The sequence below is a fragment of the Brassica napus genome, chromosome C8 (assembly GCF_020379485.1).
Source record: "Brassica napus cultivar Da-Ae chromosome C8, Da-Ae, whole genome shotgun sequence".
NCBI lineage: Eukaryota > Viridiplantae > Streptophyta > Magnoliopsida > Brassicales > Brassicaceae > Brassica > Brassica napus.
In genome coordinates this window covers 2154555-2221450 of record NC_063451.1, presented here as the reverse complement: position 1 = coordinate 2221450, position 66896 = coordinate 2154555, and the positions used below count along the sequence as shown (strand labels likewise).

The window sequence follows — 66896 nt, the reverse complement described above, 5'->3', positions numbered from 1 at the left end:
ACTTTTTTGTTTCTTAATGTGTAATGTGTTGTTGATCATTGTTTGTTGGTGTGGTCTTTGCGTCCAGGACGTGTCCTAATGATCTTAAGGAAGCTGTTGCGAGTGTCCTATACGTTTCCAAAAGGTTATCAGATGTCGCGAAGTTAGCTGATGTTGTTAAGCATTTCTCTGCTAAGTATGGCAAAGATTTTGTTTCAGCTGCTGTTGGGTTGCAGTCAGATTCTGGTGTGAGCCGCTTGGTGAGTTTTGGTTGCTTGTGTTGTTGTTTTCCTTTCTCTGATGTTCGTAGGAGAGAGGCATCATTCTTGATGATGATGATGATGGTGGTGATTCTTTCTGTCTCTATGTATACTTAGTTGGTGGATAAACTGTCGGTTAAAGCTCCTGATGGTCCAACGAAGAACAAAACTTTGAAAGAGATTGCTACGGAGCATAATGTAACATGGGAACCAGAATCTTTGGTTGAGCCTGATCCAAAGGAGACTGTATTGATGGTCAGTAACTACATCTTCATTTCATAGCCTAAGCTTCACCGGTCTGTTTCTTTAGTATAAGTTTCCTCAATGGCATTTTCAATTTCTTTGAGAAAAGTGGAGCAAGTTCCTCTCAGTCCGTGAGTGGAATAAACTCATATTCTTCAAGAATCCCAAACAATCAACTTACAGAGTTTCAAGCTCCATCTACTGATAACGTGGAGCATAACTTATATGAAACTGGCGGAATATCTTCCAGTCGCACTGCTTCTACTGATCACTATCGTCAAGATCCAAGACCTTCTGGTTAGTTTTTTTTCATAAAAAAAACTTTTTGTTTAATGTTTATTCTGTTTGTGTTGAAGCGTTAGAACAAATCGTTTCTTCTGCCAAGAAGCAGTTACAGGGAAGAAGAAAATCAATCCACTACCAGGGCAGAGCTTTCTAAGAAAAATGTTGATGAACAATCAGAAAATGCTTCTTGGAAGAGAGGTCATTCTCGAGATAACTCATTGGAGAAGAGGCAGAGTGATTCCTTTGCTAAAGTAGGCAGAGCGAAGCAGCAACCAATTAAAGATGATGTCAACGGTAGCTGTTCAGAAGATGTTCAGCTGAAGAAACAGTCAAGCTTGGCTTCATCGAGTTCACACACAAGCTATGTTTCTGATGACAATAACGTCATCTTTGAGGATAAACGATTCCAGAGCACTGTTGAAGATACAAAGAGAAAGAGTCATGGTCATGATGTTGCTCCGGTCATGGTCACGGCTGATAAAAGTATATTATCAGTTTTTTTTATGTTGCCTTAGTATCTCAGTTAATTTTTTAAAAATAAAAAGTAATCTATAAATATAAAGGATATACTCCTTTTAGTATTAGTAGATTATTTATGGACTGGGTTTGATTTATAAATATTTTATAAATGATTTTAAACATTTTTAAATGATTTATAATGTCAGTTTTAGTTTTTCAGAAATTTAAAGTATTTATGAAAATAGTTATCTCTTAAACATAAATTTAAATAATGATATCAAATTTGGGGTAAAAGCTCAAATTAAAATTCTCTCAGAAATCATAGCATACATTTGTTTCTCCAAAAATTCTTAAAAAGGATGTTCATGTCTAATTGCAGCTTCTAATGTTTTTTCCTTCCATAGATTTAAATTTATGTTTTCAAAAGAAATTTTGTTTCATACACTATTATGCGTTGTATTTAATTAGAAAACAGTTTATCCATAATTATGTTTCAATTTACAGAAGTCCAACGCCAAATAAGACTTATTTACTATAATGTTATCAAAATTATATTAGAACAAATTTACAAAAACAACATCTACACATTCTAAGAAGAGTTTTTTTTTTTGGTTTACCCCAGAGGTTTGTAGGTTCACCAGCCAATTATAGCTTGTCATATCATATTTACCTTTTTTTTAAGAAAAAGCAAAATAACAAAAATTTGCTAAGAAATATTGTGTTTTTAAAATAAAAAAAATAAAAATAAATTAAAAAAATAGTACTAGCTGCAAAAATGAGTTTTTTTAAAAAACATTATTAACGATGTCGATAAAATTACACAAAACCCTAAAGTCTAACCATTAAACCCAAAACCTTTGGGTAAATCCTAAACTCTAAATCATAAACACTAAACAATAAATCCTAAACACTAAATCCTAAACGCTGTCAGCAAAACTCTAAATCTTAGCCCTAAACCCTAGGGTTTAGGATTTACCCTATAGTTTAGGGTTTACCCAAGGGTTTAGAGTTTACCCAAAGATTTAGGGTTTACCCAAGAGTTTAGGATTTACCCAAGAATTTAAGGTTTAGTTTTTAGGGTTTAATGTTTAGGATTTAGGGTTTATTGTTTTGATGACAACGTTAACAATGTTAAAAAAAATTGTACTATTTTTTATTTATTTTTACTTTTTATTTTATTTTTAAATATACTTTGGAAAATTCTTATTATTTTGTTTCTTTTTTTTCAACTACTGAATATGAGCTCGCAGGCTTTTATTGGTCGGTGAATAAATAATTTTTCTAAGAAATATCAAAGTACGGATCAATAATTTTTCTATATTTAAATTATTGGTCACTAATAATAGTATTATTACGTCACTTCCAATTAGTATTAATATTATTTTATAATTTAATATTTTTACTATTTAATAATGCGTAGACAAATTTTAAATGGTTTCAGTTCTAAAACGGTTATCAATCATCGATTTTATAAAATTTACGTAAAACAATAATAATAAATGCACGTGCATTATTGAACAATTTTTTTTGTTCTAATGTGTTTACTTTTATGAAATTTTGATCCGTGTTTCAAATCTTATACAGAAGTAAAGTTTGCCAAGCATAATAAAAGAAAAGTAATTCAAACTATCTTCCTAATTTTACTGTGTTAGTCAGATTACTCTTTTTCATTTCATATAATAGAAACTTTTTTGAGATTAATATAAATAAAATTTTAAAATTAAATTTCCTCATTTATACAAAAGCTTTACCATGAATGTAAAAATAGTAAGTTGCAATTGATCAAATAAACACAATTAATCTAAAATTAAGATGATAATATACTTGTGATAAAATATGAAAAAAAAATTAAAAGTATATTATCAGCGCGTGGCGGAAAAACAATCTAGTTTTTGTAATAATTTTTTTAGTGCTATTAGAGTGTTTTCATCTTAATTTTTACTCCCATTCCATCATGTGTTAGCTCGGCTGTGCCATTTTTACGCGTTTACTCTATGCATTGATTAAGTTCGCATACAAATCTAAGAGAAGAGTATCTCTGTCGTAGCTACCACGTGTTACAAGTAACACACTGAACGAGAGCCCCATTTTGGTTCTCTTGTCTCTTACGTTACTTACATTTCCTAAACAATTTTTTCAACGAGATTTGCATACATAGAACTCATCGGTCTTATCACTTCTGTCTGATACTTTACAATGGATAGCCGGTGGAGTCTCCAAGGTATGACCGCTCTTGTTACCGGTGGAGCCAGGGGGATTGGGTTCGTCTTCTTCTTCTTCCAAAATGCTTTTTTTCTTTGCTTCTTTCGTGGTTACAATTTCATCTAAAGACAGAAACAAAGGTTAAAATGCATGAATGCTTGAGAATTTGATTTACTTCATGTTGAATACGAGTTTGGTAGGTTGAATGATAGTGAAATGAACTCGGTTTTAGTGGGTCTTACAAAGACGTTCTATTCACAATATGAGGTAAACAGTCGAGGTTACAAAGAGATTAGAGAAAGAAGAAAAAGGTCGGAGCTTTGTTGAAAGGCTCAGACAGAAACACTAAGCAAGGCGATTGATCGTAAACCCTAGATCTTGCCGTCAATCTCTTAGTGTCTATTTGCGGATCCCTTCCTTCCTTCCATTCGTTCTCCTTTTATAGGCTCTACATGTCTCTCACTCGTTCGCCCTGGCAGTTTGGGCTTAATTTGATGTTTAATGGGCTGTCCAGCCGAGCGATAGCTTGATGGGCCGATACTGGTCCAGTCGGTCATTTGATCGTGAGGCTGAGTCGATCGAGCGATGGCCTGATGATCCAAGACTGATCCAGTTGATCGGGAGGCCCAAATGATTAGCTTGGATTCCAACACCGATCGTCATGTTAGATCCTGGTTAGTCTCCTGATAAGATTGGTCCGAATCTTATTAACCGACGGGCCTTGTGTGAGAATGCTAAATTCCTCTCTAACAGTAAGCCCCCCCCCCCCAGTCCGCTTGCGAATAAACATTGGTCTTCGCAGTGGAATGTCATGAATTGGTTCTGAGGATAATGGATTCGGTCTTGTCTATTGTTGGAGTTCATTGATCGGTTAGACAACCGCCGCCCTAGGTGATCAGGCAATCAACGAACAACCCTGATGTTTTCACGATTCCCTTTGGCGATCGATTGACCGTCTGGTCTTTTCCTATCGATTGGTCGCCTCTTATGCCGCATATCGCGCGGAAGTCTGGAGCGTCGCCCTCGTTGGCCTAATAACAGGATCTGAGTGTAATAATCTGGGCCCGAAAAGGCCTAATAACAGTATTATCTCCAAAGCCCGTTATTTTAGCTATAAATAAGGTCTTAATCTCTTATTTCTTCACTTCTCTTCAAACCCAAAGGTACTTTCTCTCTCCCTCTCTCCCTTGCGATTTCCATTTTTTTTTTTTTCGGGATCGATTGGTCGATCGCCCGTTGAGGAGGAAGGTTTGTTGTTTCTGATCAGATTAGGCTTTTCTCACGATCGATTGAGAGTCGATCGATCGGTCTTGGGTCCTCTACGCGTGCCATCGATCGCTCTTAAACGGATGGATCTGGCGATTAGGGTTAATTGCGGCGACAAGGCTGTTCGATCCGTCGATTCGGGGGCTGGTACTGAAGAACCGCTTGATGGAAGCGAAGGTAAGCGATGTCTTACGGTCGATCGCGAGCACTCTGCGGCGAGTGGTGGCGATGGAGGCGTTGGGCATCTTGCGCGCGACTCTCGTCCGGCCAAGATTGGGCCCGCCGGAAAGCGCTCGAGCAACTCCGAGGCTGCGGGGCAGTCATCGCGAAGATCTGTTCCTTCGCCGACCGAGCGACTGACTCCGTTCCGTTTTTGTTGTGATGGAACAATTGAAGAACTTCCAGATCTGGCCCCGTCGTTTGATCGGTCGCGGGGACTAGATGGGCAGGATTGGGGTGACGTTGCCCCTACTCATTCTACTTTGGAAGGGGTTTCCTTGTTGATGGAAGCGAACCGAGCATCCGGCGTCACTTTCATGATCCCGAGATCAGATCAGCGTCCGTGGAGTCCGCCGGTCAGATACTGCTGTGTTTACGAATCATTTTTCGGGGAGGACTCGAGGTTGTGGTTTCCGATTCCTCGTTTGATCACCTCCTATTGTTTTCGGCGAGGGATCGCCATGAGTCAGCTTATGAACGGGGCGATCAGGATCGCTGTTGCGTTGATGGTTATGGCGGCGGAGATTGAGGTGTCGTTGACCGTTCGCATTTTCGAGGAACTAACACAAGTTCAGCCAAAACCAAATGGGCTTTACTCAGTGCAGATGAGGTCGGGTTTGAACGTCTTTACCAGTCCCCTTATCAAGACTAAGAGATGGCAACGCTCTTATTTTTATGTCAAAGCAGACGATGCTGGATTCGTTGACCCGCTAGAAGTCGATCGCCGGGTTTTATGGAGTAGCAGCATTGGTAGATCGTCTTGTGTCGACCTGTTCCTCGTCGTGGGGTTGATTCTAACTTTTCTTTTAAATTTTTCTTTTTTGCAGTTGGTCATCCAAACACCTTTGGTCCTTGGGACGCTTTTAGGAGGGACTTACCGAAGATTGTCGTGCTCCGATCCCAAGAGTGGAAGGACTTTGACCGCAAAAGAATTCGTCGTCAACGAAGACGCATCGCTAACGGTTCGTCTCTTTTATTTTTTTTTTATTTTTTTTTTCCTCTCTTCTCGACCAATTAATTGATTGTCATTATCTCTTCCTGTTTTTTTTTTTATATATCTTTCCCTCTCTTTTTGTTTTGGCAGTCGATTGGGCGGCGGACATTCCTTGCGAGGAACCGAAGGGGAAGAAAAGACTAAAACTTCCGATCATGGGAACTCCTTCTAGAGTGTATCCAGACTACAGCGAGATCTTGGCTGCTCAACTGAGGGACGCAAACTTCGGCCCTTCAGCGAACATGGATGGGACAGGCAGCGCAGTTGCGGATACATCGATCGATCGGGCGCCAGCGCCGGTGATCGTTACAGTTGATTCTGGCGTCGAGGGACCCGTTGACGTTCGTCTGCCGAAGAAAAAGAGAAAGAGGACTAAGTCTTCCAAAGAGGTGACGGCTGACCCTCCTTTGGATGGAGATGAAACTGAGGCTGCTCAAACGCAACTCGAACCAATGGGTGGTGACGAGGTGGAAGAAGGTGATGAAGTTGCTCCCATAGAGGGTTTTACGGGTCCGCCCGGAGATGAGTCGTCGGGAGGGGAGGCCCGGGAGCCTGGTGAGGTGACTCGTCCGATCGACGGTGGGATGCAGACAACTCTATCTGTTTCTGAGTTTGCGTTTGCAGACAAATTTGCTGAATCACTTCGTGCGGATGCGGAGGTAGACATTCGTCTGAGGGATTGTGTTTGATTGCTTACTTATCTTGTTCCTTTGGGTGACAATCTTCTTATCATCGATTGATCCTTTTTTTTTGGATTTCTCTTGGTCCAGGCTGCTGCTCGGAAGAATGCTCTCGTGATGGAATACGAAAAAGCTTTGCAGAAGTTGACATTGGATCTTAAGGAAGCGGAAGGGACGATCAAGATAAAAGAGGCTGGGCTTGAAGCGGCTAGAAAGGAGAAGCACGATAGGGATAAGAAGCTGGCCGCTGAGCGAGGTCGCTATTCCCGCGAGCGTCGGCAAGCGATCCAGACGGCCGCGGATCTTGAGGAGGAGTTAGAGACCGCCCGAGACATAATTTCTCGGCTAGAGGCGGAGAAGGTCGAGGAACTTGAGAAGACGAAGAGAGCGATGGATCGCACGAGACAATCTCGCAATCGCGAGCTTTTATCCGAGAGAAGTTGCGTGGTTGCTGCGGCTAATAGGCGTTTCGACAAATTTCGGAAGTATATTGCCGATCGAGATGAAAAGGAGGAGAAGCGTCTACTCCATGGTACAGCTCTTGGAACCTTGGACGCGTTGAGTTTATTGGAGACCAAGGGACTGTCTGTCCCGCAACAACTAAAAGATCTTTTGACTGCTAACGAGGAGAAGTTCAGGAAAGAGGTAGAAAACGTTAGTGTTGAAGTTATCGCGGAGCGCGATCTTGCTCTCTCACCTCCTCGTAGGGACTTGCTTCCTTATGGGAACCAGTTTGGATCAACCTTCGGCACCGTTGATTCTGATTCTGCGATGGCTCTTCGATCTCCTTTCCTTTGTGGTGAGAGTTCGACCGCTGCTCTGGATCCGGCCGTTTCCTGTCGATCGGCGGCCGTCACGTCCGATGGTCGTGCGGTTACTCAGGACAGTCTCGGGGTTCCTGTGCCTGCGAGGGTCGTGGAAGCAGGAAGTGTTGTTTCGTCGGAAGTAGCAATTGAAGAATAGTCTTCAAGGGTTGATCGTGCTACCCTGTTGTTGTTTTACTACTTATGTTTTTTTTTTATTTAACACCTTTTGTTATGGCCTCCGAACTCTGTTCCTTTTGGTCGGCCGCTTGCTGTTGCATTTGGTTTGAAACCGTTGTTGTATCTTTTGGATCTTCTTTATTCTCCTAGTTTCAGACGCTCTCCCTTTAAGTTCTATGTAATATGTTATCTCAGCTTCTTGTGATGGAGGTCCGAAATGGTTCGTGCCAAGGTCATGTGTGCATCTTTTTGACAAAGAGCAGATTAGCCTTTGGAGCAAGGCTGCTAGAGAAGCGACCACGACTAGTTGCGAGCAATGTGCGAACTTATCTTAGGATCGAAAAGAACTTTGGCGCAATGAGCCCGTTGATCTTTGAACTTAAGCTCGAGCTTCTTGGTGGTCGTCGTGTATGTATGATCTCAGGCTTCTTTGGCCGTCGAGCAAATGACGGGGTTTTAAACCCGCGAGAAGCTTCCGTTGATGGAGCTGTGAGAAGCTTTCGTTCGCGCCATGTCTTTGGCGAGTACTCCAATTAGGCGACTTTGGCCTCAAAAGTGGAGGACCGAGAAGCTCCTGTTGATGGGGCTTTATCACGGATTTGCCATTGATGCTGATGGTGAGTCCGGGCCGTGCGATGTGTAGTTATCCGAGTCGATCGGAGGTGACATACAAGCGTTCGCGCGGTGCCTTTGGTGAGGACTCCAACCTTTGTATTTGTTTTTTTTTTGTTTGGAGTATGGCTGGACCTGATGACAGGCTGCCTACGTACCCCTGGTAAAGGGATCAAGCCAATCGTAGTTCGATTTGCCCGAACGGCGTCTTGGTCATTCACCCTAAGTTAAGGCAAAAGTGATGAAGACGTGCTCATTCGGTGTTTGGACAGAAGTGACGTGGTGTCATCTGTCTGGAGCTGGGCAAAAGTGACGTATTGTCATTCGCTCGGCTCTAAGCGAAAGTGATGGTAAGGTCATTCGCTCCTTTTTTTTTGTTTGGAGTATGGCTGGACCTGATGACAGGCTGCCTACGTACCCCTGGTAAAGGGATCAAGCCAATCGTAGTTCGATTTGCCCGAACGGCGTCTTGGTCATTCACCATAAGTTAAGGCAAAAGTGACGAAGACGTGCTCATTCGGTGTTTGGACAGAAGTGACGTGGTGTCATCTGTCTGGAGCTGGGCGAAAGTGACGTATTGTCATTCGCTCGGCTCTAAGCGAAAGTGATGGTAAGGTCATTCGCTCTTTTTTTTTTTTTTTTTTTTTTTTTTTTGGGGAAGACGGTCAAATGAGGTACTTCCGAAGGTTGGCGGCGTTCCACGCTCGTGGTACTGGGTCGCCGGCGGAGGTTTCCAATCGATAGACACCAGGCTTAACGATCTCGACTATCTTGTATGGTCCTTCCCAGTTTGTTCCCAACTTGTCGGCCTTCCACTCTTTCGTGTTTTCGAATACTTTGCGAAGGACTTGGTCGTTGAGTTCTAACGGTCGAGCGCGAACCTTCTTGTTGTAATAAGATTCGGCCAGATGTTGGTAGTTCTGGATTCGGAGCAGCGCATGGTCTCTTCGTTCTTCGATTGCGTCCAAGGCGTCACATAGCATTTCTCTGTTGAGTTCTTCGTTGTGCGGCATCTTCGCTCGGCGAAGACTTGTAACGTTGACTTCCGCCGGAGCCATAGCCTCGACTCCGTATGCCAGAGAAAATGGTGTTTGACCGGTCGCACTCCGTAGGGTCGTTCTGTGTGACCAAAGAACTCCATCTAACTCGTCGGCCCAATGTCCCTTTTTGAGATCCAAGCGTTTTTTGATACCATTCAGGATTGTCTTGTTGGTGGCTTCGGCCTGTCCGTTGCATTGGGGGTAGCGAGGCGTCGCCGTGTTTAAGCGGATCCCCCATCGTTCCAGAAAACCGCGGAAGTTGCTAGAGATGAACTGGGAGCCGTTGTCAGTGACGATTTCGTAGGGAAGGCCGTGCCTGCAAATGATGTTCTTCCAAACAAAGTTTTGGACTTCCTTGTCTGTAATGTGGACGAGTGCTTTCGCTTCGACCCATTTGGTGAAGTAGTCCGTCATGATCAGGGCGTACTTTCGTTGCCTGGAACTTGGCATTGGTCCGATTAGATCCATCCCCCAGCGCATGAATGGGTAGGGAGCTGTCATAGTTCGTAGAACTTCGGTCGGACTGTGTATGTTCGGTGCATGTCGTTGGCACTTGTCGCACTTGCGTGCGTATGTCTCGCAATCGGCAACCATTGTTGGCCAGTAAAAGCCAAGGCTTTTTACTTTAAGGGCCAGCGCTCGTCCACCTGAATGGTTCCCCGCCGCTCCTTCGTGGGTTTCGGCCATGGCAAGAGATGCTTCTTCTCCATCGAGGCATGTTAACAGGACTTTGGCGGAGGTCCAACGATGTAGTCTCCCATCGATGAGAACGTAGTTCGCACTCTTGGTTTTCAGTCGACGGGCCTCCCATTTGTTTTGCGGAAGCGATCCGTCTGAAAGAAAACGAATAAATGGGGTTCGCCAGTCACACGGTCGATCGCTTGATTCGCTTGTATCCATCTCTTCTGATGCGTCGATTGCTACTACGTGATCGCTCTCATCGTGCGATAGAGTGATGCTTGGTTTGTCAATCTGTTGAATTGGGATGGTCCGCTTTACTTGATCTCTTGGGTTGCTCCCAAGCGCCGCTAGAGCATCTGCACAGACGTTTTCTCCGCGGGGAATCCTTGTTAGTTGAAAAGACTCGAATGTTTTGGTTAGGTCTTGTACAACTTTAAGGTAGGCGTCCATTCGTTCGTTCCTAGCGTCGTAGTCCCCGCTAAATTGATTAGCAACCAATTGAGAGTCGCAGTAGGCGTGGATGCGCTTTGCTTGGACTGCTTGCGCAAGGCGTAATCCAGCAATGAGGGATTCGTACTCTGCTTCGTTGTTAGATGCTTTGAAACCAAGTCGGAATGATTGCTGGAGCAACTCGCCTGTGGGGGATTGGAGGTGGATACCGATTCCAGAGCCCTTAGTGGAGGATGACCCGTCGACGTGCAAGATCCAGGTGGCGTCGGGCAGTTGTAAATCTTGTTCGAGTTCCGGTGTTAGCTCGATGAGAAAATCAGCCAACACTTGGGACTTCGCGGCTGGTTTGCTTTGAAACGTGACGTCGTATTCACTAAGCTCGATGGCCCACTTCGAAAGTCTACCCGAGTGATTGGAGTTCTGCATGACGGTTCGTAGTGGTAGGTTTGTCAGGACGATGATCGAATGAGATTGGAAATAAGGCCGAAGTTTCCTTGCTGAAGTCATAACTGCCAGCGCCATCTTTTCGAGTGTCGAATAGCGAGTTTCTGCGTCCGTCATGCGTTGGCTGGTATAGAATATTGGGCGTTGCTCGACTCGTTCATCTTTGACGAGCACGCTACTCACAGCCGCGTCAGAGACTGCAATATACAGATATAACGTATCTCCTTTGTCTGGCTTGGCCAACACGGGCGGCGTCGTAAGATAACGCTTGAGCTGTTCGAATGCTTCCTCGCAGCGTTCGTTCCAAATGAATTTCTTTTTGCCGCGCAGCAGGTCGTAAAACGGGAGGCATTTATCAGTCGATCGTGATATAAATCGATTGAGGGCTGCGATTCGACCGGTCAACCGTTGTACCTCGCGACTGTTTTTGGGACTAGGAAGGTCGAGGATGGCAGTTATCTGCTTTGGGTTCGCCTCAATCCCCCTTTGAGTGACTATGTATCCAAGGAATTCGCCGGATGTTACGCCGAAGGTGCATTTCGTTGGATTAAGCTTCATCCCGTACTTGTTCAAAATGAAGAAACAATCTTTGAGATGGTCGATATGGTATGTTGCCTTTTGGGACTTTACCAGCATGTCATCAATGTACACTTCCATTGTGGCTCCCAATCGCTCGGCGAACATCTTATTGACGAGTCGTTGGTATGTCGCGCCAGCATTCTTTAGACCAAAGGGCATTACTTTGTAGCAGTATATCCCGCGGTCAGTGATGAACGCTGTTTTCTCTCGATCGTCTGGATGCATCATTATTTGGTTGTAACCGGAAAAAGCATCCATGAATGTCAGTAGCTCGTTTCCCGCTGTTGATTCGACCAGTCGATCAATGTGAGGGAGAGGAAAGCTGTCTTTAGGACATGCTTTGTTGAGGTCTGTGAAATCGACGCAGACCCTCCATTTGCCATTCTTCTTCTTTACGACGACTGGATTTGCTAGCCATTCGGGATACTTCACTTCCGTGATGGAACCTGCGTTCAGCAATCGGTCGACCTCTTCGTTGACGGCCTTTGATCGTTCGGGGCCGAGCTTGCGCCTTTTTTGACGGATTGGTTTGAATGTTGGGTCGACGTTGAGCTCGTGTGTAGTGACGCCCGGGTCGATCCCTTTCATGTCGGAGGTAGACCAAGCAAAAGTGGAGATGTTATCCCTGAGAAACGAAATGATCTTGCCTTTCGTGTCGTCGGGAAGGTGGGCGCCGACTCGGACGATCTTGGTTTGGTAACTGTCGTCGATGGTTACCTCGAGAATCTCTTCCTTGAAAGGGTATATCTTCTGGATTGGTTTGGCGACTGAGTTAACGTGGGAAGTTGCCTTGCGGTTTTTTATCTCGGCGACGAGGAGATCTCGAGCAGCTGCTTGGTCGCCCCGAAGAGTAATGATCCGTCCATCATTACCAGGAAATTTGATACATTGGTGATAGGTCGAAGGGATAGCCTTCATCGCATGGATCCATGGTGTGCCCAGGATTGCGTTATATGGAGCGTGAACGTCGATGACGGAGAACTTGACGTTTTTGGCGATGCCTTCGGCGTACACTCGCAAGCGTATCGTTCCGAGCATGGTCTCGGTTGACCCGTTAAAACCTGTTAGCGATCGCGCGGAAGGTTTCATGTCGTCGAGGCTTACCCCCATCTTGACGAGTGTTCTTTTAAAGATGAGATCGACTGAACTGCCAGTGTCCACGAGGACTTTGGTGACCGTGCAGTCACTAATTCCGACGTCAACGAGGAGTGAATCGTTGTGCGGCATGTGGACACCTGCTGCGTCTTCAGCAGAAAAGGTGATTGGAGGACTAGCCTCTGGAGGGGTAGGCCAGCGCTTAGTTGTGATTGCCTTCCGTCGGAACGCTTTCACAGATCTGACGGAGTCGTTGCCAGGAGGGGATCCTCCCATGATTACGTTCAAGTGCTGAAACTGCTCTTGGTGCTCTTCCTCGGGTCGTACCGTTCGTTCAGCTCTAAGTGAATTGAGACGTGTACGCAGATCTTGAGTCTTGCGTTCGTATGGAACGATCGGCTCTGGCTCCGCTTTCGAACGGTCGATCTTGCATCGTTTGAGTTTTTCGCGAAGATCCGGGATCTTCGAGTTAAGCTTAATCCGAAGATCCGTCATCTCGACACAACCGGATTGGTCGTTTGACAACATTTCCCGTTTAAGTTTGTCTTGCTGATGGAGTGGATCTTTTCTCTTTGCGTCTAGGACATGTCTAGCGTTTGAAACATTGAGCTTTCTTATGGAACGACTGATCCTAGGCGGCGCACCATCGATCTCCATAAGCGTACTGCTGCTTTCTATTGTTCGCGCCGAAGTGTCAGTGAGAGTGGGGCTTTCGACAATCTTTCCGGATTTTTGGTTGAGTGAGTGACGTAGATCGTCCTCCGGCATTGCCGTTGTAGATGGCGTGGCTCGGATTGTGAAAATCTTTCGCCGAGCTTTTGGTTTTTCTTCGTCGGAGGTTGACTCCTCGTCATGATGCGATTGGTCGCCATCATCTGTCGGAGGGGAGTCCTCTTCTTTCTTTTCATTGGACTTTTTCTTCTTATCCTTGCTCTTGCTCCAACTTTTACTGTTTTTGGTCGTCTTTGGTTTTGGTGGTTCGACCTCGGTACGACCGTCGCTGGTGGAGGCGAGCCATGCCTCGTAGAGGTGTCTGCATTCTTTGGTGTCATGACCTCTCATATCATGATACTTGCAGAACTTGTTCTGGTCGTACGAGCTCTTAGAGTTGGCGGGCGCAGGTTTGCGGGACTGCTGCGCCTTTCCTTCGGTATCGCGTTCCCATACGTTCCACCCTGGTTCACGTACCGCGGCAACTACGCCAGATTGATCGTCTTCGGTGACGGCGTAGACAGGTCCTTTCTTTTGGTAAGGGGCGTGCTGTCGTGGCTCCTGGGCGTTCGATGTCTTCGATGCCGTTGGCTTTAGAGCATGTTGCTTGGCGTTGTAAGCTCGCCTGTCTTCGTCCATTTTGATAAAGTTCTTTGAGTCGTGCAGAGCGTCTTTGATGGTTATGGTTGGGACTAGCGTTGTAAGCTCGCCTGTCTTCGTCCATTTTGATAAAGTTCTTTGAGTCGTGCAGAGCGTCTTCGATGGTTATTGTTGGGTTAGTCCCGAGGTACTCGCGAAACTTGGAGTTGATCCAAAGAGCGTTGGTCAAAGCTTCGACGGTAGTGTGATCCGGGGTAGATACCGTTGATAGTACTTGCTTGAATCTTTCCATAAAGTCCTTCAGACTCTCGTTTTGCGATTGGGACAACTTCCATAGGTCGGCCATGGATGTTCCTTGACGAGACCACATGATATAGTTTTTGAGGAAAGAGGCGGACAGGTCGTCGAAGCTATCGATCGAACCTTCTTTCAAATGTGAAAACCAACTTAGGGCCGGTCCGGAAAGGCTCTCGACGAAGAGTTGGCAGAGGCCTGCGTCTTTCTCTTTGTCGGAAAAGTGATTTCGACCCATAGCGATGTTGAAAGCGGTCATGTGATCGGTCGGATCTGAATCTCCCTTGTATGGAGGGATACAGAGTTTCTCCATCTTCTTGATCTTGACTTTCGTTATTCTCTGAGTGAAAGGGTTTCGCCGGGTGGTGGCGAGAACACGTTCGATCTCTGGTGTGGATGCCTTGACATGATGTCTCTTAGAATGGATATCCCGCAGTGAGAGTTGCAGATCGGCGATCTGGCGGCTAGTCAGAGAGTCTGAGCCGTCAGTCGTTTGTGCAACCTCACCGTTCGTAGGGTTTGCTTCTTCTGTTGGTCGTTCGACTCCAAGATTAGGGTTTGCGGTTGCGAACAACCTTCTTCTTGCCGTTTCCGCCCTGTCGTTTTCGCCATCTAGGGTTCCGAGAGCAGCAGCGAGTGCGGCCAGACGGTCGCTCGTGGCTTTGTTGGTTTCTTCTTGTTGGATGAAACGTGCCATGATGGCCTGCAGCATCTCGGGAACGGATTGGTTCGGTGCGACCGGAGCATCGGGAGCCGGCGTAACAGAGACCGACGGTCGGTTACCGTCAGCGGGTGTGTCGTCAGGACTAATACTGAGTTTGTGAACGTTACTCTGTAAGGCCCCACGGTGGGCGCCAAATGTTGAATACGAGTTTGGTAGGTTGAATGATAGTGAAATGAACTCGGTTTTAGTGGGTCTTACAAAGACGTTCTATTCACAATATGAGGTAAACAGTCGAGGTTACAAAGAGATTAGAGAAAGAAGGAAAAGGTCGGAGCTTTGTTGAAAGGCTCAGACAGAAACACTAAGCAAGGCGATTGATCGTAAACCCTAGATCTTGCCGTCAATCTCTTAGTGTCTATTTGCGGATCCCTTCCTTCCTTCCATTCGTTCTCCTTTTATAGGCTCTACATGTCTCTCACTCGTTCGCCCTGGCAGTTTGGGCTTAATTTGATGTTTAATGGGCTGTCCAGCCGAGCGATAGCTTGATGGGCCGATACTGGTCCAGTCGGTCATTTGATCGTGAGGCTGAGTCGATCGAGCGATGGCCTGATGATCCAAGACTGATCCAGTTGATCGGGAGGCCCAAATGATTAGCTTGGATTCCAACACCGATCGTCATGTTAGATCCTGGTTAGTCTCCTGATAAGATTGGTCCGAATCTTATTAATCGACGGGCCTTATGTGAGAATGCTAAATTCCTCTCTAACACTTCAGGTATGCGATAGTGGAGGAACTTGCTGGTTTTGGTGCAAAGATTCACACGTGTGACAGAGACCAAACTCTGCTTGATGAATGCTTAAGTGAATGGAAAGCGAAAGGGTTTCAAGTCACTGGCTCAGTGTGTGATGTATCCTCTCGACCTCAGAGAGATGGGTTGATGAAGACGGTCTCTTCTCTATTCAGTGGCAAACTCAACATCCTTGTAAGTTAATCCTTAGTTTTTTCATTCATTTTTTTTTGAATTACCAGGAGGTTCGGCCAAAGCCCTAATTCCCCCAGACCCGAAACCACATAATGTAATATTAGTTTTTTTCTCAACGGTCATTCGAACTATCTCTGACATTTCATGAATTTTTAATGTCTTTCATCACTATCATTACTTGCTTTGACGCAGATCAACAATGTTGGTACCCTTGTGTCAAAGCCGACTACAGAGTTTACAGCACAAGATTTCTCAGGTCAAATAGCTACCAATTTGGAGTCTGCTTATCACTTCTCGCAACTGGCCCATCCTTTACTTAAGGCATCAGGATTTGGTAGCATTGTGTTCTTGTCTTCAGTATGTGGGGTTGTCTCATCTGGTTTTGTATCTATATACAGCTTAACAAAAGGTTCACTCAAAACCCTTTTTTTTTAAATGATGTCTATATATACACATCTAAGCAACTTGAAATGCAGGAGGCATGAATCAACTGGCAAGGAACTTGGCATGTGAATGGGCAAGTGATGGCATAAGGGCTAACTCTGTAGCTCCTTGGATGACAAAAACTCCTCTTGTCCAAAAAGTAAGCTAAAACGTTTCTTGTTCTTCTTTCTTTCTTTCTTTCTTTCTTCTTGTAATAACCTGAATCTTGGCTTTTTTTCAGCGTCTTGACGATGAGAAATTTGCGGAGGCTATCTTCTCAAGAACTCCATTAGGTCGTGCGTGTGAGCCGCGTGAGGTTGCCTCGTTGGTTACCTTTCTTTGTCTCCCTGCAGCTTCTTATATAACAGGACAAACCATTTGTATTGATGGAGGTTTCACTGTTAATGGCTTCTCCTACAAGCCAGAGGTTTAAACCCTAAAAACACTTCCAGAACAACAATGTTGTAGTAATGTATTATAATTTAGTTATATATATTGTTGAAAACTAAATAATATCAAGCTTATGAACTTTTAAACTTTTGTGTTTTTTTGTTGTTTCTTTTGTGCACCTTAAACTTTGTCTTGGAAAGCAATTGGAAAGCAAGGAACTGATGTATCAGCAGATCTATCAATGTAATAACAAAGGGAATACTAGAATGAAACATTTCTAAAGAACATTATTACAAGTGTGTAGATTATGATCAGTTTGGTGCGTTTAGGGTTTGCAGTTGCTGAATCCGAAGGAGCATCTGAAATAAGATCAAAGTCATCTAACTCAGATGGCGATGGGGCTGAAACTGAAGGAAGTAGAGTGAGATCAAACTCTTTTGCTTTGCCTTCTCTACTAAAGCTCCATCCAATAACATAATGATTACTCGTCATGTTTCCCGTGGATGCTGAGAATCCGACATACATCTTGTCGTTAAAAATCTCTGTAAGATTCATCTTTCTTGACAAAAGAGGAAGTTTAGGTTTAGAAATGTCAAGAGGAGCCAATGTGACGTTAAGAACCATCTCCACTCCATTGTATTCGATCCAAGCCCGAATCGGATCTTTGCTAGAAAGCTTCAAGGTTATATTCTTGATATGCCGGTTTGAGAAAAACGCAGCTGGTGCAGATTCAACTGAGACCAAGCCGTTGACGTCGATCCCCACGTGGTTACCGTCGATGTCAAGAAACTCGTTTGACTTCACCGTGTCAAACTCCACCGCGAGGATGCGGTTTGTTGAGTTTCCGTTGTTTGAAGCGTTGAAGAGACCGAGAAACTGACTCGCCATGGCTCTGGTGAAGTCCATGGTGGGAGAGATCATGAAGGTTAGGCCATGACCTGGTGCGCTGATTGAGAAAACGAAACTTGTGGAGAAAGAAAGAGGGTTTGATGAGTTAGAGTTGTTGAAAGGTATGGGGAAGCCATGGAAGGCTTGACCCATTTGCCTCCTCGTGGTGTTTGTTAGCTCCAAGATACCACTTGGGAGGATCTTTGTGGATCCGTAGTTTAGTATATTGCCTTTTAAGAATCCATGGTGAAGAAACTCGGTTTCTTGTTGTTGACTTAAGACGCCAGAAATTAGACATAAGTGAGTGATAATGTAGAGAGTAATTGATTTGGATGTAACAGCCATTGATGGAGAAGTAAATGAAAGAGATTAGAGTCTAATGCTTGTCTTATTAATTGTTCTCTCGTAATAATGTATATAAACTACATGGAAACAGACCATTTATTTTAACTATATGTTAGCTTAATATAAGAAAAATATATTTATTACCAGAAAACCAATCAGCACTTGACGTTTTATCAGCTAAATCTTTTTGTTGACAAAAATAAACCACCGAAATTTTCTTTATTATATAGAATCCATGTATTAAGACATAATAAAATCTGACAAAATAAATTCATTTCCATTGAAGTAGTAAATGATGAACTGTTCAAGTCTGAGTTTAGCTGATCGTGATACGTCGTAGGGCCAAACTTCCCAAACTAGCCTGGTATACAATAAAATAGATCCAAACAAGGTTTTTTCAAGAAATACGTGCAAGTAAGAATCTATACGTATTGTTTATATAAAAGCAAAAATAATAATTGACTCGAGGCTTGTCATCACTTTAACTAATTAACAAATGTGTAAATTAAACAACCAGCTGAGTGAGAATATTATTGATAAACCCGAAAGGTCGAAACTAATTAAAATCCAAATGATTTCATATGGGGTCTAGTTTGTGCATCCAACAATCCAACCAAAGTAATAGAAGCTGCTACAAAACAGTATTTTCACAATACAAACGATTGTTTTTATCTATACATTGTATTCATAGAAATGAGGGATGGTTGGCATCTTGACCTTTGTTCTTTGTACAGATCTGGTTAAGGCTCTCCAGGAATCTAACCCAATTTGTAAATCTCGTCTTAAGTAAATCTATTTTTTAACACATCCTTCTAATCTAATCATTAAAATCTTTCTATTTTGGTGGTGGTAGTTTCTATTTGGATGAAAATTGAAATTAAAACAAAATTTTAAATGTTTAATTATATTCTGTAAATAAAACTTGATATTATCTAATATTTTTCATTGGTTATTAATATTATGTTCATATACCGAAGCCCAAACTTTTTAGTGTTGTTTTAAAATTTCTAACCACATTCTACATTTGTATTAATGTATGTTAAACTCTCTTTCATGGTTTATGGGAATCGTTATAATTTTTTATCAATTAATTTAGTAAAACTTCATAATACTCCCTAAATCTGTGAAATAACCACTATAAAATCGGTATTTTCTTTAAAAAACAGAGACAACAAATGCTACAAACCTCTTTCAACATCATCATATGTTAGTGCATGATGCAACTATGCATTAAAACAATATTGACATATTTTTTGAAATTTTCTCAAAATCTATATGTTAACCCCTACAAAAATATTAAATTTTGGTTAATGTTTTATATACCGAAGCTTATAATCTTTAATGTTGTTTTAAAAATTTTAACCACATTCTACATTTGTATTAATGTATGCTAAACTATATTTCATGGTACATGAGCATCGTTTAAATTTTTTTAATAATTAATTTAGTAGAATTTCATATACTCCCTAAATTAGTGGACTAACCATTATAAAATCGTTATTCTCTAGAAAAATAGAGACAACAAAATGACCAAACCTGTTTGACCATCATCATATATTAGTACATGAGGCAACTATTCATTAAAGCGATATTGCTATTTTTTTTTATTTTTTTCTCAAAATTGCTATGTTTTAAAATTTCTATGTTTGACCATAAAGAAATATTGCTATGTTTTAAAATTTCTAACCACATTCTATATTTGTATTAATATATGTTAAACTCTCTTTCATGGTTTATGGGAATCGTTATAATTTTTAATCAATTAATTTAGTAAAACTTCATAATACTCCATAAATCGGTGAAATAACCACTATAAAATCACTATTTTCTTTAAAAACGGAGACAACAATGGCTCCAAACCTTTTTCAACATTATCATATGTTAGTTCAAGATGCAACTATGCGTTAAAACAATATTGTCATATTTTTTGAAATTTTTCTCAAAATCTATGTGTTAACCCCTATAAAATATTGAATTTTGGTAAATGCTTTATATACTGAAGCCTATAATCTTTAGTGTTGTTTTAAAATTCTAACCACTTTCAACATTTGTATTAATGTATGGTAAACTATCTTTCACGGTACATGAGAATCATTCAATTTTTTTTATTAATTAATTTAGTAAAACTTCATATACCCCATAAACTAGTGGACTAACCATTATAAAATCGTTATTCTCTAGAGAAATATAGACAACAAAGGTTCCAAACATCTTTAGCCATCATCATATATTAGTACAGGAAGCAACTATGCATTAAAGCAATATTATTATATTTTTTGAATTTTTCTCAAAATCTATGTATAAACAACCCCTACGAAAATATTGAGTTTTACGTCAAACGCTCTATATACTAAATCTTATACTTTTTACTATTGTTTTAAAAATTTTAACCACATTCTACATTTGTATTATTGTATTTTAAACTCCTTTTCATAGTACATGGACATCTTTATAATTTTTTATCAATTAATTTAGTAAATTTCATATAATCCCTATATCAATAAACTAACCATTATAAAATCGCTATTTTCTAGAGAAACATAGACAACAAAGTTTTCAAGCCTCTTTGACTATCATCATATGTTAGTTTAGGATGCAACTAAGTATTAAAAAAATATTTTTTTATTTTTTATTTTTTTTAAAATCTATGTATAAAGCCATACGAAATATTGAGTTTTACGTTAAACGCTCTATATACTGAAGCCCAAACTTTTTTAGTGTTGTTTTAAAATTTCTAACCATATTCTACATTTGTATTAATGTATGTTAAACTCTCTTTCATGGTTTATGGGAATCATTATAATTTTTTATCAATTAAGTTTAGTAAAATTTCATAATACTTCCTAAATCGGTGAAATAACCACTATAAAATTGTTATTTTCTTTAAAAACAAAGACAACAAAGGCTCCAAACTTCTTTCAACATCATCAAATGTTAGTGCATGATGCAAATATGAATTAAAACAATATTGTCATATTTTTTGAAAATTTCTCAAAATCTATGTGTTAACTAACACCTACAAAAATATTGAATTTTGATAAATGCTTTATATACTGAAGCATATAATCTTTAGTGTTGTTTTAAATTTTTTTAACCACATTCTAGATTTGTATTAATGTATGCTAAACTATCTTTCATGGTACATGAGCATCATTCAATTTTTTTTTTATAAATTAATTTAGTAAAACTTCATATACTCTCTAAATTAGTGGACTAACCGTTATAAATCGCTATTTTCTAGACAAATGGAGGCAATAAAAGTTTCAAACCTCTTTGACCATCATCATATATTAGTACAGGAGGCAACTATGCATTAAAGCGATATTGCTATATTTTTTTAATTTTTCTCAAAATCTATGTGTTAATAATAACCCATACGAAAAATATTGAGTTTTACGTTAAACACTCTATATACTGAAACTTATACTTTTTATTGCTTTTCTAAATTGTAAATAAATTCTAAATTTTTATTAATGTGTTAAACTCTCTTTCATGGTATATGAGAATCGCTCTAATTTTTTATCAATTAATTAGTAAAACTTCGTAATACTATCTAAACTAGTGGAATAACCACTATAAAATCGTTATTCTTTTGGAAAACAGAGACAACAAAGGTTTCAAACCTCTTTGAACATCATAATATGTTAGTGCAGGATGCAACTATCCATTGAAAAATATTGTCATATTTTTTGAATTTTTATCCAAATCTATGTATAAATCGCTATGAATATATTGAGTTTTACGTTAAACGCTCTATATACTAAATCGTATATTTTTTAGTGTTGTTTTAAAATTTATAATCACATTCTACATTTGTATTAATGTATTTTAAACTCTCTTTCATGGTATATGGACATTTTCTAATTTTTTATTAATTAATTTTGTAAATTTCATATAATCCGTAAATCAGTGGACTAACCATTATAAAATCGTTATGTTCTAGAGAAACATAGACAACAAAGATTCCAAGCCTCTTTGACCATCATCATATGTTAGTTTAGGATGCAACTATGTATTAAAATAATATTGTTATATTTTTGATTTTTTCCAAAATCTATGTAAAAACCTATACGAAATATTGAGTTTTATGTTAAACGCTCTATATACTGAAGCCCAGACTTTTTAGTGTTGTTTTAAAATTTCTAACCACATTCTATATTTGTGTTAATGTATGTTAAACTCTTTTTCATAGTTTATAGGAATCGTTATAATTTTTTATCAATTAATTTAGTATAATACTCCCTAAATCGGTGAAATAAGCACTATAAAATCATTATTATTTTTTTTTAAAACGGAGACAACAAAAACTTCAAACCTCTTTCAACATCATCATATGTTAGTGAAGAATGCAAGGATGCAACTATGCAATAAAACAATATTTTGTCATATTTTTTTATTTCTTCTCAAAATCTATCTGTTAAACCCCTACAAAAATATTGAATTTTGGTAAATGCTTTATATAAAGCCTATAATCTTTAGTGTTGTTTTAAAATTTCTAACCACATTCTACATTTGTATTAATGTATGTTAAACCATCTTTCATGTTACATGAGCATCGTTCAACTTTTTTTTTATAAATTAATTTAGTAAAACTTCATATACTCTTTAAATTAGTGGACTTAACAATTATAAAATCGATATTCTCTAGAGAAATGAAGACAACAAAGATTGCAAATCTCTTTGACTATCACCATATATTAGTATATAAGGCAACTATGCATTAAAACAATATTATTATATTTTTTGAATTTTTCTCAAAATTTAAACTATATATTACAATTTATTAATATGTTAACTCGCGGTTTAACCAAGATTAACCCAGTGATCCAGAAAGTAGTCTGGTTCAGTTCGGATCGGGTTTTAGAAGCATTGATAAAACCACTCCGCCTAGGAAAAAAGAAAGACGTGTGTGATATTAAGCAACAAATCAAATAGCTGACTCATACCAAATGATTCAATTGCCAAATCCAACACAACACAGGCTATTCAGCTAGAAGTACCAAATGTTTTTCAAGGAGGGCACATTAGGAGCAATTCTAGACACACATAATGAACTAAGTCACAGAACAGCTGCATCAACATGGACGAGAAGACGAGGTTGCAGAATGAAAGACCTCCACAGAGATGCAAAACGGACACTCAGCAAATATGCATTTCCAGCTAAAATTTTTTCACTGCAATTCAAACAGGTAGTTTCACGTTTGTTTCAAGTTGCTATTTTCTTTAAGAGACTTGAGTCTTCTGTAGCCCTTATCGGTACCAAAGATCCTGAAGAACACCAAGATGAAATTGTTGAGGTACCTATTACAAATGCAAAGAGATAATAATAGCTCAGATCAGATGTTTACCAGTCCATATACACAAAAGTTGAAGAGTAGTTTCCAGACTTTGTGTAGAGGAGGCGGTGATGGTAGTCATGGAAGTCAGCACTGTAACCATATTAGTGAAAATTTTCAATTATTAGCAATCTGTTAAAGCTTTTAAGTTTTCAAGAGAGCTGGCTAGGTAATGTGATCTTACCCTCCATACAGAGGAAGGAAATTTGAGAGACTCCATGGGAAATGATAGCCACAATGTGCTTCCACTGTCTCAAGCACTCTCAGAACCATCCATAACCAGAGCGTAATCAGGTGGGGGCCTGTGAGAGCTGGACCAACTATGGTAGCAAATCCCAGGAATAGAATCTCTGCGGGGTGAGCATATTCTGATGTCAAACCGAACGGTGTGGCATATCTGGGATAATTATAAAATGGCTGCTCTCTCAAAACTTATCCAAACTTAAAAAGAGTAAAATATGAACTGAAACTTACTCATGATGCACACTGTGGACGTTCTTGTAAAGCCATTTTGAGTGCAAGATCCGATGTCCCCAATAGAAAACAAAATCCTCAATGATGAAGTAGAACAATATCTGGGCAGACACTTCTTTCCTGCAGGAGCATCACCAAAAGAGGGTCTTATATGACCTGATCAAACATAAGCTCAGGTTCTTTCATGATGCTAGACACTGACACTCTTTTTTTTGAATTGCCAATTGAAAGAGTTTAACATCAGAACCCAAAGGAAAAAAAAGCTTCAAGCACTAAAGGAACCTGATAATACCAGGAGGGTAGAGGAAAACTGCTTCGCATTCCCATGGCTTTGAAGACAGGATAGGAAGCCATCATGAGGGGCAAATTCACGCAGAAATGATAAAGCAACAGGCGAGTGATACATTTTCCTTGAGCAGCAGGTGTGTTGTTTTTTGCCTGCATGTGACCAAAACAACAGTATTTGTTGATCATAAAACAAAGAGAAGCTGAGAGAAAGGACAATAAATTAGTTTAATCAGTGAAACAACAATTTTTATTTTTAAAATCAGTCATGAACTGGAAGAAACAATTACACAAGTGACTGATTCCTTGGTGATCAACCTAATAAGAGATCCTATTGAAACGAATCACGAAAAAGTATCAATATCAATATCAAATTCATACATACCTGAATTTTGTACTTGGTGAGAAAGCCATGTCTTTCGAGGTAAATAAAAGGGAGACCAGATAAGAAGAAGACGCTTTCATGGAGGAGAAAACTCCCGATGCAGGCCAGTTGAAAGTCGCTAAAATGCGTCACAAGGTACTGCCATCAGCCATAGAAAAACAAAAGGATCAGCAATTACATTTCAGTGCTGCGATAAAAAGCCAAGATAGCCAAAAGAAACTATGGTAAAAGAAAAACATTTAACTGATGGTAGTATCATCATCATCAATTGAGTCTATCTTTCTTTCTGCATCAATAAGTGGTAAAAGTAACCAGGAAACAGTATTGCTTGTAACTATCACGTATTTCACTGAAGGTTGAACTCTTTTACTAGAACGGATCAAATGAAAATAATCTCCTTGACAAAAAAAAAAATATGTGCAAAATCCAAAACGGTGATTCATCTGAAGGGAGCTTTCACGTTTTGAGCAGATAGAGACTCTCTACGCCCAGATTCAATTCACTAAACAGCTGTTTGAGCTCCAAACGCTCTCTAGCATAGTCAAATCCAGATCTAACGCATTACTGTAATCGAATACGAGCTCACATTTTAATCCGATGGATCGAATCAATCCAAGAAGCGCAGCGGATCACATGTGACATAAATCGCCCATGTAATCACAATGTGGCGAGGTGAAAGTAAGCGAAGAGACGGAGACAACATGTAATTAATCGATGAACACTAGGGAATCGGAAACAGGGAGGAGAATGGAGATATGAGGTACCTGCCAACCGGATTCGACGAAGGAACCCATTGCTGGATCTATTCGCAGAGAGAGAGGTGTGAGAGAGAGGAGAGGCAACGAGTGAAGAGAACAAACAGACTGTCACCGTGCGAAAATATCTTCTTCTTCTTTTTCACCAACTAACTTTTTTGACCGTCTCTCTCTCAGGCGGACTTTTTCTCAGTGCAGTAAATGCTTTACACGGACACCCCTCGTGCGCATCACCCTCCACCTCCATTTCTTTCTAAGATTTAATGGTCTCCACGTCTTTATTTTATTCCTCTTTTTGTTCCCACATTTTCAGATCTTTATACATGTAGCATCTTATGTGAAACGAGCACTATTATCAACTTATGATCATGTCTCTCGGTGTCATATAATCATAATATTTCACAAAATAGAAAAGCTCTGATGGTTAGACTGATTTTATCAGAGCACCATTGGCTGCTACTATTCCACTGATATACACCATGTAACACTGTAGCAAAGGGCTTCATCTATGAAATGGAGATGCATAAATATGTTTAGTTATAACAATAAAGAAACAAACAAAAAAAATCTTTCCTTTTTGTGGAATGGTGTGAATGATCACAGTTTCAATACAGCTAAACATACTGTTGTAACATAAATCGAATTACCAAAAAAAAAAGAAACAAAGAGCTGGAAAGAAAAAAAAAAAGGTATGCTATACTTTTGCTGAAGTTAAGCCAAGAAGGTAAGAGATCAAAAGAGATAAGTCTTGAAATTGATTAGTCATTGCCATATAGCTGGGGAGGAGGTAACTAGGTAGAACAGCAACCTTTCCTGTTAGCTACAGATGAATCCGATATGTTAATAGCAGTACCTTGCCCCGGAACAGGAAGCCCACCTGCAGCTTCCTGCGCCGCCAAAGCTTTCTTGCTTATAATATGATAAATCTCAGACAAGATCGTCTGAAACGCTTTCTCGATATTACTCGCTTCCAAAGCAGACGTCTCCAGAAACGACAAACCTTCCTTCTCAGCCAGAGACCTACCATCCTCATCAGCAACGGATCTCAGGTGGTTTAGATCAGATTTGTTTCCAGCCATCATGATCACAATGTTGGAATCAGCATGGTCCCTAAGCTCGCGCAACCACCTCAGAGAATTTTCGAAGGTCTGTCTCTTGGTGATGTCGTAGACGAGGAGAGCCCCGACGGCTCCTCTGTAGTAAGCGCTTGTGATGGCTCGGTAACGCTCTTGTCCTGCTGTATCCCAAATCTGAGCCTTCACTGTTTTGCCTTCTACCTATAGAAAGAAACAGGCATGAACATATTAGATCATATCTTGGTTAAATGTTATACCAATTGGTTTAACTTCCTTTTACTAAACCGATGTAATATATAAACGAAACCATGTAACAAACTAGTTTTGGGCATATTATCCAAAACCCGAAAACCGAACCGAAACCGAGACCGGACCGAAAATTTTAAAACCCGAACGGTTCCTATATTTCCAAATCCGAAAAACCGAAACCGAATTGAAAACCAAACAGGTACCCGATTATTTTGAATATATTAAAAAAATATGCAGAAAAACCCGAACTACCCGAATATTTTTTCGGGTTTAACTCGGGTTTTGGGGATTTCTTCCAATTTTTTTGGCTTTAAACACAAACAAAACCCGAATTATTTATATTCCGGTTTAATTTCGAGTTTTATGAAAAAAATAGAAACCCGACCCAGACCCAACATTACCCGAACCCAACATTACCCGAACCCAACATTACCCGAACGAACCGATCCGAAAAATGCCTGGTTCCTAAAAGGTTTCAAAACACTCCAACCTAAATAAGCAGAACACCGGATAAACCGACCGACCCGAAAAAACGAATGCCCGGCACTATAACAAACTCTAGCTAGCTTTAATTGGAAACATTCAATATGGTATCAGACTTAGGCAATCAGAGCCATCCATGGCTTCTTGGTCTTCAACATTCGTGAGTCTTCGAGCTTCTCTGAGTGCCGATTGATCTCTACCTTCCCCAACCTCGTTGTTGTTCTGGCGATTCAAACTCGTTTCCAATCGATTCTTGTTTTTCGTTGTTGTTTTCAATAGAACGTGGCGGATCCTCGAGGAGTTGTGTTCAGATCTAAACGATGCAGATTATTCAAAATGCGAGAGAAGATGGATGGATCATCACCTGTAGAGTGCGTGTGGCGAATTCGACGCCGATGGTGGATTTGGATTCGAGGCAGAACTCGTTTCTGGTGAATCTGGAGAGGATGTTGGATTTGCCGACGCCGGAGTCGCCGATGAGGACGATCTTGAACAAGTAATCGTACTCATTATCTAAACGATGATTCGCCATTTGTCTCTCTCTCTCTCTCAGATCCTAGCGTTTGATCAGGATGGATCGAGAGTGGAAACTTTTTTTTTTTTCTTTCTGCGATTACTTTTTTTTTTCCTTTCGTCTCTCTTCTCTATACGTTAACTGAAACACCCATTTTATAGTTTTAAGCTTCTTTTAAATTTTAGAATTATTATGTCAGTTTAACCAGTAAAAAAAATAAATAATCTCAATAATTTGGATTTTTATCATTATTAGGGGTTGAATGTTATGGTTAACGTTTATGATGTAGCGTTTAAGATTTTCAAAGCTTAGTTTTAAAAGTTGAAAATTTATTAATTCTTAATGTATTAAAGGTTTATGGACTAATGAGATATATGGGGTGACACTTTTTTTAAATAAAATTCATGTAAGATTTGAGCCGAAAGTTTGATTCAACTCAAGATTTGGGCACAAATAGTTGTATGTATTATGTTTATGGACTAATGGGATATGGGCTCAACAGTAGTGCGCATTTTATTTTTAATTTCTTTAGATTTGAGCCCATAATCCTGATTTAAATTACAGATTTTGGCCCAAAACTTTATAAAGAAGTCAATTGAGCCCCGTCATCCTTGACAAGAAATAAAATAATAGAAAGAAAATAATCTCTCCCACCAATTTCATTTGCTTTCCTTTCGACTGTCAGACTCTTCTCTTTCTCTTTCTGCACCAAATACTTTTCTTCATCTCTCCGGTTGCTTTTAGAACAATCCCCTCTCGAGATTCAGGTTAGATATTAGTTTCTCTTCTGCATGTGTATCTTACTGATTCCCAATGGTTATTTTTCGGTCAACCAATTTAGAATCACATGTATTAAACCGAACCAGATTTTGAGATTTCAATCGAATGTTCTTGGAACTGTTTTTTTTTTTCAAAGCTATGGTTATCTGATTGCATAACAAGAAAATCTGTTATTTATGATTAGTAAAGAAGGTAAGGCGAAGTGGTTGAGGAACTTGATCACAATGATGGAGCGACAATCTCTAATGAGATTATGGAGCAGTTTCTTATACATATCCACACTGTTTTGGATGCAAGTTCACTCTCACTCTGAGTATCTAATTGGACTTGGAAGCTACGACATCACCGGCCCTGCCGCCGATGTCAACATGATGGGCTACGCTGACACGGCGCAAGTCGCGTCTGGTATCCACTTCAGGCTCCGCGCTCGGACGTTCATTGTCTCTGAGCCACAAGGGAAGCCTGTTGTGTTTGTTAACATCGACGCTTGCATGGCTTCACAAATTGTTACACTAAAAGTGATCGAGAGGCTCAAGGCAAGGTATACGCATGCGTCCTAATCGTTTCCTAGGTTGAATAGTAATCGCTTAAGAGTGGATTTAGATAGATAATATTAGGCGAAATAGTGTTAAGTAACCAACCGAGTACCGTGAACCCACAGTTTGATTCCCCTTGGCCACCATGGGATTTATAAATGTCGGGCATTGGGGTCCACAGATTAGTTGGTCGGTCACGGGACACTGTGGTTAAGTATTCTACTTAGTCTGTACTATGAACTAATTAAATTTAATTTAAATTAACTAAAAAAAATTGTAATTAAACTTTCTTTTGTAGATATGGGGACCTGTATACAGAAAAGAATGTTGGCATCAGTGGCATTCACACTCATGCTGGTCCAGGAGGCTATCTTCAGTACGTTGTGTACATTGTAACATCACTTGGCTTTGTTCGTCAGTCATTTGATGCGCTTGTGGATGGAATTGAGAATAGTATCATCCAAGCTCACGAGAACCTCCGTCCTGGATCAATTTTTATCAGTAACGGTAAATGATTGAAGATGTTACTCTTCTCTATTGGCTATGGCTCGTTTGGCTAAATTAAACTTACCTTGTAGGTGAGCTCTTGGATGCTGGCGTTAACCGGAGTCCAAGTGCATATCTTAACAATCCTTCAGAGGAAAGGAGTGAATACAAGTATGATACCGATAAAGAAATGACTCTCTTGAAGTTTGTGGATGATCAGTGGGGTCCAGTAGGTAGTTTCAACTGGTTTGCTACTCATGGAACTTCCATGAGTCGTACAAACTCTTTGATCAGTGGGGACAACAAGGGCGCTGCAGCAAGATTAATGGAGGATTGGTTTGAACAGAGGGAAGAGCTTATTTCAGATGAGATACCTAGAAGAGTTTCAAGCATAATCAGAAATCATCAGGACAGCCGTAAGACTTTATCACAACTGCACATTGTGTGTTTAATGATGAAACAAGAGAAAAAGTTGAGTTTGTTTGTATCTGACGCAGATGAGGAGTTGCTGGAGCTTGCATCTTACTTTGAGTCACAACCTGGTAGGGCTGCAACTAGAGTATCGAGTTCGGCGAGGCGTGTGCGGAGTCCCCTGAGGAAGGCGGACAAGCCTGGCTTTGTTTCTGCTTTCTGTCAGACAAACTGTGGTGACGTTAGCCCAAATGTGCTTGGAGCGTTTTGCCTAGACACTGGTCTTCCTTGTGACTTTAATCACAGTACATGCGGTGGGAGAAATGAGCTGTGCTATGGGCGTGGACCAGGGTATTACAAAATTTTAGATAAGCTCAAAATTTTATTGAAGATTAAATTCTCATGATTTTATTATTTGCAGGTATCCTGATGAATTTGAGAGTACACGTGTAATTGGTGAGAGACAATTCAAAAAGGCTTTGGATCTTTTTAATAAAGCGTCTGAAGAGCTACAAGGGAAGGTTGATTACCGCCAAGTTTACGTTGACTTCTCACAGCTTAATGTGACACTAACCAAAAAAGATGGAAGTTCAGAGGTTGTAAGAACATGTCCTGCAGCAATGGGTTTTGCTTTTGCTGCTGGAACCACAGATGGACCAGGAGCATTTGATTTTACACAGGGAGATGATAAGGTATTAGTCAAAGTGCCAATAAGTTAATATTGGCTCCATGCTTTCTCTTTCTCAAGTCTTGCTTTTGTATAAATCAGGGGAACCCTTTCTGGAGGATGGTGAGAAACGCTCTTAAGACACCTCACAAGAAACAAATGGATTGTCACTACCCAAAACCCATCTTGCTTGACACTGGAGAAATGACAAAGCCTTATGCCTGGGCTGTAAGTAGTTTACAGTTGTGAAACTCCTTTTGAGTATTGTTTACGGTTCTAACTTTGTCTCATTGCTCTCCAGCCGTCAATTCTTTCATTGCAAATTCTACGTATTGGAAAACTCTTCATTCTCAGCGTTCCTGGAGGTAGTGGAGGAATCTGCGGTTTTGTCACACTTCATGATAATGAGTATTAATGTGATGTTTAATGTTCCTGACTGTCTTGCTTGTCAGAGTTCACAACTATGGCTGGAAGGCGTCTCCGTGATGCTGTCAAGACACAGCTTAAAAGCAGCGGTGATAAAGAACTGAGCGGTGGTGAGATTCACGTGGTGATAGCTGGGTTGGCGAATGGCTACTCACAGTATGTGACTACCTTTGAGGAGTACCAAGTGCAAAGATATGAGGTAAAAGCTTCTTTTCACACTGGCTCCTTCTTGTTCCACTTAATATGTATCTGTTGCATTTGTCAGGGCGCGTCTACGTTATTTGGCCCACATACCCTCACTGGCTACATTCAAGAGTTCAAGAAGCTCTCCAAATCTCTCGTCCTTGGTAGGACTGTTCAGCCAGGGCCTCAGCCACCTAATCTCCTAGACAAGCAAGTGAGCTTCCTCACGCCAGTCGTGATGGACTCAACTCCTGGCGGAGACAGTTTTGGCGATGTAATCTCGGACGTTCCAAAAAACTTGTCCGTGAAGAGGGGAAGTGACCTGGTGGCTGTTGTATTCCAGTCAGCTTGTCCTAGAAACGATCTATTGACAGAAGGTGCTTTATCCTTACGTCTGCTTCTAAGTCATAGATAGTTTCAAAATGAGTGGCTTGGTCATTGTTTGAGATATACTTTGTTCATGGCAGGTACGTTTGCTCTGGTGGAGAGACTTGAGAGGGAGGACAAGAGTTGGACCCCAGTTTATGACGACGATGACCTATGTCTGAGGTTCAAGTGGTCGAGGCCTAAGAGGTTTAGCTCCCGGAGTCAAGCCACGATAGAATGGAGAATTCCTGAGTCTGCATCACCAGGTGTTTACAGGATCACCCACTTTGGTGCTGCAAAGAGGCTCTTTGGTTCAGTCCAGCATTTCACAGGCTCGTCTAGTGCCTTTGTCGTAACATAAACAAGTAGAAACTAAAGTAGAAGTATAGTTGTTTATAAAATAAGCCTACATGAATGCCTGTCTGGTGCACGTATCTGTATGATGTTATGCACTGATGTTGAGATGTCAAATGGAATTCAATACAGTTTTTCTTGTAACTATTCTCATACAAAGTATGTTGTTGCTCTAGTGAATTGGAGTTAGTATCTTACCAAACTTTGTTATCATAAAGCATATAACAACTGATTCTAGAGGGGGCATACAAAGGAATTACACAATAACATTATCAAGGAAACTTACACTCCACTACCACACAATAATATCAACAAGGAAACAAAGGGGTCTTGGGCCTTAGTGTCTTCTTCATCTTCTTCTATCTTAGGCGCCAGATAGTAACGAATGTAACCCATCTCAGCTACCTTATACTCCACCACTACTGGTAGTTCCGACGATAAGCTGATAGTAACTCTGTCGGACAATGGAGTTGCCTTAGTGAAGGAATTCATGTACCTTGTAAGAGATGGATTACATCCCTCCACAAGGCCCATCGAATAACAGGTCCTAATCTAGCAAGTTGGATTAGTTTGGACGGCTCGGCGGCTAAACACGTCAGTTCGACCTTAGAGTACTTTTAGCCGGTCGAGTAAGCCGACCGAAAGTACCCGGCTTGGAGGGAACTTTGTCCAGGCCCGCATACTCGGTCTCTCGCATCAAGGCCCAAAGAGGTACGAAATTAGGGCATCAAGGACAGAAGACCTATAAAAGGGGGAGAGGAAGCAACAAGAAATGGGACTTTTGGGGATTTTACACACTAAGCGGCTAGATCTAGGGTTTTAGCGATCTCTTTGATCTTGTTGCTCTCTCACTCTCATGTCACTCTTGTAACCCTTTAGTTCGAATCTAATAAAACGTCTTTAGTCATCCCATTTCTGACTTCTTTCACTCTAGTCGACTGAATCCCGTTCAAACAATTGGCGCCCATTGGGGACTGACTAAAGTAACGTTCTAGATCTACATGGTTCATGACGACGCCACCGTGGGCGCTCCGGGCGGAGAACAAACCCCTACGCCCGAAGCCGCGCCACCCATCACCGCAGATTTCATGAGCTCTATCATGGCTCGACTCGCTCATCAAGACGAAGTCCAAAAGACGACCAACGACCAATTAGCTGCTTTTGTCGCGGCACTCACAGCTCCCGATGGCCAAACGAGCCGTCCCCAGCAGATACGTCGTCGCCTCTTTAACACCAACCCAACGGCGACCGGAGGCGACCACGTCTCAGACGACTCGGAGCCTAATGAAACCCTTCTCGCCGACACCCCCCCCCCCAGTAGGCTCCGATCCCGCAACCATACGCGAGATCGCCGAGCTCAAACTCAGCTTCCAACAAATGAGCGAGAAGATCCATCAGGTAACCAGCGCGGCCCCGCAAATCGAGAGCGTGCTCGCTGCAACATCGCGCACCCCTTTCACTAGCGCGTTGACTAGTGTGCAACTCGGAAAGATAGAGAAGCTGCGCCTACCCGAGTACAAACCCGGCGGAGACCCGGTGGAACACATGACAGCTTTCAACATCGCGATGGTGCGGGCTCGACTCTCCGATGAAGAAAGGGACGCATGCTACTACCAACTATTCGTCGAAACTCTCCACGAGCAAGCCCTAACCTGGTTTTCCCAGTTAGAGGAAAACTCCATCGGAAGCTTCTGTGACTTGTCAGCAGCTTTCCTCAAGACTTACATTATGTTCACCAAGCGCAGCGCTACCGCCTCTAGCTTGTGGAACCTTAACCAAACCAAAGACCAGAGCCTCCGCGACTACATGGAGAAGTTTCAAAGCCGTAGTCTCGAGGATTGAAATCCCAGACGGTATTGCCATCGACGCCCTGCGGAACACATTGTTGGTTCGTTCTAAATTCCGAGAGGATCTATACCAAAACCCAACTACGTCACTCCAGGATGCTATCGCGCGCTCTGATAATTTCATCCGAATGGAAGAAGATACTAATGTCATTCTCAGCAAGATGAACGCACCCAAAGCTCCAGCGGCTAAAAACGCCAACACGCGACAAGAACCGCGCCAGCATGCCCCAATCGACAAAAACGGCCGCAAAGACGAATACATCTATGTCGTCAATGAGAACAACGTGCCGGTTTCAACTCTCGTAGTCCGCGGAGAAGGTTGGAACAAGTGGGTAAGGGAGCTCGATTCGTCCGACAAACCAGTCGACGTCGTTTGCTCGACCCAGGCCACAACAGCAGCAGGTTCAGCGGCAGAACCTTCCAGAACCGTCGATCTCACCAAACACTGCAAATATCACGACGTCAAAGGGCACGATACGACAGAGTACAAGTCACTCTATGCGCACTACCTCTCATCCCTAGCAAGTGGCGACTTCAAGTTCGGACCCCTAAAGGCTAAGCCGAAGAACGGCAAGAGCTGGAGCAACAATAAAGAAAGGAGAGCCCAGCGCAAAGCTACAGGCAAAGGTCGACATAGCGAAACTCAACATTGAGACGACGAGGAGGATGCACCAATGGGTAACGGCGAGGGAGACTCCTCAGCCGACGAAGAGCAACCAGCTAACCGCAGGCGCATTGAGGTTATACTCGCTCAGCAAACCTTGTCGTCGGACAACGAGAACGATGACACATCTGTACTCGAAGATTTGAGAGATGTTCTGAAACGAAAGTTTGAATCCGAAGATAACAACAGCTCCACACACAATGATCTCCGAACAACGTTGGATGCACGGAAGTCCCGGCGTATCTCAACAGGTGACCCCGATCCCAAAGAGCGCTCAAACGGTGACCTTCGAGATAAACTTAACGCAGGAGCATGCGATCTTCGCATCCGTCTCAATCGTTCGAAATCCACTGACCTCCTGAGGCGTTTGGAGCAAACTAAGACATCAAGCAACGACACTCCGTCGTAAAAAAACGACAGCAGCGTACCAACCGATTTACGCGCCTTCTTAGACTCCAAGCAAGTAAAAACGGGACAACAACTAAATGTCATCATGGGCGGTTCTCCTCCTTGCGGAAACTCTGTTCGCTCCGTCAAGGATTACTGTCGACAGGTCGCGACTTCGCAGAGGTGGCTGACTAGGCCGCCAAGACAACCTCCGATAACTTTTTCGCCGGATGACGCTGAGGGGATTCACGTACCCCACAACGACCCTCTTCTTGTCGTCCTTGGAATTGGGGAGTACGACGTCACCAAGGTCCTCGTTGGTACATGAAGCTCCGTCGACCTCATCTTCCGAGGAACTCTGCAGAAGATGGGAGTCGATCTCGACGACATAAAACTATCCTCCAGAACATTAACCGGCTTCAACGGATCCTCCAAAACAATACTGGGAACAATCTGCCTTCCGGTACGCGCATGTGGAGTCACTCGAACTGTCAAGTTTGCCGTTGTAAGCACGAAGGCCCCTTACCATGCTATACTTGGAACCCCCTGGATACACTCAATGCAGGCCATTCCATCTACTTATCACCAGTGTGTCAAGTTCCCCGGCACAGACGGAAAAATCAAAACATTGCGAGGGGATCAAAAAGCCGCTAGAGAACTCCTAGTCGCCACAGTTAAACTCCAACGATCGTCTCTATCAGTTAACTCCATTTCTCCTCCAACCTATAAAGTCTGCTCCCAGGAAGGCGAAGTTGATCGGAGATAGGCAACGCTTGTTGTAGGAGATGGATTACATCCCTCCACAAGGCCCATCGAATAACAGGCCCTAATCCAGCAAGTTGGATTAGTTTGGTAGGCTCGGCGGCTAAGCACGTCAGTTCGAACTTAGAGTACTTTTAGCCGGTCGAGTAAGCCGACCGAAAGTATCCGGCTTGGAGGGAACTTTGTCCAGGCCCGCATACTAGGTCTCTCGCATCAAGGCCCAAAGAGGTACGAAATTAGGATACCAAGGACAGAAGACCTATAAAAGGGGGAGAGGAAGCAACAAGAAAAAGGACTTTTGGGGATTTTACACACTAAGCGGCTAGATCTAGGGTTTCAGCGATCTCTTTGATCTTGTTGATCTCTCACTTTCCTGTCACTCTTGTAACCCTTCAGTTCGAATCTAATAAAACGTCTTTAGTCATCCCATTTCTGACTTCTTTCACTCTAGTCGACTGAATCCCGTTCAAACATAGCTCAGGACAAATGAGAGTGACACTGGCTCGTTCATCTCTACCAGCATAATCGCTTGTCTAACGATTTAGAGTTACTGATACAATCCAATTTATATGCTTTTTTCTTATTTTCCGGCGGGAATTTTAATTCTAACACATTTGCTACCCGCTAATTCGAGGTTTGATTTGTAATTTAAAAAGATAAAAGTTAATTTTGCATTACTGGTAAAAGTTTCGGGTTTATTTTGTAAATACGTAAAAGATAAATCACACGCGGGTTTTGACCTATTATTAGGGATAGATAGCACCGTCGTCTGCCGTTACCTTGTCGTGCTCGAGATTGAAATCGAGTGAATCGCGAGAAAGGAAGAGAGATGGCTCATAGGATTCTCAGAGATCATGACGCCGATGGATGGGAGCGCTCCGATTTCCCAATCGTCTGCGAGTCTTGCCTCGGTGATAATCCCTACGTGCGAATGGTAATTCTCTTGCTCGTTAGATGAGATTTGAGTACTCAACCTAGTATAAGTTAGGTTTGGGATTTCAGAAGCTATCAAACTCGTCGGACCTTTGGTTTTCAGATCCAGATTCGTCTAGTTACATTTCGAATTTGATTATTGCTGATTGAAGTGTTGTTTGTTAGTGTGTAGACCAAATCAGAGAGTATAAGGCGAGTGTTGATTCCTCTCTTTCACTCTCTTGCTCGTTGATGAGATTTGAGTACTTAGCCTAGTAAAAGTTAGGCCTAGTGTTTAATTAGTTATCAGATTCGCTCGGAGCTTTGGTTTTGAGATCCAGATTCGTCTAATAACATCTCGAATTTTGATTATAGCTTTCTGATTGAAGTGTTATTTGTTAGTGTGTAGACCAAATCGGAGTATAAGGCGAATGTTGATTCCTCTCTTGCTCGTTGATGAGATTTGAGTATTTAAACCTAGTAAAAGTTAGATTTAGGGTTTAAGAAGCTATAAAAATCGTCGGAGCTTTGGTTTTTAGATCCAGATTCGTCTAATTACATTTCGAATTTTGATTATTGCTTTCTGATTGAAGTGTTGTTTGTTGGTGTGTAGACCAAGGCGGAGTATGATAAGGAGTGCAAGATATGCACACGACCTTTCACGGTGTTTAGGTGGAGACCTGGGCGTGATGCTAGATACAAGAAGACGGAGATTTGTCAGACTTGCTGCAAGCTGAAGAATGTGTGTCAAGTCTGTCTTCTTGATCTTGAGTATGGTCTTCCTGTTCAAGCTAGGGACACTGCGCTTAACATTAGTACTCATGACTCTATCCCAAAGAGTGATGTTAACAGAGAGTACTTCGCTGAGGAGCATGACAGGAAGGTATGAATGACCAACTCTCACATTAATGAGTAACTTAGTTTTTCACATGGTGGGGGTCTTATTCAAGTGATTTTTTTTTTCTGTTATGTAGACTAGAGCTGGACTGGATTATGAATCTTCATTTGGGAAGATGCGTCCTAATGATACGATTTTAAAGCTTCAAAGAACAACACCGTACTATAAGAGGAATCGAGCACATGTTTGTAGTTTCTTCATAAGGGGTGAGTGTACTAGAGGTGAGGAATGTCCTTACCGGCATGAGATGCCTGAAACAGGAGAGCTTTCTCAGCAGAACATAAAAGACCGTTATTATGGGTAAGCTATTTTCTTCTGTATGCGTTGACTTTGTTGATGTTTAGTTGCCTTCTCAAATGCTTGTTTCAGTACCTCCCCTAATGAAGATCTCCCTTGATAAAGTTTGTTTAATTTTACATGTATCTGCTATGGTACTACTCTTTGATCAGTTTTAGACATTCATTCTTTGGAAGCAACTAACATATATGAATCGTGATGTTCAATTCTTGAGCTGAACTTAGCTATGTTCACTTAGTCTTGTTATAGCCTTTTCTAATTTTTTGTTCTCTTAGAGCATCAACATTGAGGGTATCGTAATGGGTCTCTCTCATGAAACCTTCAAGTCTTTGACGTTGATGCTATTAATGTATTAGTCTTAACATATATGAATTGTGATAGTCAATTCTTGCGATGAACTATGCTATGTCGTCGGCTCTCATGTAGTCTCATTTATTCATGTCAAACAGTCGGTTTGAACTATTTCTAATTTTCTTTTACATTTTCGCAGTGTTAATGATCCGGTTGCGATGAAGTTACTTGGAAAAGCTGGTGAGATGGGCACTTTAGAATCACCAGACGATCAAAGCATCAAAACGCTTTATGTCGGTGGACTTAATTCAAGAATTCTCGAGCAGGACTTACGAGATCAGTTCTACGCTTATGGAGAGATCGAGTCCATCCGAATCTTGGCAGACAAAGCATGCGCGTTCGTCACATACACAGCCCGTGAAGGAGCAGAGAAGGCTGCGCAAGAGCTCTCCAACAGGCTAGTCGTCAATGGTCAGAGGCTAAAACTCATGTGGGGAAGGCCTCAGGCTCCCAGACCTGATCAAGATGGTTCGAACCAACAGGGCGGTGTGGCTCATAGTGGTTTGCTACCTCGAGCCGTTATATCTCAGCAACATAATCAACCGCCACCGATGCAACAGTACTACATGCACCCACCACCACCTAACCAAGACAAGCCTTATTACCCGTCTATGGACCCACAGAGAATGGGTGCAGTCATTTCAACCCAAGAAGCTGGTGGTTCAAGCACCACTGAGAACAACGGAGGTTCGTCTTCTTCTTACATGATGCCTACGCACCAGCTATACCCGCCAGCACCATATGGATATATGCCATCGCCTTACCAGCAGCAGTATCCTGGTCCTATGCACCACCACTATGCGCCACCTCCAGCTGCTTACCAATCGTACCCACAGCAACCTGGTCCTGAATCAAGACCTGCACCAAGCGCAGTCTCTGCTCCACCACCTGACTCTGCACCTGCTGGATCTGGAGCACCTTCAGGATCCTATCAACAACCTCCTGCTGCTTCTACTACTACTGATTCATCTCAGTAGAAGAATCCTTGCTTAAAATGTTCAGCAACTTTTATGTTTAAAAAGCTTTTTATACTCTGAATGAATCATTTTCAGCTGTTTTAGTTTAAACTTTGAAAAATATTATTTCCCAAGTCGGTTCTTAATGAAAGTTATCAAATCCAAGTTTTAAAATTAAAATGGTGACCAAATATCTTTTCTTTTATATACTCTTGATACCACCAATAATTTTTTATTATCTCATAAAAAATCATCTTCCAAACATTTTTTCTGTTTTAATATTTTTCCATTCATCGACGTTGCTTTCCGACGGGGAGACTTAGAGCTAACTATCGAAATTTTGGATTATCTGGCAGATTGGTTCTCAATGTACCTTTATGGCCAATTTCACATACACATTCTTTAATAAAATTTTATTATTAACAAAATGCAAACAACCTGAACTCCAAAATAAAGAAACCCTACCTAAGTAGCAAGAAAGTTTGTGAAGATGCTCAAAATACTAAGTAGAAATAACTATCTAGTTCTGCTTAAAATACTTCCTCCAATGCCAGTGCTTCTTCCAACGCTGTTCAGCCATATCCTCAATAGGAACACCTTTGGTCTCAGGTAGAAAGAAGATGACAAACAGTCCCATGATAACATTCATGACTGCGAAGAAGAAGAACAAGCCCGATCGGAATCTGCATAGCGCCGACAAGAAGAACTGTCCGATAACGAATGTGCAGACCATGTTCATAGCCACTGCACAGAAGTAACCTGCATTTCTCACTTCAAGAGGGTAGATCTCAGACGGAACAAGCCATCCCAATGGTCCCCACGACCACGCGAATCCAGACACGTAGATGCAGATGAGAATCAGTACAATAAGTGGCACGGAGCGACTTGTAATGGGTCCGATTAGGTGTAAGTGTTTTAAGAGCAAGGCTCCAATAGATATCTGAAAACAGAGTTAACTTGTTACTCAAGTAAACTTGTGACGCAAGTGAAAACTATGTTTTATTTTTTACCTGTGTAGCGGTCATTTGAGTTGCTCCTTCGACCAAAAAGAACCTCCTACCGAGCCTATCAACCATGACAACGGCGATAATCGTAGCGACTGCGTTCACACCGTTTGTGACAACGGTAGAGATCAGAGAAGCGTTGTTACCGCTCCCCATGGTCTGGAACAAGACAGGAGCGTAGAACATAACTACATTGATTCCAGTGAACTGCTGGAAGAACTGAAGCAGCGTTCCGCACACCAGCGGCGGTCTGTTCTCGCTTTTGGTGAAGAGTTCTTTGAAAGGGCTTTTCACTTTGTTAGAAATCTCTGTGGCGCGTTTGATCTCGTTGAACTCGAGTTCAATGTCTTCAAGGCCTCTGATCTTCCTTAAAACTCTCTTCCCTTCTTCGTCTTTACCTCGCTCGATGAGGCTAGCTGGTGTCTCGTGGATGAAGAAGGAACCTATCAAGAGGATCAAGGCTGGAACAGCTGCACCACCAAGAGAGTATCTCCAGCCGTCTTTCACCGTAGACGTTAAGAAGTTGACATAGCTTGCTGCTAGGATTCCAATGGTGATGAGAAACTGGAACATGAGGTTTAGTCCTCCTCTGATTCTAGCCGGTGCGATCTCTGAGATGAACAATGGAACGGTCTGCATATGTATTGGCATACAAATGTTGGAAACAAGATCAGTCCATGAACTTAACGGCTAAACAAAACTCTAGATAGAACGGTCCTGAGAATAGCCAAGTGAAACATTAACCGAGAGGGTGTTATAGACATAAGCAAAAAAATATATTAGCATATGGTATCTAAAACTTTAAAATAATGTACATAGAAAAAGGTTCTAAAATTTGCAACGAGAAAAAATTATTGAAAAGTTACTAAATTGTTTAAGCTCGTAAAATCTCAAGACTAGTTTTGCATTGACCAAATCCTAATATTTTCTATTAACATATATAAATATTAAAAATTAAGTTAATATATAAAAACTATATTAGCATATGATATTATTGAAAAGTTACTAAATTGTTTAAGCTCTTAAAATCTCAAAGACTAATTCTGCATTGACCAAATCCTATTTTTTTCAAATTAATATACATAAAAATTTCTCAAAATCTCATGACCTGCTGGCCTAGATGAAATGTAGATAGAAAGTTGTGAGGATTATGACCTGATTACCAAAACCGATGCCGCAGCCAAGGAGGATACGACCACCGATCAACATGCCGAGTTCTTGGGCAAAGAAGTTGAGGATAGCACCGCAGAGGAAGAAGGCTGAAGCAGACATGATTATAGGTTTTCTTCCAAACCTCCTGGATAAGTATGAAGCGGCTAAACTGGCGAAGATACCAGCTAAGTATAGAGAAGAAGTGAACAACTGCAAAAGCTGGTCATCGAATTTACAGTAGTTGTTTTCGTGTACTCTGTGTTTCTTCTCGTACACGTGATGGAAAAACTTTATCAAAAAAGTGTCCATACTCGTCACACCTCCTGCATTTTTTAACCACACCCATTACTAAAACATCAATCAGACAATGAGACAAGACTAGTTAAACCCTAACCAAACAAACAAACCTGAGATTCCTATGTCATAACCAAACATGAGACCACCAACAGCGGCAATGATACTGCACATGAAGACTTGAAAAGTATTCTTTGCAGGTAAGGAAGCACCTTCTTCAATATTCATCACACCCATAACCATTTTTTTTATCTCTTTCTGTCTAGCTCTTTGTTTCTAAGTATGTGTATTACCACAGGTTTAGTTATATGTGTTTCTTTTATAGTTGAGTTGGGAGCGTTTTGGATAAACTATGATTTTCCCCGTAAATATCTTATAGACCCGATTTTTTTGGTTGAGTTGAAACTACTTTAGATAAATACGGTGGATACATCTTCTTGGGTTTAAGAGTTCTTCTTAGCGAGTTTTTTTTATATCAAGATAATATCGTTTTACAAAGAAATTACAATAACAATATTTTAGAACAATGATGATTGGATCTAACAACCGAGTTTCACTGCAAAATAATATTATATAAAAATAATTTTGAACATGGATAAAAGTTTGTCCAGTTTACATCATTTATCCACATGTTTTTTACCATCAATTATCCACATGTTTAAATACAAAATAAATCAATGAATATTGATAAGGAATGGACAACAATTTAAACAAGCAGATAAAGTTGAGTTACAAAGAAAAAAAATTGTATTTAAGTCGACCAGAAAAAAATCAGTATGGATAAGGCACCTACATAATCGTGAGAGAAGTAACTAACTAGGTCTAGGGTTTAAACCACCAAAAAATAAATAGTGACATTTCCATTTGATCCTAGCAAACCAAGATCATTTTTTTGTGTTCCTTCTTGTAAAATTATAGCCAACGATATTAATATTTTTTTAAGAAAATAAAATAAAATAAGATATGATTAAGAAACTCTTAGGATGGATTACAGGGACAATGACATGTGAAGTATATAATCTTCTTCCGCAGTTTACTCACCTGACTCAAATTCTTCTTTAAGAAACGTTTCAGTTCAAGTGCACATGAAAGCCTTTGAAACTGACTTCTAGTGTTCTGATTCTGGACTATAGTTGATGAAACACCAATTTTTAAATGCCAAAAATATTTACAAGAAATCATCATTTGTAGTTTTGGTAATAACAAATGTTCAAGTAGCAGGATAGTTTTTATTTTGCTTCAGGCAGCCCACTACATAGGGCTCACCTCTGTTAATATACTGTTCCTATCACCTAATTGACTCTGAGATGGTTCATGATCTGGAATCACAGCTCCCGGCTGACTACCTGATGCAAGTTCCAAATTCTCAGAGGTTAAAGTCAAAGTCTGGCCTAATGGTGACGAGATGTCTGGTAACACAGATGTTGGTGAAGTATCAGAATCATCAGATGTGACATGATTCACAACTGAAGCTTCTAGTTCCACTATCTCTTGCATCTCTTGATTGGCTCTTCTCTCAGAGGGTCCAGGTTCATCAGACTCATAACTCATCTTCGTCTCATCCACCAAGTTTGTGAGATGTTCAGGTGGTTCCTGTCAAAGTAAAAACATTGCAAGGAATACATTCAAATTCAACGTTATAAAAAACAATTATATTCAAGTGAAATTAATAAGAACAAGAACTATATAACCTCTAGTATAACTTCATTGGTGTGAGGAACTGTGGCCTCTATGGCTTTTGATCTCTCCTGTTCCTCAAATTGTTTGGCTGCATCACTTTCTTGAGAACTCATATTGAAATCTTGATCAAGTTTCTCCATTGGTAACATTTGAGATTCTGCAGCTCCATCCACAAGACTATTCTCTTTAGCCTCATTTACCTCGCCACTAAACACTGTTTCCTCCTTACCTGTGTCTGACTCGTTGACAAAGAGTGACTTCTCATCATCATCAGAAGAATGATTCCAATCAACTGTAGTGGGAGGTGATCCCACTTCAGAAAACTCAACTTGAAGATCAGATTCCCCAGATTTTGTCACCTTATGTCCTTTCCCTGTGCTGTAACCAAAATGTTCCATGTATATTTGCCTTTCTGGTGCTAATGAAGTCGAACGTGTCACAGTGTTTCTACGAATCACACCCTTTAAAGCATTTCCAACAGGTTGATCACCATTTGGTTTTACAGAAGTTTCAGAAGAATCTACTTGATCCAAGACGTTGGTATCCGTAATTGCCATTTCTTGAGGAGCAAGCAATGTGTCTAAATCACTCACAACGGTCTCTGCCATGTGTTCTGTCTCCATATCTTTTGTTTCTGCTATTTTTAGAGGTTGTTTCTTCTCAACCAAACCATCATAATCACTACCTACATGAACAAGATAGACACAAAGCTTCACTTACACGTTCCTAAGCATATGACTTTAATAACAATTTGAGCAAGAAACAGAACAGGTCTAAGCAATGTACCTTGTTGTGGTCTAAGCAAGCCATCAGTTGAATTTTTCCACTGTTCCAATCTGGAGTCAACCTCTGATGGAGGAAAGTTTCTGCGGCAGAAGCTCTCATGGTGGCTGAAGAAGCTTTCACTAGGGTTAGGGTTAGCTGAAGAAAACTCTTGATGAAAACTATCACCTGAGAGGTTAGGCTTCTCCTCTTGTGGATCATAAGGAAGATCAAATGGGTTCTTTGTTGGTAACAACACAGAAGGTGCAGACTCAGGCATTTGAAGCCCATCAATCATATAGTTTTCATCATGATCCAAACCGAAGTAGTTTCTTCCAACACAAACAGGAGGAACCTCCATATCCATTAGGCTTCTCTCTGCTGCAAGTAAGACTTGTCTCCTCGTTCTTCTTCTAGTAATCAAATGCTCTAGTCTCTTGTTACGTTCCATCTCAGAGTTTCCAAGATCCAATAGATTCTTCTGATCATCGTCGGTCCAAGCTATGATCTTGGTGTCTTTAGGGAAAGGTTCTTCTTCTTCTCCTTCTGATGATGATGATGATGATGAACACTCAACTTCAGTTTCACCACCTCCACTCGTAAGCCTCTCATATGGATGTAGAACAGAAAAATTTCCAGTGGTTGCAAAAGAAGTTTCTTCGTCTAGGTTAGGCTCAGAGGAGTATTCTTGCGACGCAAGAAAGGCTATGTTTTTCTTTTCTTGGTCTAGGTTAGGCTCAAAGCAGTATTCTTGCGACGCAAGAAAGGCTTTGTCTCTCTTTTCTTCGTCTAGGTTAGGCTCAGAGGAGTATTCTTGCGACGCAAGAAAGGCTTTGTCTCTCTTTTCTTCGTCTAGGTTAGGCTCAAAGGAGTATTCTTGCGACGTAAGGAAGGCTCTGTCTTTCTTAAATTTTTGAGGGTTGGGGAATTCACCGTAGAGAGTTGTTAAAATGACTTGGTCTCTCTCATCCTCGCTAGCCTGAGAAGAGTCCCAGTCTTTGCCAACCTCCTCAACTTTCCTTCTCGCGTTTCGTCTAACGCTTCGTTGGTGCTTTAAGTCAGCTCTCCTTGTTCCTCTCTCAGAACCCTCTGGCGAAAACGGTGGTAACGCATTAGCCGTGTTGATAGTTTCGATCTTTGAAGGCTTGGATCTTAAATGGTTTCGAAGATAAAACACAGAACATGCGATGAACGGAGAAGAGCAGATGATGAAGTAGAAGAGCAGAGGAAGGAATGTGTATAGGAGGAAGGTGGCCGCAGAAACTAAAGAAACAACTGGGTATCTTCTTACGCACGTGTAAACATTGTTCGTGGTGATTCTGAGAATTTTCCAGACAAGAGTTCCAATATCTTTGGCATCGATTCCCATGTTTTATGAATCTCAGACAAAACTGAGAAAAATCTAAAGCATTCTATGGCGGTTCAAAATGTAAACTGTTTAGTCAATAAAAAATATTCAAGAGATTAATGGAAGAAGCGTAAATGGATGAAGAGGAGAGGTCAAGTTACATTTTGAAACAATAGCCACTCGAAAAAAAAAACAATTATATTTTTTCTAAGAGCCGTAGAGGTTTTCTCCATATTTAGAAACCTCCCTTCTCTGTTGATTTACTGTTTGAAAATGCTCAGATTAGGTATGGTACAATATATTTGCAGCTTGTTTAAAAGAGTTATGCATAAGTATGATGTGGATCCAATCCCTATTGGGTGATATACCAGTGTGTGAGTTTTAATTTCTTAGTCTTTCTGTACATAATGAAGTAACTAAATGTCTGGAGTATCTCCGGTGATCTCCTTGTTTCAAATAAACGACAGCGTTTAAGCTAATAACAGTCTGATGGATATTGAATAATGCATTGAATCTGTTGGACTTTAGTCTTTTGAGACCCACTAGTGCTAGGGTTTTCCGGGACACAACTATATATATTTTATGCCTCCTCTAAACCTAGTTAGCAGCCGTAGAGAAACTAGATCTGATCTTCTTGTAGACAGATTTCTGTAATTCCTCTATCAATAAAATCTCTCTTTGCCCGTGGACGTAGCCGTTAGGGGTGAACCACGTTAAATCTCTGTGTCTTTCTTTATTGTTTATCCATCTGTTAATCTATATCTTCTCACATCCGTCACAACAAACTGGTATCAGAGCTTCGGGTTGAATCTGGTGAGAAGATGTCTGGGATGAATATGAAGATCGACAAGTTTACTGGAAGGAACATTTTCAGTCTCTGGCAAATCAAGATGAAGGCGTTGCTGAAGCAACAAGGTCTTTGGGCACCGTTGTTAGGGAAGAAGGTTGAACATGTTACTACTGAGATGGAGGTTACTGAAGAGAAGGCGTATTCAACAATTTTGTTGTGTCTGGCAGATGAAATCATCATCGAAGTTTCCGGTGTTGATGCTGCAGCTGATTTGTGGTCGAAGTTAGAGAGTCTATACATGAAGAAGTCTCTGACTAAGAAGCTACTTCTGAAACAACGTCTTTTCGCTCTGAGGATGCAAGAAGGTACACAACTCCAAGATCATCTTGACAGTCTAAATTCCATCTTGTTGGATCTGAGGAATATTGATGTTAAGGTGGAAGATGAGGATGCGGCACTGATTTTGTTGGTATCACTACCAAACTCCTATGAGAACTTTGTTCAGTCATTCATAGGGAGTAAGGATACAGTGAGTTTGGAGGAAGTCAGGTCAGCACTTCGTAGCAGGGAGTTGCGACACAAGGCATCTGGTTCTGGTACAGAAGACCAAGCTTCTGGGTTGTTTGTAGGTGGTGGAAAGAACTTTGGAAAAGGCAAGAAGTCGAAAGACAAAAGGTCGTTTTCAAAGGGTCCTAAACCAACTGATATTTGCAATTACTGCAAAGAGAAAGGACATTGGAAATCTGATTGTCCTAAGAAGAAGATGAGGCTAAATCTGATGAAGATATTGCGCTGGTTGCTCATGGAAAAACACATCCTAGAGATGTGTGGGTCCTGGACAAGACGCATCTTATCATATGTGTCCAAGGAGAGAATGGTTCTCAGAGTATGAGGCAGTGACTGATGGCAAGATCAAGATGGCGAATGACTTTGCTTGCGATATTGCAGGAATCGGTTCTATTAAGCTCAGGACACATGATGATAGAGTATGCACGTTGACTGGAGTTAGACATGTTCCATCTATGTCCAAGAACTTGATCTCAGTTAGTGTTTCGGATAGCAGAGGTTTCAAGTATTCAGGTGGAGATGGAGTTCTGAGTGTCTACAGCGGTTCAGATGTGATTCTCAGAGGTTTCATTCATGGTACTTTGTATTTGCTGGAAGGTTCTACGGTTTCAAGTTCAGCAAATGTTGCATCTTCAGAGGTTCGCAAGGAAGATATGGACAAGTTATGGCATATGAGGCTTGGACATATGGGCAAGCGTGGGATGCAGATTCTGTCGAAGCAGGATCTTCTTTGTGGTCATAAGACCAAGAGCCTTGAGTTCTGTGAGCACTGTGTGTTTGGGAAGCTGCACAGAAAGAAGTTTCCTAAGGTTGTTCATAAAACAAAAGGCACACTGGATTACATCTATTCAGATTGTGGGGGTCCCTCCAAGGTGGAGTCGCTGAAGGGTCACAGGTATTTTGTGTCCATGATTGATGACTATTCGAGGAAGACTTGGATAACATTCATGAAGCACAAAAGTGAAGCTTTCAACAGCTTCAAGGAGTGGAAGATACTGGTGGTGAATCAAACTGAGAAGAAGATTAAGAAGCTTCGTACTGATAATGGTCTGGAATTATGTTCAACAGAGTTCAATCAGTTTTGTAAGTATGCAGGGATTGCTAGGCATCATACAATCAGGTATACACCACAGCAGAATGGTGTAGCAGAGAGAATGAACCAGACATTGCTGGAGAGAGCGAGGTGCATGCTTTCTAATGCTGGTTTAGAGAAGAGCTTTTGGGCTGAGGCAGTGAACATGGCTTGTTATTTGATCAATCTTGGACCGCATACAGGGATCGAGTGTCGAATACCTAATGAGGTCTGGTCAGGCAGATCTGCTGATTATTCTATTCTGAGAGTTTTTGGTTGCACAATTTACTATCATGTTAATGAAGGAAAACTGGAACCAAGAGCGAAGAAGGGAGTGTTTATGGGCTATAAAGATGGTGTAAAGGGATACAGAGTTTGGTCTCCATCTGAGAAACGGGTTGTTATGAGCAGGAACGTTGTGTTTGATGAGAGTTCTATGTTCAAAGTTTCAGCTGAGTCCATTTCAGAAGCAGAGCAGGAGGATGTTGACAATCAGGTGGAGCTGCAGGAAGTGCAGTCAGACTACCCATGATCAACCGATCCAGTGTCAGGGAGCGATCGATATACGCCAGACACAAGATTGGGCGATGGCAGAGATCTTCGATCGATGTCTGACAACACGAGATCGATCGATCCTCAGGAAGAGAGCGAGCGATCGATGTCTGATGAGCAGCCTCAATCTTCCAACCCTGAAAATCAACGTATTGGGTCTGAAAAACGCAGTATTGCTAAAGACAGACCAAGGAGAGTTGATGTTAGGCCACTAGAGAGATATCGGTTTGAAGATATGGTGGGTTATGCACTACATGTTGCAGAGGAAGTGGACACTTACGAGCCGTCTACTTATAGAGAAGTCATTTCAAGTTATGCATCTGAGAAATGGTTTGCTTCAATGGGAGATGAGATGGAATCTCATGAAAAGAATCACACATGGGATCTGGTCACACTACCACCTGGGAGAAAAGTTGTGACTTGCAAGTGGATTTATAAGCTAAAAGAAGGTCAGTCACCAGAAGAGGGAGTCAAGTATAAATCTCGAGTTGTTGCTAGAGGTTTCAGTCAAAGAGAAGGTGTGGACTACAATGAGATATTCTCACCCGTGGTCAGACACACTTCTATCAGAGTGCTATTGGCGATAGTAGCACGTCAGGATCTGGAGTTGGAGCAACTTGATGTGAAGACTGCTTTTCTTCATGGAGAGCTTGAGGAGGAGATCTATATGACTCAGCCTGAGGGTTTTCTATTTCTTGGTAAAGAAGATCATGTGTGCAAGTTGAGGAAGTCGCTGTATGGACTTAAGCAGCCTCCTAGACAGTGGTACAAGAGGTTTGACAGCTATATGGTCAAGTTGGGCTACGACAGGAGTCCTTATGACTGTTGTGTCTACATGAGCAAGGTGGAGGATGAGTCGTATATCTACCTGGTGTTGTATGTAGACGACATGCTGATAGCTGCTAAGAAAAAGTGTTATGTTCAGAAGCTGAAAGAACTATTGAGTTCTGAGTTTGAGATGAAAGATTTGAGTGCTGCGAGGAAGATTCTAGGAATGGAGATCTTCAAGGATAGGACAAAGAAGAAGTTGTTCTTGTCACAAAAAGGCCTACATTGAAAAGGTCTTGACAAGATTCGGGATGCTTAATGTTAAGCCTATCGATACTTCATGTGCTGCAAATTTTCATCCTACCATGAGTGATGAAATGTCTGAAGGGGAAATCGATTATATGTCACGTGTTCCTTATGCTAGTATTGTAGGAAGTTTGATGTATGATATGGTTTGTACAAGACCAAATCTTGCACACGCAGTCAGTGTTGTGAGTAGGTTCATGGTTCAGCCGCGAAAGGAGCACTGGATCGCTGTGAAGAAGATTTTCCGGTACCTTAAGGGTACATCTGATATTGGTCTTGTCTATGGAGACAAGGATCCGAGACTGGTTACTGGGTATTCTGATTCGGATTATGCAGGAGATGTGGACAGCAGAAGATCTATGACTGGTTACGTATTTACTTTGGGTGGTTCTGTTGTGAGCTGGAAGGCGACTTTGCAGTCGACAGTGACTTTGTCTACAACTGAGGCAGAGTATATGGCATTGACAGAAGCTGCTAAGGAGGCAATATGGTTGAGAGGATTGGTCAGTGATCTTGGTCTTCATCATGATCAGGCTACTGTGTTCTTTGATAGCTTAAGTGCTATCTGCTTAGTCAAGGATCAGGTTCATCATGGGAGAACCAAGCATATCGATGTAAGATACCATTTTCTGAGAGATGAGAAGAGGATTGAAGTGAAGAAGGTAGGTGATAGAACCAAAATAAGGATCACTCTTTAGCAGAAGATCTATGACTGGTTACGTATTTACTTTGGGTGGTTCTGTTGTGAGCTGGAAGGCGACTTTAGTGACTTTGTCTACAACTGAGGCAGAGTATATGGCATTGACAGAAGCTGCTAAGGAGGCAATATGGTTGAGAGGATTGGTCAGTGATCTTGGTCTTCATCATGATCAGGCTACTGTGTTCTTTGATAGCTTAAGTGCTATCTGCTTAGCCAAGGATCAGGTTCATCATGGGAGAACCAAGCATATCGATGTAAGATACCATTTTTTGGGAGATGAGAAGAGGATTGAAGTGAAGAAGGTAGGTGATAGAACCAAAATAAGGATCACTCTTTCGGTAAGGTTGATATGAACTCAGATCCGAGAGGATTGAGAACTGATGGATCGAGGGGTGACACTAAGGGTTGCGGAATAGCCCAAAGATACTACCAGACTTCGATCGTTGCCGGATGTGACGCACCGGTCCAACAAAAGAAGGATCGAAACTTGGAGATAACCTCACCAAGAAACTAAGAAGTGTTCTAAACAAAGAACAATGAGAGAAACTCATAAAAAGGGAAAAACAATCCGTTTTATTTCGTGGCTCTAAGGCCTTATTTATAGGATTACAAGTTCTAGAGATCCAAAGAAAAATGTGCTAAAAACAAGACATTGGAAATAGAAACAAAGACTTGACTAAATAAAGTCTTTGACTGAAACTTGGACTACCTCTTCATATAGCCACGACCAAGACTTTGAAAAGTGAAGAATATGCTCCTGATATGGTCCAAGACATATCCCTTTGAGGCCTGGTCGAAATCCATCTTTTGCCTTAGCCAATATTTTATCGGTTTCTCCATTTGGTCCAAACAAGCTTGTTTTTGAATCTTTTTGAAAACCATCAAGCCCAATGCTTTCTTGAACATTTAGAACATGAATAATAACCTTTGTCATGATTGAATTGACCGTTGGTTCATCAGAAAGAAGGTTAGCCATTTCGAGCTTCTCGGGTGGTCTGAATTCGCGAGAACTGAAGATCACCTGATTTGTAAATAGCATAACTATCACATATGAACTCCGTTTGATCTGATTCTTCTTCAAGGGGCTCCGTAATTGAGTTTAGAACATTCTACAAGTGATTTCATGCTTAGAAGCCTCGTGGTTTGGAAGATATGAGTTAAACAATGAACATATATCTTTACTGCTTTCCATGAACAAGCCATGCATGTCTGTTTTGCCCGGTGCGCTACCCCACGGCACATCAGTAGGAACAGCTGATAATCCTGCGGATATGTTCACTAAGCCGGTTCCTCATAGAAAGTTCAAGCATTGTCTTAATTTGCTAAACATCTCAAGCTGTTAAATCTGGTCCTGATGGGCGTTTGGCCCTGAGGGGCATCTGGCTCGAAGAGGGCATCTGGTTCGAAGAGAGCATCTGCCCCAAGTGAGGGCATCTGGCTCTGAGGAGCATCTGGTCCGACGGGACATCTGACATCTGAGTTCGACGGAACATCTGAGCAAAGAGAGAGTCTGGTACATCTGTATTCTAAGCACGAAGAAGCGCATTCTGGTACATCTGATTATGCAGGATTCAAGTCAAGGTGGAGATTTGTTGAATAATGCATTGAATCTGTTGGGTCTTAGTCTTGTGAGGCCCACTAGTGCTAGGGTTTTCCGGGACACAACTATATATATTTTGTGCCTCCTCTAAACCTAGTTAGCAGCCGTAGATAAACTAGATCTGATCTTCTTGTAGACAGATCTCTGTAATTCCTTCATCAATAAAATCTCTCTTTGCCCGTAGCCGTTAGAGGTGAACCACATTAAATCTCTGTGTATTTCTTTATTGTTTATCCATCTGTTAATTTATATCTTCTCACATGCGTCATAAGAATGGATTATAACCTAAACAAGAGAGTGAGAGAGATAAGTAGGTAGCATTAGCAATGAGGAAGAGTTGGATCAGAGACGGCTAGTGTCACGGCCGAAAACGAAAGTGGTGATCCAGTTAATAAAGACGTAGAAACGGTTTCTCCAGCTGACGACTCGAGTCAGATACGCTGACCTCCATATGAAAAAGCTCAGAAAACCACCCATTGATATCCCTTTTCCTTGCTGCCCAAGAAAAAACCCCCCACCAAAAGTTAGCTATATGTGTGTTTTAGGGTTTTTAAGTGAAAATTGCATGGTCTTTGTTATATATACCTTGCTCTCACGGAGATCAACGAGAGCTTTGTATCTCCCAATAGTAGCCATGCTTCCCAAATGCTTGTACACAAACGGCTCCCCAAGTTCAGTGTCCTTTGCGCTGAAGGCTCTTCCTCCTCCAGCTTTCCCCATCACGTTCAGTAGATTCGCCAAGTACTTGCCTTCTCTCTCAGCCACCTTCATTGACCCAGAGACTTGGTTGATTATGAGTAAAATGGGATTCTATTAAAACAACATTCAGACCTGTGCAAGAGCAGGAAGTGTTGACTTCCCTGTGCTCTCAAGATACCCACTACAGTCACCAATAGCAAACACGTCTTGTATTGAAGGTACACGCATCCACTCATCAATCCCAATCCTATAGAAAGAGTGAATGATTTAGGTTCTTGGAAGAAACAAAGAAACAGAACAAGATTGCTGTAATGTTGGAGTTACTGACCTTCCACCTGGATCTTTTGGAAGATCAAGAGACCTTACAAATGAAGATGGACCAACACCAGTTGACCAAACTAAGAGACCATAAGGAACTTCGGTTCCATCATCAAGTATTAGTCTTTGAGGCTTCACTTCTTTCACAATCCCACGCACAAGCTTCACTCCAGACTGGTGTCAAAAACTAATACATTCTCAACATTGTTACAAATAAAACAAAATTAAAGTTGGCATTTTATTAACCTTGTTTAGCTGCTTGATTGCATATTGTCTGAGCCCATCGTCAAAAGAAGAAAGTATATCCCTTGCCTTCCAAGAAAAATAGTATTTGTCAAAATTATATTTTATGAATAATAAACTTAGGTTTATATCAATGAAGGTTACCTCGATCAAAGTAACACGGATGTCGTCTTTGACATGGGCATATCTCTGACGAACATCTTTCATGATGAAATCACTCAGCTCACCACTAAACTCTACACCAGTGGGACCACCTCCGACCACAACGCAATGCAACAACCTCTTCTTCTCCTCTCCACCAAGGCCTAAGATCGAAGTTGCACGTTATGAGTTTAGTTGGTGTATGAAGAAGAATATGTGTTGTTGTTTGTTACCTGGAACTTCGGAGAGCATGAGGTTAAGAAGAAGCTTTCTACGTATCTCCTGAGCGTGATGAACCTCACGGAGGAAGATAGCGTTTTCCAAGACGCCACTAATCCCAAATGTGGATGCTTCTGCACCACAAGCTAGTACTAGTTTATCATAAGCGATCTTGAACTTCCATGGCTTCAACGTGCTTAATCCATCTGTTACTGTCTCACAATGCACCTGTTTATAACCAAGAGCAAGATTCAGACATGAGACTATGACCACGGTTCTAAAATCAGTCTAAGCGGCGCATAAGCCCCCGCCTAGGCCTAGAAGGCAAATCGGTACTAGCCGAAACAATTTTTATCCGGTTTATATGATTTAAATCGTTTAAATCGGTTAAAAATTTTCTACGGTTTGTTAAATTAATTCAATAATGATAGTACAAATCCACAAATTTGTCGAATTTCTTTTGTTTTTTATATCTAATTTTAATAATTCATCAAAATAATTTTAGTATCAAAAATCAAAAACTAAAATATCTTGTATAAATGTAAAATATATATATGAAATTAATAATTTATTAATATATAGACTTCGTCTAAGCTCTAAAATAATCCGTAATCGCTCCTCTTCTACAAAACGCCAGTTACCGCCTACCAATATTTTAAATATCGTATATGACACAACACAAAGTCAAAACAACATACAAACACAATTACCTCATGGTTTTGGGAATCAAGTCGTGAGCAATTAGCGAGGAAGTAATAAGAACCGGGTTCACGTGAAATAGCCGGTTGGATACGAGAGATTGGTTCAGCAACGGACCTAAACTCAAGCGTACCGACGCAAGTAGAAGCCAAGAGAGGAGTAAAGACCATATGGTTTCTCGGAGAGACGCAAACGACGTCGTAAATGCTCGTATCGATCCCTTTCATAAGACGACAACCTGCCCAGCCCGACCCTAGAACCAACAACCTCGGCTTCTCTCCTTCTTTTGTCGGAGCCAAACCTTCGTAACGATGTTGTACGACCTCCGTTTCTTGAACAGTCTGGCTCTGTTGCTGCTGCTGATGTTGCAGAGCCGTGCAGAAACGAGACAAGAGAGTGTAGGATTCGTGGTTTCTGAACAAGTTTCCGACAGAAGAAGTTGTCGGAGAGATCTTTACGAGGTTCTTGATCCAAGACATGATTCTTTTGGTTCTTGAATTCCCGAAAAATTCAACAATGATACAAAAAGGTTACTTCTAAGCAAGCAATAAACACAATGTTATTGACCTTAAGCTGTTAGAGAAACGAACACTCTTGTTCAACTAGCCGCCTTGGTACTGTATCATCACTTCTATGCGTCTGATAAAAACCTACGTGCTAGATTTAGAAAAGACAGGTCACACTATCTTCTTTCTCTCCAAAATAAATGGAAAATATTCGTATTTGGTAATATATGATTGCTGCTACGATATGTATATAAACGAAAATGTTACAACCGCACACGGTGCCATGTTGCTCTAGATATGGATGGAGTTTCAAAAGAACTGGGAAAGATAATTATAAATAAGTGAATGGTGTTGAAAATTCTATGTATATAAAAAAAAAGAAACGTCAGTACTCAACAGAAGTTGGAGCGAGGGAAATGACGATAACAAACATGTGATTCTCGAAGACTTGTGTGGGACGCAAGAAAAGGACATCAGAATAATCGTTCATTGTGATAGGCCGTATGTCAGAGGTGAAGGATGTAGGGAGCAGCAGCCCAAACTTATAGTTAATAATTGTGACCCATTCGCCCCATTTATATAGATGATTTAATATTTTGGGTTTTATGAAAGCACGACTATTGTTACAAAACAACACGTTAACACATTAACCCAACAGGAGCTTTGCCATTCAACTTTATAAAGAAAGACGCCAAAGACCAAAAAGGTTAAAAGCTTATATGAGATTTACCATGCTACTCAGGGTACGTACATCATAGAATTGACAGTTGTAGACATTTGTGTGATTCTTTACTGTTTGTATTGAACATTGAAGGCATTTATATGATTTTCTAGGAAATAATATCATAATAAATTAACGTAAAAAATTCAGAAAAAATTATCACGCAAAACGAAAATAATTATATTACCACTTAGTGACATTGAGATCTTCCAAGGGATACAAGTGTTCAAATCTGCTTATTAATTTATCAGCCGGTACATATTATTTTGGGGGGAATTTGCTGATTCACGACTTGATTTTAAATACAAACTTCTACCCAAACTTGAATCAAATGCAAAATTAACCTAAAATCTTTGTGAAAATACAATCAGCCCCTTGTGACCAAACAAAAAAACAGAAGTCATTTTTACGAATATAGCTCTAGTAAGTCGTCTGAGATGCTAGAAGTCTTCTAGACGACTTCCAAGTAAATCTAGCTGATATTAAAAATAATTTTTAAATTTTTTAAAAAAATATTTTGATAAGCAAAAAATTAAAATCATGTAATTATAAACAGTTTTAAGTGATATAAATTAAAATATAACAAAACTGAATTGTTTTCAACATAGATGAGTGTAGGTAGTGAATCATGGTATTCTTTGATCTAGGGTTTGACAACATATGTTGTAGTATTATATGTATTCTTAGGGTTAGATTTTGGAAAGCTTGAATGTTTTTTTTTTAAATTAAAATTTTACATGTAAGTGTTTATTTTTGTGTATAATAAACACTTTTGAAGTTTAATTTAATTTTATGAAGTGTTTAGTTATTTAATTAAGTTTAGAGGTTATGTTTAGGGTCTAGACGACTTCCATGGAAGTCGTCTGGTGAATAACTTTAGCTGGGCGACTTACATGTAAGTCATCCAAATATTCCCGTCTAATTTTTTTTTAAAAATTGTTTTCCCGCTTAAATAATTTAAACTAGACGACTTACAAGTAAGTCGTCTGGGAAGTCTTCTATTTTAGTTTTCCGCTAAAAGTATTTTAGTTTCCCGCTAAAAGTATTTTAATTTCCCGCTAAAAATATTAAAGTCTTCTGGGCGACTTACAAGTAAGTCGTCTAGGAAGTCGTCTGAATCAAAAATATTTTAACATAATTGGATTTTTTGTCCCCCTATATAAAGAAAAATTTACACATTCTCTCTCCTCCTCTCAAATGGTGCAACAAAATGTAATGGTCATCATTCTAAACCTCTTCAACCTCTCTTTAATCTCTTTGAACTTATAAACACTAAGCTTTATATCAATTTATTGTTTTTGTCTTATGTCTTTCTCACTAATTTATCTTGTTTTTGCAGGTTTTCCATCAGATGATTCTCATCTTCCACTCATTTAAAGGTAGATCTATCAATTTTAGATATGTATTTCTGTGTGTTCTATAAATGTAGATTTATCTAATCTTCCACTCATTTTCTCTGTTTTTAAGCCATTTGAACGTTTTTGGATATGCAGGTTTTTCAGATCTGGAAGACTTCTGGGACGACTTACCTGTTAGTCGTCTAAAATATAATGCGCTAGACAACTTCCAGGAAGTCTTCCAGACGAGTCTTCCAGACGACTTCCAGGAAGTCTTCCAGACGAGTCTTCCAAACGACTTCCAGGAAGTCTTCCAGACGACTTCGGACTTCTTGGAAGCCTTCTGACGAAGTCTCCCTTTCATAACAGATCTGAGCGTTTTGGTAAGTTTTTATGTCTGATTTTTCTTCATTTGGTAGCTTCCTGTTGTATAAAGGTCTTACTTTTTCCCAAACTAAAACTTTCCAAACCCACTCTAACCTCTTTGACTTGAAAATACCAAACTTTATATGAATTTTTCAGTTTTGTATCATGTCTTTTTCACTAATCTATCTTTTTTTTTGCAGGTTTTTAATCAGATGGTTCTCATCTTCCACTCATTTAAAGGTAGATCTATTAATTTTAGATATGTATGTTTGTGTGTTCTATAAAGGTATATTTATCTAATCTTCCACTCATTTTCTCTGTTTTTAAGTCATTTGAACGTTTTTTGATATGCAGGTTTTTTAGATCTGGATTTGATATGCAGATTTTTTCAGATCTGGAAGACTTTTTGGACGACTTACATGTTAGTCGTCTAAAATATAATGCGCTAGACGACTTCCAAGAAGTCTTCCAGACTGGACTTCCTGGAAGTCTTCTGATGAAGTCTTCTGACGAAGTCTTCTTCCATATCAAATGGAGTCCATGTTTGTCTTTGTAGATGAATGATCTATAATAGTTTTGTTTGTGGTCTGTTTTGTGATTTGCATGTCTACTCTTTTAGTTGTGATTTTTTTGTAAAATCAGTAATAATGTTTCCCAAGATGTAATACATGTGCTAACAATGTGTTTACACATTTACAAATCAATGAAATAATAGACTTCAATAGACTTTCTCTTATCTTTGGATCTCCCATATGCAATAATAAACTCCAATGGCCTTCTTCTCATCTTAATACACAAGAATGTTGGTAGCTTCATATTGATACAACATTTTAAGAAGCATTTTATCCCTTCTTCCAACTCATAACAATAATTATCATTAGTGTCTATAACAATAATACTTAAGATATGTGAACAAACAATGGTAACTAGTCAAAGCATATAACAATTCGAGACTACTTCCATGTAAGTCTCTGCATTGACCAGAAGACTTCCATGTAAGTCATCTACAGCCAGACGTACTTCATGCGTTTTAGTTATCTCGAGCAAGTTCCAAACTTGTCTATCACTTGTAACATGAATAGGAGGAAGGTCTGGAGCCATCTGTTGTAATGAGTAGGTTAACTCCACAGACTCTGTGTTCATTTCCAGGTTATAATCTTCTTGAGCCATTGCAACAAGATCAGCATGTGTCAAACCTTCACTCAAAAATAACATTCTCGCTCATTTGAAATGATCAACCACAAAATTCCAACATCCATCTTTCAACAACCATTCTCCATACACTGCATGTAACTGACGCATCATCTGAAAAAGTCAAAATAAAACACATTAGCAAACATAGAACAAAGAAAACGAAAGTTTATTGAAGATCGACGCGGACGACTTCAATCTAAGTCTTCCAGACGACTAAAATATAAGTCGTCTAGTCAACGCATAGGTTATTTTTGCAATTGACTTTGAAATTTGTTATCTGAGACTACTGAAAAATAAATCGTCTGCTTTTGTTTGGTTAAAAAAAACTCCAAAAAAGCTAGACTTACATTTCAGTCGTCATAGGTTAGTTTTGCATTTGACTGAATTATTTCAGAAGTTTGACTTTCTTGGACGACTTACATTTCAGTCGTCTGGTGAAAAATTGAAATATCAATATTTTATTGAAATTCGACGACTTACTATTAAGTCGTCTTAGGTTAGTTTTGCAATTGAAAAATAAAACTTCAATATTTAATTATATATAGACGACTTACAATTCAGTCGTTCGTCCGACGACTTACATGTAAGTCATCCAGGATTTACGAGATTTGACCAGAATCTCGGAATAAAATCCTGGACGACTTACATGTAAGTCGTCAGACGGACGACTGAATTGTAAGTTGTCAGGGTAATATTGATTTTTTTTTTTCAATGGCAAAACTAACCTACGACGACTTACATGTAAGTCGTCGGGTTTTAATAAAATATTGATATTCCAATTTTCCACCAGACGACTGAAAAATAAGTCGTCCAGGAAAGTCAAAATTCCGACAAAATCCAGTCAAATGCAAAACAAACCTATGACGACTTACATGTAAGTCGTCTAGGTTCTTTGGAGATTTTTTTTGTAACCAAACAAAAGCAGACGACTTATATTTCAGTCGTCTCAGAAAACAGATTTCAAAGTCAATTGCAAAAATAACCTCTGCATTGACGAGACGACTTCCAGGTAAGTCGTCTACAGCCCTGGGAAGTCGTCTGGACGAACAGATCTGGAAAAAAACTCAATTTCATACCTTAAATTGGTGAGATAACTTCCTTAGTACACATAAGGCTTCTCCAAGGACACAAAATCTCAAACGAAAGTGACCCACCCAGAATCGTTAGCTTCTATGACTCTATGAACCATAAAAAATGTAGAATCTAAATCTTGGGTTTTTTTAGCTGGATGTGGAGAGAAAGTGAGAGAGATGTTGTGTTTAGTTCATAAGAATGGAGAAAGAAGAAGGGTAAATCGATTTTGGGAGCATTAAGAGCTTCAAATTGGTTGTTCATGGTGGTTGGAGTATTGATGACAATGGCAATCTTGTAATTATTTGAAGATGATGAGGGTGAGAGAGTAAAAATGTCATTTTCGAAAAGAAAAGAAAAAGAAAATTTGATGGCATTTTCGTGAATTATATGAACTTGTGGGGTGAATATGACAAAACTAATTTCAAAAAAAAAAGATGTTAGTTTTGTATTTGACTTTGAGTTTTAGGTCAATTTTGCTAAAAGCCCATTATTTTCCGGTTTTATTTGTTCAATATATAAAGAGATGAACGTGATGATATAAATGAGTAAACTTTAAAAATATATATCCAAAACATAATCTCGTTATTTTCTTTAAAATTTGTTAACAATAAGAAACATTTTGTATTCTTCACCCTCTCCGACCTCCACCATGCCTCCCACCAGGTGGGTTGTGTCTGCCGTTCGCCGATGGCTCGTCGTAGTCATTGGTGCTCACCATCATCAATGATCTTCCTCTCACCACCATCTCTTTCATTTCCTGTTATGCATGCGATTCAAATCCCCTATATATTAATTGAGGAACATTTGAAAAGATGTAACCTCAATTTTGTATTAATTAAAATAGGCCCCAATGCATAGGTGACACTCAATTAGGTAGTCAATTACATTCAATTGAAAAATAAGTAGGTCCACATTTGATTTTTATATGTTGTTAGATACATAAGTTGGTCAAACTATATGATATAATGATATGATATGTTATTTTCTTTCCTTAAATCAAACCTACGGAATTACCATAAATGACTAATATATATATGACAATTAATGATTTTAATAATAAAGATTTGATAACAATTTATATCTTCTCCATCATTTTTTGTTTAATTTTATATTATTAAAATAAATTAAACAATCAAATTAGCTATAAAAGTAAAATTTAGATTTTTTCGTATATGTTATATTTTGAATTTTTAAAAACGACAATAAATGACTAAAACTATTAAAATTATTATGTTAAAAATATAGAACCGTATGATTATAAATTCTTATTTAATAAATAACTATATAAAATATACTATTCTTAGAAAAATAGGTTGGTCCATCTTAACTTATATTACACTTTTTATTAAACTAACTATCGAATTGATAAATAACGTACCAAAAAATGTTTTGCACTTTCCTTAAATAAAAGCTACGAAATTACCTAATATGATTAACATATATGTGAAAATTAATTATTATGAATAATAAATATTTGATAACAATTTTTGTATCTTAGTTCTTTTTAAAAATTTTATATTATTAAAAGATATTAAAAATCACATTAAATATATAATAAAAAACATTTATATTTTTTTATATGTTATATTTTGAATTTTTCAAAACGTCTATAAATTATTAGAAATTTGAAGATCACCACTCTTAAAATTTTGTGATCAATAGATTATTTTTTTTGTCATAATAAGTTACAAATGATCATAAAATTGTATTAATATGAACTTTTATTTAATATTATAAGAAGATACACATGATTTTAAAACCATATGAGTAAAAAATATCATTTAATAACAAAACATATATATATATATATATATATATATATATATAGATTAGACTATATACCATAAGATTACATAAATATTTTAATATTAAAACTTTCAATGAATTTTCAAAAACATTTATAAATTATAAACTTATTAAAGATTTCACATTGAAAATTTTGTTATCGATGATTTAAATATTCAGTTATAAAACGATATGAATGATCATAGAAGTGTATGATTATAAATTCTCATTTAATAAATGACTATATAAAATATACTATTCTTAAAAAAATAGGTTGGTCCGTCTTAACTTACATTATATTTTTTATTAAACTAACTATCGAATATTCGAATTGATAAATAATCTACCAAATATTGTTTTTGCACTTTCCTTAATTAGAAGCTACGAAATTACCTAATATGATTAACGTGTATATGAAAATTAATTATTATTAATAATAAATATTTGATAACAATTTTGGTATCTTAGTTCTTTTTTTAATTTTATATTATTAAAAGATATTAAAAAATCATATTAAATATATAATAAAAACATTTATATTTTTTCTTATATGTTATATTTTGAATTTTTCAAAACATCTATATATTATTAGAAATTTGAAGATTCTCACTCTGAAAATTTTGTGATCAATAGATTATTTTTTTATTATAATAAGTTACAAATGATCATAAAATATAACGCATATGAATTTTTATTTAATAAATATTCAAACTAAATAATATATATATTTTATATATATATATATATATATATATATATATACTAATGATTTAAAGCAACAAGATTGGCTGATCAATTTAGTTGTCCAGTTGAAATCTTTCAAAAGTATGTGAAAGACTAAAATCAAAGTAAATATGGATTTAGAATAGTAGTTATATTTTACTAATCAAAATACCGAAAAAAACCGAACCGAATCGAAACCAACCCGATATCTGGATTGAACACCCCTAATCCAAATGAAGCCAAACTATTGTTTCATTCTCCAAAATATAATAAAAATAATAACTTAATTCCGCGCAAGGCGCGGATCTTATCCTAGTATATATTAAGAAGCTATAATTAACTTACAACCACAGATGATATGAATAATATATTACGAAAGAGTCTATCTATTTCCTTCGACACGCATGTATCAAGATCAACTATTTGAATGTATACGAGATATATCTAAACTCTTTTTACTTAGATTATGATAGATCACTATAGTCGATCGAAGAGACTGAGCAATCCAACGAAGTATTGAGGATATGTAAAAACTCTAAATTATTCTCTTTATTGTATATATGTGGATGAGATGATGAGCTAAACAGTTTTAATTATCTTCTAATTACCTGAAAATGAAAAACCGATTCGAGCCGTAGAGACGATTGAAAGTGCAAAGAAGATGCATAAACACAGCTTAATCGCAAAACAATAACCCATCGTCTCTTGTTTCTCCTTTTCCTCGTCTTTCTTTATCTCTCTTCACAATTCTTTTATTTTTGTTTGACTTATCTCTTTGAAAGAGATCAACTCGACAAAATAAGTTGTATTATTAATGAGTTAGTTTGGCTATAAAATGAAAGATCGAAGCACAGAACATGTTTTGGATGTCCAAACAACAGCTGATTTATATAACACATGGCATCGTATTTGTAGAGGATGGATTTGACCATCCCACAAGCCCCGAGGAATAGGAAGGTCTGGCCCGGATTAGGAAGAGCGACGGCTCGATCGGTCGGCTCAAGAGTCAGATCTCTCGGCTTGACTCTTGAGTACTTTTAGTTGATCATCATCGACTGAAGTACGTTCGGCTCAGCGGCTGCTCGGACGCCTACGGGCTTCTCGGCCCAGCAGAGGAGGCCCACCAAGATGGCGTAAATTAGGTCAAGGACGAGGCATCAGGACGTCTATATAAGGGAAAGGGGAGACAACGAGAAAAGGATCCGAAATCACTGACTAATACTTGGCGACTAGATTAGGGTTTTCACCTTTGCTTCATCTCGCCGTTAGTTGTACTTTTCCGGTAGCTCATCGAGCCACCGGCTTCCTTTCTGTCGCACTCTCTTCGTTTCCCTTGTAACCGACTGAACGTTTTCTCCGACCGTAAATAAGACGTCTTTGTTAAAAGTCATATCTTCTTTATTACAGTTTTCTGATTAAACAGTTGGCGCCCACCGTGGGGCAATTAGCAAAGTAACGTCAGCACTATGGTCGTTAACAACGACAGTTCTTCGTCAGGCGAGGAGCGCGAAGCTCTCGAGGTGACGCCGGCTCCAGAGGTGACACCTACGCCTACACCAGTAACTCCACTCCCCCATCCTGCGTCTATGAAAACTATCATGGCACGCCTCGCCCTACAAGAAGCGGCACAGAAGGCGGCAGTTGACCAAATCACGGCGATAGCAAAGATCCTTGCTCCTCTCGCTGCAAACGCCGAAGCTTCAACGGCGCAGTATCGTCGACACCTGTTCACCACAGAACGAGCCACCGACGTAGCACCTGCGCGGGATAACGATAACCAAAGCGCCGGTAACGACATCAACGCGCATACCGCAAGCAAACTAGCCGCGTTGAAACAGTCGGTCCTCGACATCAATTCGAAGATCCACCAGGTGACGACGACCGCGCCCCAAATCGAGCATGTACTCGCGGAATCTCTTCGTACACCCTTCACGCAAAAGGTTACCGGCGTGCGGCTCCAGAAGATGGAGAAACTCTGTCTTTCAACCTTCAAAGGTCTCTCTGACCCTTCAACTCACGTCACGTCTTTCAACATAGCGATGCGACGCGCAAACCTGACCGACGAAGACAAAGACACCGGCTTTTGCCAACTCTTCGTCGAAACCCTAGAAGGACCGGCCCTTACTTGGTTCACCGGCCTCAGAGAGAACTCCGTCGACTGTTTCCACGACCTCTCAACGGCTTTCCTTAAGAACTATATCATGTTCACCAACCAGGAAGCGACCGTGTCAGATTTGTGGAACCTCACTCACGCCAGCGACCAAAGTCTCCGCGACTTCATGGAGAAATTCAAAGCTATTGTCTTGAAGATTGATATTCCCGACCATATCGCCGTCGAATCTTTGATGAACACCTTGCACGTAGACTCCACATTCCATCAGGATCTCTACCGATACCCGACAAAATCTGTCTCCGACGCCATCGCTCGCTCGCACAACTTTATCCGCATGGAAGAAGACGCCAGAGCAAAGTTCGAAAAAGAAGCAGCAGCGAAACAGCGACCCTCCCGAATGAACGACACCCGCCCCGAGCCCCGCCAGCACTCCTCCGGCGGAAATACCACTCAGAAGCGAGGCTACGTTAGCTTGGTCGGTGATGAGGAATCTCCAAAATCAGCAGCCATCACGCGAGAGAAAGGCTGGAACCACTGGGATCGGGACTCCGCTTCGAAGCAGTCAACCTCATCCGAACCAGCGAGTTCAAACTCCGAGGAGCCAAAAAAATGGTGCCTCTACCACAAAAGGGATTCCCATGACACGAAGGAATGCAAGGTCCTCATCGGGCAGTTTTTCGACGGGATCACTAATGGGACAATCCAAATGCCCACCTCTCCTACGACACCGAAAAACACCAAAAGCTGGAGTAAGAACAAGGAGAAGAAGGCACAGAAGTCTCAAAAGAACACAGCCCCGAGCGAGGAAAGAGCAAGCCTTGAGCGTACTCCCGTCAATAACGTCGGCCCCGCTAACGATTCGTCGGAAGACGAACACCCGCGTCGCTGACGGCGAGTGGAAGTCATACTCTCTCGTCCTTACGACTCCTCTGATGACGACGTCCCGACAGTGCAACCAGATCTGCGCGATAAATTGGACAGCAAGGATAAGCAATCTTACGCTCCCTCGACAACAGATAAAGACCTGCGCACTCTATTGAAGCGAAAAAGCGCCACAAACGAAAACACAGGAACCACTGACCTCCGTGCGACCATCTCAAAATGCAACGCTTGGAGAGTCGGTCAAACTGGCGACCTTCGCGACCAGCTCAATTCGAAGGCCGACGACCTCCGAATCCAACTCAACCGTTCGAAAGGGTCCGATCTGCGACGACGTCTCGAATCAAAAAAGAAACAGCCCGCAGAAACTCCTACATTCGAGAACACAACTGACGATTTGAGGAAGCAACTCGAATCAATGCGAGCTACCCGAGCCCCGCACATTAGTGTCATAATGGGCGGATCACCACCTTGCGGTTACTCGGTTCGAGCTGTCATAGATTACAAACGTCAAGCAACCACCTCTCAGAAGTGGCCTTCTCCAGTCGAAAATGATCACCAGATCACTTTTTCGGCACTAGACACCAAGGGCGTCCACATGCCATATAACGATCCTCTCCTCGTCGACCTGAACATAGGCGAATGTCTGGTCGCAAAAATCCTTATCGATACCGGCAGCTCAGTCGATCTCATCTTTCACAACACACTCGACAAGATGGGAGTCGATTTATGGGATATGAAGCCTTCCTCTCGCACGCTCACCGGCTTCAACGGAGAATCGGAGCAAATGATCGGGACAATTCGCCTTCCAGTTTACGCAGGTGGTATAACCCGCACCGTCAAGTTCTCCGTCATCCGCGCCAAAGCACCCTATAATGCCATACTCGGAACACCATGGCTGCATTCCATGAAAGCCGTCCCTTCGACTTATCATCAATGCGTCAAATTTCCCGGAAAAGACGGCAAAACTCAGACGATTCGGGGAGATCAGCAAGCCGCGAGAGAACTACTGATCGCAACTGTAAAAATGCAGCAACAAGCTTCCCTTGTCAACTCCGTCAATAAACCGCTCAACAAGATATACCCCCAGAAGGAGGAAGTTCGCGAAGTCGCAATTGATGAATCTGACCCGACGAAAATCATCCGAGTTGGCGTCTACCTGCCCGACGACGTATGTTCAAGGATCATCTCTTTCGTCAAAGACAACGCCTCGACGTTCGTCTGGAAGACTTCCGACATGAAGGGGATCGACCCCGCAGTCACCTCCCATGAACTGCACGTCGACCCGACGTTCAAACCCATCCGACAGAAGCGACGAAAACTCGGTCCAGAACGATCTAAAGCCGTAAACGAAGAAGTCGACAGGCTCCTCGACGCGGGTTTCATTACCGAAGTCCGCTACCCCGAATGGTTGGCTAACCCGGTCGTCATCAAAAAGAAAAACGGCAAATGGCACATATGCGTCGACTTCACGGACCTCAACAGGGCGTGCCCAAAGGACAGTTACCCACCCCCTCATATTGATCGTCTCGTCGAATCAACTGCTGGTAACGAACTCCTAACCTTCATGGACTCTTTCTCAGGATACAACCAGATCTTGATGCATCCCGACGATCGCAAGAAGACGGCATTCATCACCGACAGAGGGACCTACTGCTACAAGGTGATGTCCTTCGGGCTAAAGAATGCCGGTGCGACTTATCAGCGACTCGTCAACCGAATGTTCGCTGATCAGCTTGGCAACACCATGGAAGTGTACATCGACGACATGTTAGTCAAATCGCTCAACCCGGCCAAGTGTACCTTCGGTGTCACTTCGGGAGAATTCCTCGGTTAAATTGTCACTCAACGAGGAATCGAGGCTAACCCCAAGCAGATCTCGGCGATCCTCGACCTTCCAAGCCCAAAGAACAGCCGCGAAGTACAGCGACTAACCGGACGCATAGCAGCTCTCAACAGGTTCATCTCGCGATCAACCGATAAATGTCTTCCCTTCTACGAGCTACTAAGGGGCAATAAGAGGTTCGTCTGGGAAGAAAAGTGCGAGGAGGCGTTTAATCAACTCAAGCATTACCTCACAACCCCCCCCCCCCCCAGTACTATCAAAGCCAGAAGCCGGCGACACATTGTCTCTCTACATAGCCTTCACATCCTCCGCCGTCAGCAGCGTGCTCATTCGAGAAGATCGAGAAGAACAGAAGCCAATCTTTTACACAAGTAAAAGAATGACCGAGCCGGAGACGAGATACCCAACACTCGAAAAGATGGCCTTAGCTATCGTCACCTCGGCCAGAAAACTGCGACCCTACTTTCAGTCGCACACGATTGAAGTACTGTCCAACCAACCACTCCGAACGGTTATGCAGAATACTAACCAGTCAGGACGGTTGACTAAATGGGCGATGGAGCTGAGCGAACATGACATCGTGTACAAGAATCGCACAGCAGCAAAGTCATAGGTCCTTGCCGACTTCTTGATCGAGTTAACACCAGAGCTGGAGCAAGACCTCATCTTACACGTCGACGGTTCATCCACGAGTAAAGGGTCGGGGGCAGGAGTGCAACTGCAATCACCAACAGGAGAACTCATCCAGCAGTCATTCAGTTTTGGTTTTGCGGCGTCAAACAACGAAGCTGAGTACGAGTCCCTCATCGTAGGGCTCCGTCTCGCCAAGG

General features: G+C 40.6%; 13 protein-coding genes and 1 long non-coding RNA gene across 18 annotated transcripts in view; 7 read left to right on the top strand and 7 right to left on the bottom strand.

Moving 5' to 3' along the window:
* The window catches only part of LOC106384137 (vacuolar protein sorting-associated protein IST1-like), a 2023-nt gene extending 741 nt beyond the window's left edge, over nucleotides 1–1282 (top strand). Inside the window, exons 4-6 of the mRNA XM_048765950.1 lie at nucleotides 68–239; nucleotides 357–494; nucleotides 845–1282. Of these exons, the coding sequence (XP_048621907.1) occupies nucleotides 68–239; nucleotides 357–494; nucleotides 845–1282 (748 nt within the window). The remainder of the gene's footprint in view (nucleotides 1–67; nucleotides 240–356; nucleotides 495–844) is intronic.
* Nucleotides 1283–5788: 4506 nt separating this feature from the next.
* LOC125591430 lies at nucleotides 5789–8514 on the top strand. Its single transcript, XM_048765645.1, has 3 exons — nucleotides 5789–5875; nucleotides 5998–6566; nucleotides 6678–8514. Exons 2-3 carry the CDS (start codon nucleotides 6063–6065, stop codon nucleotides 7548–7550), a joined length of 1377 nt encoding a protein of 458 aa, XP_048621602.1. The 5' UTR covers nucleotides 5789–5875; nucleotides 5998–6062; the 3' UTR covers nucleotides 7551–8514.
* A 6872-nt stretch (nucleotides 8515–15386) lies between these two features.
* On the top strand, nucleotides 15387–16612 carry LOC111208891 (tropinone reductase homolog At1g07450-like). The gene is made up of 5 exons (XM_048765949.1): nucleotides 15387–15430; nucleotides 15515–15722; nucleotides 15915–16131; nucleotides 16199–16305; nucleotides 16387–16612. Exons 1-5 carry the CDS (start codon nucleotides 15387–15389, stop codon nucleotides 16576–16578), a joined length of 768 nt encoding a protein of 255 aa, XP_048621906.1. The 3' UTR covers nucleotides 16579–16612.
* LOC111208834 (probable inactive L-type lectin-domain containing receptor kinase III.1) lies at nucleotides 16587–17798 on the bottom strand. Its single transcript, XM_022708378.2, has one exon. It carries the CDS (start codon nucleotides 17766–17768, stop codon nucleotides 16797–16799), a length of 972 nt encoding a protein of 323 aa, XP_022564099.2. The 5' UTR covers nucleotides 17769–17798; the 3' UTR covers nucleotides 16587–16796.
* Nucleotides 17799–22678: 4880 nt separating this feature from the next.
* Nucleotides 22679–25237, bottom strand: LOC111208485 (methylsterol monooxygenase 2-2-like). Its single transcript, XM_022707505.2, has 7 exons — nucleotides 25013–25237; nucleotides 24249–24386; nucleotides 23871–24016; nucleotides 23579–23698; nucleotides 23289–23501; nucleotides 23117–23197; nucleotides 22679–23036 (listed from the first exon to the last, which is right to left on the bottom strand). Exons 1-7 carry the CDS (start codon nucleotides 25040–25042, stop codon nucleotides 22964–22966), a joined length of 801 nt encoding a protein of 266 aa, XP_022563226.1. The 5' UTR covers nucleotides 25043–25237; the 3' UTR covers nucleotides 22679–22963.
* LOC111208577 (ras-related protein RABA2b-like) lies at nucleotides 23870–27452 on the bottom strand. 2 transcript variants are annotated; one of them, XM_048765644.1, is made up of 4 exons: nucleotides 27176–27452; nucleotides 24835–26280; nucleotides 24249–24386; nucleotides 23870–24016 (listed from the first exon to the last, which is right to left on the bottom strand). In XM_048765644.1, the coding sequence occupies exons 1-2, from the start codon at nucleotides 27341–27343 to the stop codon at nucleotides 25795–25797; spliced, it is 654 nt and encodes a 217-aa protein (XP_048621601.1). In that variant the 5' UTR covers nucleotides 27344–27452; the 3' UTR covers nucleotides 23870–24016; nucleotides 24249–24386; nucleotides 24835–25794. The 2 variants fall into 2 exon arrangements, with proteins under 2 accessions (XP_048621601.1, XP_048621600.1); XM_048765643.1 differs by having other exon boundaries at nucleotides 25013–26280.
* Nucleotides 27453–27939: 487 nt separating this feature from the next.
* LOC111208576 (neutral ceramidase 1) lies at nucleotides 27940–31681 on the top strand. Of its 4 annotated transcripts, none has more exons than XM_048765642.1 (11): nucleotides 27941–28092; nucleotides 28290–28646; nucleotides 28940–29148; nucleotides 29220–29543; nucleotides 29625–29889; nucleotides 29960–30230; nucleotides 30308–30433; nucleotides 30507–30570; nucleotides 30658–30830; nucleotides 30897–31191; nucleotides 31282–31681. In XM_048765642.1, exons 2-11 carry the CDS (start codon nucleotides 28330–28332, stop codon nucleotides 31539–31541), a joined length of 2304 nt encoding a protein of 767 aa, XP_048621599.1. In that variant the 5' UTR covers nucleotides 27941–28092; nucleotides 28290–28329; the 3' UTR covers nucleotides 31542–31681. The 4 variants fall into 4 exon arrangements, with proteins under 4 accessions (XP_022563464.2, XP_048621599.1, XP_022563463.2 ...); XM_022707744.2 differs by having other exon boundaries at nucleotides 27983–28092; nucleotides 28295–28646; XM_022707743.2 differs by having other exon boundaries at nucleotides 27940–28092; nucleotides 29220–29889.
* A 4235-nt stretch (nucleotides 31682–35916) lies between these two features.
* LOC111208744 (zinc finger CCCH domain-containing protein 4-like) lies at nucleotides 35917–38773 on the top strand. The gene is made up of 4 exons (XM_022708125.2): nucleotides 35917–36128; nucleotides 36720–36989; nucleotides 37081–37304; nucleotides 37792–38773. Exons 1-4 carry the CDS (start codon nucleotides 36024–36026, stop codon nucleotides 38627–38629), a joined length of 1437 nt encoding a protein of 478 aa, XP_022563846.2. The 5' UTR covers nucleotides 35917–36023; the 3' UTR covers nucleotides 38630–38773.
* Nucleotides 38774–38917: 144 nt separating this feature from the next.
* LOC111209100 (sugar transport protein 2) lies at nucleotides 38918–41894 on the bottom strand. Its single transcript, XM_022708891.2, has 4 exons — nucleotides 41172–41894; nucleotides 40768–41087; nucleotides 39619–40245; nucleotides 38918–39548 (listed from the first exon to the last, which is right to left on the bottom strand). The coding sequence occupies exons 1-4, from the start codon at nucleotides 41299–41301 to the stop codon at nucleotides 39129–39131; spliced, it is 1497 nt and encodes a 498-aa protein (XP_022564612.1). The 5' UTR covers nucleotides 41302–41894; the 3' UTR covers nucleotides 38918–39128.
* Nucleotides 41895–42163: 269 nt separating this feature from the next.
* LOC106359391 lies at nucleotides 42164–45256 on the bottom strand. The gene is made up of 3 exons (XM_048765640.1): nucleotides 43525–45256; nucleotides 42750–43423; nucleotides 42164–42651 (listed from the first exon to the last, which is right to left on the bottom strand). The coding sequence occupies exons 1-3, from the start codon at nucleotides 44867–44869 to the stop codon at nucleotides 42310–42312; spliced, it is 2361 nt and encodes a 786-aa protein (XP_048621597.1). The 5' UTR covers nucleotides 44870–45256; the 3' UTR covers nucleotides 42164–42309.
* A 6141-nt stretch (nucleotides 45257–51397) lies between these two features.
* On the bottom strand, nucleotides 51398–54383 carry LOC111208883 (internal alternative NAD(P)H-ubiquinone oxidoreductase A1, mitochondrial-like). Its single transcript, XM_022708504.2, has 8 exons — nucleotides 53534–54383; nucleotides 52838–53051; nucleotides 52608–52768; nucleotides 52467–52532; nucleotides 52231–52394; nucleotides 52035–52149; nucleotides 51789–51968; nucleotides 51398–51698 (listed from the first exon to the last, which is right to left on the bottom strand). Exons 1-8 carry the CDS (start codon nucleotides 53999–54001, stop codon nucleotides 51546–51548), a joined length of 1521 nt encoding a protein of 506 aa, XP_022564225.1. The 5' UTR covers nucleotides 54002–54383; the 3' UTR covers nucleotides 51398–51545.
* A 4857-nt stretch (nucleotides 54384–59240) lies between these two features.
* On the bottom strand, nucleotides 59241–62071 carry LOC111208587. The gene is made up of 2 exons (XR_007327410.1): nucleotides 61837–62071; nucleotides 59241–59477 (listed from the first exon to the last, which is right to left on the bottom strand). It is a non-coding gene; the product is annotated as an uncharacterized LOC111208587 (long non-coding RNA).
* A 623-nt stretch (nucleotides 62072–62694) lies between these two features.
* LOC125591537 lies at nucleotides 62695–64230 on the top strand. Its single transcript, XM_048765933.1, has one exon. It carries the CDS (start codon nucleotides 62695–62697, stop codon nucleotides 64228–64230), a length of 1536 nt encoding a protein of 511 aa, XP_048621890.1.
* A 444-nt stretch (nucleotides 64231–64674) lies between these two features.
* On the top strand, nucleotides 64675–66057 carry LOC125591536. The gene is made up of 2 exons (XM_048765932.1): nucleotides 64675–65630; nucleotides 65706–66057. Exons 1-2 carry the CDS (start codon nucleotides 64675–64677, stop codon nucleotides 66055–66057), a joined length of 1308 nt encoding a protein of 435 aa, XP_048621889.1.
* The last annotated feature ends 839 nt before the right edge of the window (nucleotides 66058–66896 follow it).

Bases quoted from the DNA above. Each gene is read 5' to 3' on its own strand.
- LOC125591430 (XM_048765645.1), top strand. From the start codon at position 6,063: ATGGGAACTCCTTCTAGAGTGTATCCAGACTACAGCGAGATCTTGGCT. The intron at 6,567-6,677 runs GTAGACATTCGT...CTCTTGGTCCAG, and splicing joins CACTTCGTGCGGATGCGGAG to GCTGCTGCTCGGAAGAATGC.
- LOC125591536 (XM_048765932.1), top strand. From the start codon at position 64,675: ATGGGCGGATCACCACCTTGCGGTTACTCGGTTCGAGCTGTCATAGAT. The intron at 65,631-65,705 runs GTTGGCTAACCC...GGACCTCAACAG, and splicing joins GAAGTCCGCTACCCCGAATG to GGCGTGCCCAAAGGACAGTT.
- LOC125591537 (XM_048765933.1), top strand. From the start codon at position 62,695: ATGGTCGTTAACAACGACAGTTCTTCGTCAGGCGAGGAGCGCGAAGCT.
- LOC111208744 (XM_022708125.2), top strand. From the start codon at position 36,024: ATGGCTCATAGGATTCTCAGAGATCATGACGCCGATGGATGGGAGCGC. The intron at 36,129-36,719 runs GTAATTCTCTTG...GTTGGTGTGTAG, and splicing joins ATAATCCCTACGTGCGAATG to ACCAAGGCGGAGTATGATAA. The intron at 37,305-37,791 runs GTAAGCTATTTT...ACATTTTCGCAG, and splicing joins ATAAAAGACCGTTATTATGG to TGTTAATGATCCGGTTGCGA.
- LOC111208576 (XM_022707743.2), top strand. From the start codon at position 28,330: ATGATGGAGCGACAATCTCTAATGAGATTATGGAGCAGTTTCTTATAC. The intron at 28,647-28,939 runs GTATACGCATGC...TTTCTTTTGTAG, and splicing joins ATCGAGAGGCTCAAGGCAAG to ATATGGGGACCTGTATACAG. The intron at 29,149-29,219 runs GTAAATGATTGA...CTTACCTTGTAG, and splicing joins ATCAATTTTTATCAGTAACG to GTGAGCTCTTGGATGCTGGC.
- LOC111209100 (XM_022708891.2), bottom strand. From the start codon at position 41,301: ATGGTTATGGGTGTGATGAATATTGAAGAAGGTGCTTCCTTACCTGCA. The intron at 41,088-41,171 runs GTTTGTTTGTTT...TAAAAAATGCAG, and splicing joins TTATGACATAGGAATCTCAG to GAGGTGTGACGAGTATGGAC. The intron at 39,549-39,618 runs GTAAAAAATAAA...CTCTGTTTTCAG, and splicing joins CTCAAATGACCGCTACACAG to ATATCTATTGGAGCCTTGCT.
- LOC111208883 (XM_022708504.2), bottom strand. From the start codon at position 54,001: ATGTCTTGGATCAAGAACCTCGTAAAGATCTCTCCGACAACTTCTTCT. The intron at 52,395-52,466 runs GTTAATAAAATG...TTTTGACACCAG, and splicing joins CAATCAAGCAGCTAAACAAG to TCTGGAGTGAAGCTTGTGCG. The intron at 51,969-52,034 runs GTCTGAATGTTG...GGGTCAATGAAG, and splicing joins CACTTCCTGCTCTTGCACAG to GTGGCTGAGAGAGAAGGCAA.
- LOC111208891 (XM_048765949.1), top strand. From the start codon at position 15,387: ATGATTAGCTTGGATTCCAACACCGATCGTCATGTTAGATCCTG. The intron at 15,723-15,914 runs GTAAGTTAATCC...GCTTTGACGCAG, and splicing joins GTGGCAAACTCAACATCCTT to ATCAACAATGTTGGTACCCT. The intron at 16,132-16,198 runs GTTCACTCAAAA...CTTGAAATGCAG, and splicing joins TATATACAGCTTAACAAAAG to GAGGCATGAATCAACTGGCA.
- LOC111208485 (XM_022707505.2), bottom strand. From the start codon at position 25,042: ATGGGTTCCTTCGTCGAATCCGGTTGGCAG. The intron at 24,017-24,248 runs GTATGTATGAAT...GGTCACATGCAG, and splicing joins TCACCAAGTACAAAATTCAG to GCAAAAAACAACACACCTGC. The intron at 23,037-23,116 runs GTAAACATCTGA...GGTGTTCTTCAG, and splicing joins ACTTTTGTGTATATGGACTG to GATCTTTGGTACCGATAAGG.
- LOC111208577 (XM_048765644.1), bottom strand. From the start codon at position 27,343: ATGGCGAATCATCGTTTAGATAATGAGTACGATTACTTGTTCAAGATC. The intron at 26,281-27,175 runs GTGATGATCCAT...TTCTTTCTATAG, and splicing joins TCGCCACACGCACTCTACAG to GTAGAAGGCAAAACAGTGAA.
- LOC106359391 (XM_048765640.1), bottom strand. From the start codon at position 44,869: ATGGGAATCGATGCCAAAGATATTGGAACTCTTGTCTGGAAAATTCTC. The intron at 43,424-43,524 runs GTACATTGCTTA...TTGTTCATGTAG, and splicing joins CTTGCTTAGACCACAACAAG to GTAGTGATTATGATGGTTTG. The intron at 42,652-42,749 runs GTTATATAGTTC...TTACTTTGACAG, and splicing joins CCAATGAAGTTATACTAGAG to GAACCACCTGAACATCTCAC.
- LOC111208834 (XM_022708378.2), bottom strand. From the start codon at position 17,768: ATGGCTGTTACATCCAAATCAATTACTCTCTACATTATCACTCACTTA.